The sequence below is a fragment of the Phyllobates terribilis genome, unplaced genomic scaffold (assembly GCF_046119375.1).
Source record: "Phyllobates terribilis strain yellow unplaced genomic scaffold, ASM4611937v1 Scaffold_373__1_contigs__length_1865987, whole genome shotgun sequence".
Lineage (NCBI taxonomy): Eukaryota > Metazoa > Chordata > Amphibia > Anura > Dendrobatidae > Phyllobates > Phyllobates terribilis.
The window spans coordinates 1,786,550-1,858,638 of NW_027363133.1; the positions used below are offsets into that span (position 1 = coordinate 1,786,550).

At 45.3% G+C, this 72,089-nt stretch overlaps 1 protein-coding gene and 1 long non-coding RNA gene across 2 annotated transcripts; both read right to left on the reverse strand.

Annotated features, from left to right (window-relative positions):
- Positions 1–21,460: 21,460 nt before the first annotated feature.
- On the reverse strand, positions 21,461–49,093 carry LOC141223158 (cytochrome P450 26C1-like). Its single transcript, XM_073666781.1, has 7 exons — positions 48,989–49,093; positions 48,012–48,429; positions 46,790–47,014; positions 45,708–45,983; positions 42,991–43,146; positions 28,034–28,609; positions 21,461–25,065 (listed from the first exon to the last, which is right to left on the reverse strand). The coding sequence occupies exons 2-7, from the start codon at positions 48,216–48,218 to the stop codon at positions 24,694–24,696; spliced, it is 1,812 nt and encodes a 603-aa protein (XP_073522882.1). The 5' UTR covers positions 48,219–48,429; positions 48,989–49,093; the 3' UTR covers positions 21,461–24,693.
- Positions 49,094–56,694: 7,601 nt separating this feature from the next.
- On the reverse strand, positions 56,695–58,241 carry LOC141223160 (uncharacterized). Its single transcript, XR_012290812.1, has 2 exons — positions 58,102–58,241; positions 56,695–57,339 (listed from the first exon to the last, which is right to left on the reverse strand). It is a non-coding gene; the product is annotated as an uncharacterized lncRNA (long non-coding RNA).
- Positions 58,242–72,089: the final 13,848 nt, after the last annotated feature.

A 72,089-nucleotide genomic window follows, 5' to 3' on the forward strand; every position in this document is an offset into this window, starting at 1 on the left:
AACTTTCTATCATTTGCAATAAACCAATAATCATATAAATAGAGCAATCCAGAAGAAGCAGATCCGGCACTTCGGAAAATCTGGATACTTAATTTGGTTTCCATAAAATCCAAGACAAGGATGAAGTGTCGAAAATCCAAAAGAGGATTAGTAGAGCAATCCTAACGCCTGGGTTATGAGTAAGGCTATGTTCCCACATGTTGTGTTTTCTTTCAGTCAGAAATCCGCAGCAAAACTGATGCGTTTTTTCACCGTTTTTTTCACTGTCTTTCTGTCTCTATTTATGCATGTACATAAAGCTCTGTGAAAAAAAAGAACCCCATTCTATTTTGCCATCAAAAACGCTGAAAATTTTTTCTTGCGCTTTTTGGTGCGTTTTTTCCATCACCCATTAATTTCTATAGGTGAAAATACGCTGAAAGAAGTGACATGCTCTATTTTCCAAAAAATACATAGCAAAAAAACCACAAGATGTGGGAACAGAGAATTCTGGTTTCTCATAGACTTTGCGGGTACTGCAAAACGCAGCTGAAAATTTGCATAAAAATCTGCAGCAAAATACGCTGCAAAACACAACGTGTGGGAACATAGCCTAAGAAGCGCTATGCTTCGAAACGCGTCAGTTGTTTTGCCGTTCTAAGGGACTTTTAATTCCTCTTTTGGGTTATTGACACTTCATCCCTGTCTTGGATTTTATGGAAACCAACTATAGTATACAGATTTTCCAATGTGCTGGATCGGCTTCTTTTGGATTGCTCTGTTTGCGGTGGATTTGAGATCCTGTGCACTCATCGCGACACGTGATCCGGTTACCTATTCATCAACAATATAAATGGCTCCACACAACAAGTTGTTTCTCCAAATTCAAAACAAAATGTCACTTTTACTGATCGATGCAGTCTCAATATTCACACCTCCATGACAAGCGTTTTTAGTACATAACACAGCCCTGCTGGCTGTTATAACCTACCGCAAACCTGATGCACAGCCAAACACTCAATTCTGGTTCTTGAGGAGCCTTATATCATTCCTCACAAGGACAATGGCATCCGGTTCAGGAATATTCTTGGTTTGGGTGCCGCAGCCACCTTCTTCAAATTCCATCAAAAATTTTCTATTGGTGTTCAAGCCAGGGGACTCTGATAGCCACTGCAGGACCTTCCAGGAGTTCTTCTGGCACCAAGCCTTGGTGGACTTTGCTTGTGATTGTTGACCTGTTAAATCCACTGACGCCCAAATTACCTTTTATACGTTTTGAAAGCATTGTTTTGGCTGCAGAAAAAAATGCTGTGAACATAGCAGATCTGTCACTAGATATCACAATACAAACTGCATATATTACTTAGTAGATCTCTTACACCTGATGAGGCTGCTTTGATTGCTTAGAAAATCGATGTCAGAATGGCTGTACAATAAGTTTTCCCACCTAACAGTAAAATAAGCATTATAAGAGTGGATCTGGACTCCTAAAATACCCTTCGTCATATCATGATATTACAGCCACCTTGATATTAAATTTCAGAGTAAGTACACCAGTCTCATCAGATCTGAGATCTATTTAATCATGCATATACAGTACAGACCAAAAGTTTGGACACACCTTCTCATTTAAAGATTTTTCTGTATTTTCATGACTATGAAAATTGTACATGCACACTGAAGGCATCAAAACTATGAATTAACACATGTGGAATTATATACTTAACAAAAAAGTGTGAAACAACTGAAAATATGTCTTATATTCTAGGTTCTTCAATGTAGCCACCTTTTGCTTTGATGACTGCTTTGCACACTCTTGATGAGCTTCAAGAGGTAGTCACCGGAAATGGTCTTCCAACAATCTTGAAGGAGTTCCCAGAGATGCTTAGCACTTGTTTGCCCTTTTGCCTTCACTCTGTGGTCCAGCTCACCCCAAACCATCTCGATTGGGTTCAGGTCTGGTGACTATGGAGGCCAGGTCATCTGGTGTAGCACCCCATCACTCTCCCTCTTGGTCAAATAGCCCTTACACAGGCTGGAGGGGTGTTTGGGGTCATTGTCCTGTTGAAAAATAAATGATGGTCCAACTAAACGCCAACCAGATGGAATAGCATGCCACTGCAAGATGCTGTGGTAGCCATGCTGGTTCAGTATGCCTTCAATTTTGAATAAATCCCCAACAGTGTCACCAGCAAAGCACCCCCACACCATCACACCTCCTCCTCCATGCTTCACGGTGGGAACCAGGCATGTAGAGTCCATCCGTTCACCTTTTCTGCGTCGCACAAAGACACGGTGGTTGGAACCAAAGATCTCAAATTTGGACTCATCAGACCAAAGCACAGATTTCCACTGGTCTAATGTCCATTCCTTGTGTTCTTTAGCCCAAACAAGTCTCTTCTGCTTGTTGCCTGTCCTTAGCAGTGGTTTCCTAGCAGCTATTTTACCATGAAGGCCTGCTGCACAAAGTCTCCTCTTAACAGTTGTTGAAGAGATGTGTCTGCTGCTAGAACTCTGTGTGGCATTGACCTGGTCTCTAATCTGAGCTGCTGATAACCTGCGATTTCTGAGGCTGGTGACTCGGATAAACTTATCCTCAGAAGCAGAGGTGACTCTTGGTCTTCCTTTCCTGGGGCGGTCCTCATGTGAGCCAGTTTCTTTGTAGCGCTTGATGGTTTTTGCAACTGCACTTGGGGACACTTTCAAAGTTTTCCCAATTTTTCGGACTGACTGACCTTCATTTCTTAAAGTAATGATGGTCACTCGGTTTTCTTTACTTAGCTGCTTTTTTCTTGCCATAATACAAATTCTAACAGTCTATTCAGTAGGACTATCAGCTGTGTATCCACCAGACTTCTACACAACACAACTGATGGTCCCAACCCCATTTATAAGGCAAGAAATACCACTTATTAAACCTGACAGGGCACACCTGTGAAGTGAAAACCATTTCCGGTGACTACCTCTTGAAGCTCATCAAGAGAATGCCAAGAGTGTGCAAAGCAGTCATCAAAGCAAAAGGTGGCTACTTTGAAGAACCTAGAATATAAGACATATTTTCAGTTGTTTCACACTTTTTTGTTAAGTATATAATTCCACATGTGTTAATTCATAGTTTTGATGCCTTCAGTGTGAACGTACAATTTTCAAAGTCATGAAAATACAGAAAAATCTTTAAATGAGGTGTGTCCAAACTTTTGGTCTGTACTGTACATTTCAACATACACTGACGCACCGATCTCAGACAGTCACAGTATAATTGGGCACCTGTGCTACTTGCTAAGTAATTTATAGGTATATCTAAGTTGCTAGAGCGCCGTCTTAATACCTTGATATGAGACGAGGTGGTCGTCCTTCTGCCACCCAAGTACAACAGGTCCTCCATGTATAAGCAGTTTCAGGTTCCCATTGCCACTTTCTCTGGGTGGGTCCTGGCTATTGTCAACACACAAGGACCCAGCTAAGGAGATGTCAGAGGGGCACAAGATGCCTCCAGGTGGGGTCAGCAGCATGCTCAGACTGCACTGCAGACATTGAAGGAGCAGCAAGGAGACAAACATTGCTTCCTGCTGGCTGGATGAGTCAGAAGGCAGCAAGCTCCATGTGCCCGGTGAGAGACGTGTCCTGGCACAGCACGTTCTCGATGCAGCATTTTCTGATTTTCAATAGTCTTCTCTATAGGACTTGAAAAGAAAAGCGCATGTTTCAAAAGTAATGGTCTCACGCCACGTGGAAAAATTGGACACGTCTTTGCTAGTGCCAGAAATCTTAGGCTGGGTTCACATATTCTTTTTGAGGAGCACTTTGAAAAGCTAAAATTTGCCTGAAAAACTCTTGTTTAAATGGTTAATCCACCAGTGCTGTTCATATCAGAAGTTTTTTGAGCATTTTTTTTAGCAGTCAGGTCTAGAAAAAACATTAAGTGGAAAAGGAGAAGTGATATGTAACTTCTTTCAGGCAGATTCCTCATGGAATTAACTAAGAAATTTGACACTGCAAAAAAAAAACAAAAAACTTCAGGAAAAAAACTATGCCAAAACTTCTTTAAAAAAAAAGAGAAGACGCAGATCCTGAAGCGAATTTTTCTAGAATAGCTCAGATTTTTCCACCTCCAAAAAACTCTATGCTGACCCTCAGACTATTGCCATAGATTTGAGCATGAACTGCCACGCATCTACATGTACAAGCCCCAATGAATCCGCATGTTGCTACCAGCCTCACTGTCCGCATTTAGTAAGTGACATGCCCCTTTATTAAGATCCAGTGATCTGCAGTGTGGGCAGCATGAACCGCAGCCTAGATGCACGATGTCAGGTATATTATAGATAAAAAAAAAACTATGAAGATGCAGCCGCGGACCATAACTGGAGATGAGACTAGTACAGCTCCACCCCTGGCCGGCCCTTCTCAATGCTGCCCCAGGTGATTGACAGGTCTCTTCCTATGTACATGAAAGGACAAAACCTATCATCTGTATCGGCGCCGGGAAAGCCGGCCAGGGACCATAACTACAGACCAGACTAGTACAGCTCTGCTCCTGGCCGGCTCTTCCCAGCGCTGCTCCAGGTGATTGACAGGTCTCTTCCTATGTACATGCGAGAAAGAGACCTATCACTTGTAGCAGTGCTGGGATGAGCCAGCCAGGGATCAAACCCGGAGACCAGATTAATACAGCTCCGCTCCTGGCCGGCTTTTCCCAGGGTAGCTCTAGGTGATTGACAGGTCTCTTCCTATGTACATGCAAGGACGAGACCTATAACTTGTAGCGGAGCTGGGAAGAGCCGGCCAGGGACCAAAGCTGGAGACCAGACTAATACAGCTCCGTTCCTAGCTGGCTTTTTCCAGTACTGCTCCAGGTGACCGACAGGTCTCTTCTCATGTACATCCAAGAAAGAGACCTATCACCTGCAGGGGCACTAGGAAGAGCCAGTCGGGGACCATAAATGGAAACCAGACTAGTCCAGCTCTGCCTGAAGCCACCTATTCCCAGATCTGCTCCAGGTGTCTCTTCCTTGCATATACATAGGAAGAGACCTGTCAATCACTTGGAGCAGTGCTGGGAAGAGCTGTCCGGAGCGGAGCTGTATTAGTCTGGTCTCCGGCTTGGACCCTGATCGGCTCTTCCCAGCGCTGCTACAAGTGACTGACAGGTCTCTTCCTATGTATATGCAAGGAAGAGACCTGTCAATCACCTGGAGCAGATCTGGGAAGAGGTGGCTTTGGGCAGAGCTGGACTAGTCTGGTCTCCGACCGGCTCTTCCTAGTGCCCCTGCAGGTGATAGGTCTCGTCCTCGCATGTACATAGGAAGAGACCTGTCAATCACTTGGAGCAGCGCTGGGAAGAGCCGGCCAGGAGTATATATTACTTTACTTGCTTGCTATAACATTTCTGGCTGCGATGGTGTAGCCTGCCTGCGGGTCATGCTGCATGCGGTTTGGTCAGCATGGATCAGATGACAGGTTCCCTTTAAAGCTCTTTACAAATTTGTGGCAGAATAGTCCATGGCCCCATAGACGGCAACGTGGACTTCATACCGGGAGGTGGATTGTGGGAAGTTTTCACCTGTTGGAAAAAAAAAACGACAATGAAAATACTTCAGTTTTTGATGAGGTAAAAAAAAAAAAATCACATTTTTTTTAGAATTTTTGGAGCATTTAGTTCCTTGAAACGTTTTTTTTTTCTTCCATTAAGTGTTTTTTTTGCAGCCCGTTGATTGGACAGAGCTGTGTTTGGAGTCGATTCCATCAGGATCCGGTTCCGAGAAGTGACGGACACATTTATTTTGAGTTTTCAAAACCTCTCCAGGAAAATGTAAAGCAAAAAAAAATCATCATCTATATAGCAAAGTGGATTTCCCATAGAAATGGACAGGAAGAGATTGCCAAGCTGCGGCACTTTGTAAAAAAAAATCCTAAAAACAACTCTCAGTGTGAACATAGCCTAACACTGCCATGATACATGCTTGAGATTTCTGGCGTTCTTTCCGTGCCCCCTCCACACACGGGGCTGCTCCGGGCCCGCTGGCGGCTGCAGGTTGCCGGCCCCCGGGCTGCACTGACACCGTGACCCCCGGCTGCTCTCTCATTCCCAGGCGCTGACCCGCCGCTGACCCGCACCGCGCGGACCGTGACACCTGTGTGACCCCGCAGCCGCCGCGCCAAGTTCACTGCTCCTCACATAACGACTCGCGGCGAGAACCAGCGCGGGAGCCGCAGCCTGCAGCCCACGGGCGCGACACTACCACAGGTCGCCAGCAAGAAGCTTGGAAAAGGGTCAAGAAATTAGCGCCTCTTCATGGCTTCATAAGAAAGAAGAAGAAAAAAGCAGTAATTGCCGGTAACTCTGTGTTTCCACTCGGCTGCGGAAAGCGAATAGAAACCGCGAGGAAAAGCAATTAGTTCTCCTGTCAGGCTGCTGGCACCGGGCAACACGGCGAGTGACGTCAGCGGGAGCCGCGCGGCCAGCGAGGGGTTAATGCCCGCTCCCCGGACTCTCCTGCAGAGCATCTCATAGAGTATTTTATTATATCCTGCAGAGCATCTCATAGAAAATCTTATTATATCCTGCAGAGCATCTCATAGAATATTTCATTATATCCTGCAGAGCATCTCATAGAATATCTTATTATATCCTGCAGAGCCATCTCATAGAATATTTTATTATATCCTGCAGAGCATCTCATAGAATATTTTATTATATCCTGCAGAGCATCTCATAGAATATTTTATTATATCCTGCAGAGCCATCTCATAGAATATTTTATTATATCCTGCAGAGCATCTCATATAATCACTTATTATATCCTGCAGAGCATCGCCTAGAATCCCACATTATATTCTGCAGAGCATCTCATATAATCCATTATTATAACCTGAAGAACATCTCATATAATCCCTTATTATATCCTGCAGAGCATCGCATATAATCCCTTATTATATTCTGCAGAACACCTCCTAGAGTCCCACATTATATTCTGCAGAGCATCTCATATAATCCCACATTATATCCTGCAGAGCATCTCATATAATCCCACATTATATCTGCACAGCATCTCATATAATCCCACATTATAATATCCCGCAGAGCATCTTTACTATAATCCTATATTATACCATGCAGAGCATCTAATATAATCCCACATTGTTATATCCTGCAGAGCATCTCAGTTACAATCCTATGATCGTCTCCTGTGCACCCAGCCTGTACCCTATGATGTGCTGCAGTGCAGAGTATCTCATATACGCCTCCATGCTTTATGGTATGTGATCCTACAATATTACATTGCTCTGCAGAGCATCTCACAGATAACCATTGTATTGTATACTGCCTGTAGAGTCACTTGGACATTTGGGGGAGATAGTCGCAGGGTAATAATATATTGCAGGTTAGATGTGAGATAAGCAGCAATAAGGGGTTAATGCTGTTTTTTTAGGATGGGGGGAGAACAATAGACACAGGAGCCTTCAGTAGCTAATTAAAGTTAGTCATTGACGCCTGCACCCTCCCCTACTGATGTCAGCACAAAGATTCACCTTCCAGACAAGGTCAGCAGGGCAGAAGCTCCTGGTTCACATAAGGGTCAACCCTGGTGTGTGCAACCTACTGCAGATCCCTGGCACTTCAATGGAGGCTTTCAGCGCTGTCACAATAGGTGGCACCCACAGAGCAGGTCATATCTGGATGGGATGAGGCCGGGGATGTCACTATACAGTATAATTGTACCTGTGCTGGGAGGACGTACGACTGCACAGGACCTGTGAGGGCTCCGAGAAGCATCTGCAGGATCTGCTCAGGAATGTTCTGTATAGGGCAGCAACCCAGGACTTTCCTTTTTGTGTTGTTCACATTCTTACTGTATTCTTTAAGGGGGTCTCCAGTATTATTTTCTTGCCAAGTTTTGGGGGTGGGGTAGAGGCAGTGCACTGTAACTTTTTTTTCTTAGCATGGAACTTCTGGTTCTCCATTGTTGCATGGTCTCCAAAAACAAGGTGGGATTAGTGCCACCGCAACAAAAAGTGTTTTCCTATGACTTTGCAACCATTACAAAAAAATATTACTATGTCACTATGGTGCCCTTGCCTTAAAGAGGTTGTCCACTACTTTCTCATTGATGACCTATCCTTAGAATAGGTCATCAATGTGTGATCGGTTTGGGTCAACACCCGGCACCCCAACCGATCAGCTGTTCTCGGTGTCGGCGGCGACAGCTGGCCGGAACTGCTCGATTGTGGAGCTGCTCCGTCTTCTGGTAGTGGCCGCGGCAAGGTACTACACATTCGCCTCCTATTGATTTTAATAGGACGCAGATTTGCAGTACCCGGCTGCGGCCACTACCAGAGGATCGAGCAGTTGATCGGTGGGGGTGTCGGACCTTGACCGATCAGACATTGATGACCTATCCTAAGGATAGTAGTGGACAACCTCTTTAAAGGAGGACCTGGACCAGTGTTTCCCAAACTCCAGTCCTCACGGCCCCTAACAGATCAGGATTTCCTTAGGATTACACAGGTGAGAGAACCTGATGTCTTGATAATTCTGTCACCTGTGCAATACTCAAGAAATCCTAAAAACATGATCTGTTGGGGGTCTTGAGGACTTGAGTTTGGGAAACAGTGACCTGGACTATATGAAAGCAATAAGAATAGATCCCCTGATGAAGCTGCAGATGGCAGCGAAATGCGTTGATACCATTTACAATGGCGCACGTCAGATTCCATTTTCAGATCCCTTTGACATTCTTACTTGGTTTACATCTTAGCTTTCACATTAGCTTTGGGTTTTTTTGTTTATACTTTTGTGTAGACTTAAATTTTGTCCTGCACTCCAGTATATGGTAATAGGACCCAATGGCTTAGAATAGGGCCCCTGAGGAAGCTACATTTGGCAGCGATATGCCTGAGACACCTGCAGGGAACTCATTTGAGTCCATTTTCTGATCCCTTTGATAGCCATGATGTAAAGTAAGTAAGGATATCAAATTAGCTCTGTCTTTTTTTTGGTTTATACTTTTCTGTAGACTTAAATTTGCTTCTGTACTACAATATATGGTAATGAAGCCCCTGAGGAAGCTACATTTGGCAGCGATACGCCTGGGACATCTGTAGGGACACGTGATTCCATATTCTGTTCCCTATTAACAACCTTATATCTGAAAGGAGCTTCACCCTATGTATCACATTATCTGTCTTTTTAGAGGTTTTACCCCCTTTTTTTGCTACTTTTGGGAGTAAATGGTAATTGTTAATTATTTTGACGCTCTGCCTTCAGTGACTAGAACTGCGCATTATCCCATGCGTCTCTGATGATGCTTCGTTCTAGTCAACTTGACCTCCGCTTACCTTTTTTTTGTATACCAGAGAAAATGACCATTTTTATCAGAGCGCTGGATCCAATATTTATCTAATTTTGGTTCATGAGTCTTCTTTTAGCATCCAAGCTCTGTTTGAGTCTTCGCTGACCCATTGGTTTTAATGGCTGAGCTTTATTCATGACTCAAAACAAGACAAGTCTGTTTTGTTTCTCTTCTTGCAGACATATGGCCATGTCTATGGATTAACCCATTCTATCTGTGAAAAAAAATGGATAGACACCTGCGTGAAAAATAGCCATCTGAATGAGAACTTAAGGGTATGTGCACACGACATCTTTCAGGTTTTTGCAAGAAGATGATGCTTCATTTTACGCCGGTGTCTTTTGTTCTGAAGCGTCTTTTTTTCCGGGTCTTTTTGGTGGTATTTTGTGCTCTTCTTATATTGTAATGCACATGGTCATTCTTTTTAGCTTTTGCTAAGCGCTTTTTCAGGCGGGTAGGCTCTGTAAGATTCATTAATTAGGAGAGAAGATGCGGAGTATTGTACACTTAAAAATTCAAATTTATTAGAAATATATTAAAATGCACATTGTTTCATAAAACACAGACAGGACAGACAAAAAATACATCAAGAAGTGTGCAGCACTACATGAAACCATTAAGTTTGTCAAGTAGGATCAAACCAGAACCAAGGTAAGCGATTTAGAATATATAATTATGTAATACCATAGTGATCAAAAAAACCCCGGATCCCTCTCTTTGAAAGTTATCCATCTAAGATGATACATACAACTCAAGATGATACTATACAGCGTGGCTATATGATGTGCCGTGTTTATTTTACTGTTATTTCATACATGGATGTAAAATCTTTTCCTTTCTATTTAAGAGGACATTATGTGCAGTATGCTTATGTTTGAATTATTTGTCCTACTTCGGTATGTGGTTGTTCCGGGGTGTTGACTTGAGGAATGTTGGCTGCGCGGTGCGCATGCGCTGCTCGGTTCTCGTGGTCTGGGATTCCTGAGGCGTCCAGTGCTGCTGTGTGCGGGTGCCATGGTGACCCGTCCGGGCTCCCTCCCACTCGCAATGGCAGTGACGCCGCTGGTGGATCACCGGACTGCGTGTATCCGGACGCGCATGCTCCGATACGCGCAGCCAAAAATGGGGGCGGTGTGATGGTCACCACGTGACCCACATTGCAGGTCCTTGTTGGATGTTGAGCATAGCGCACATGCGCTGTAAACACCTCATCATTGGCTGCCTCCAGACCATGTGACATGGCACCATGGGAATTTAAGGTCCTATTGTGGCTCTGTGCCTTATCCCCCGTGATGAAGTGGTAGATACCAAAAGCGAAACGCGCGTTGGGGTCTCTCAGGGGGTCTTTCAGTGTGCCAGCCTCTTGCATTTTTTGCTATCCTGTCACCTGGGTAAGCTATGAATACTACACTGGACTGACACTGTAACAATATGTTTATTTAATGAACGTGTTTTTTCCATGATTGTGTTTTGTCCATTGTATCTAATATATATAATCGTCTTATACCGTCTGTCCTTCTGTCCAGGAAATCCCGCGTCGCTGATTGGTCCGGCCGCGGCCAATCAGCGACGCGGGATTTCAGAAAAAGATGACGGCCGTTAGCGGCTCATCTGCCGCACGGAGGTCAGCGGCGATGCAGGCGGGAGATGAGCGGCGCTAGCCGGTCATCTCGCGGCTGCTCGCAGCAGAAGGACCCTGACCGGCGGCGCCGCTGACCTCCATGCGGCAAGTGTGAAGGGAGGACCGGGGAGCGGCGTCGCCGGTCGGGATACTTCTGCTGCGAGCAGCCGCTCATCTCCTGGCTGCTCGCAGCGGAAGTACCCTCACAGGCTGTGCCGCTCCCCGGTCCTCACTAATATGATTCGCTGATTGGCCGCGACCAATCAGCGATATTGGCGCCAAATTTAAACTCCGCTCTGCACAGAGGTCAGCGGTGATGCAGCCGGGAGATGACCGGTTCTAGCCGGTCATTTCCCGGCTGCTCGCAGCAGAAGTACCCCGACCGGCGGCGCCGCTGACCTCCATGCGGCTACCGTCGGGAGATCAGCGGCTAGGGCTGCTGATCTCCCAACGGCAAGTGTAAAGGGAGGACCGGGGAGCGCCGCTGGTCGGGATACTTCTGCTGCGAACAGCCGGTCATCTCCCGCAGCGCCGCTCCCCGGTCCTCACTAATACGATTCGCTGATTGGTCGCGGCTGCAGCCAATCAGCGATAGTGCCGCCAAATTTAAACACCGCTTGGCTGATTGGTCGCGGTCGCCAGCCACGACCAATCAGCGATTTTGGCGCCAAATTTAAACACCGCTCTGCTGATTGGTTGCGACCGCCGGCCGCGACCAATCAGCGATATTGGCGCCAAATTTAAACACTGCTTTGCTGATTGGTAGCGACCGCGACCAATCAGCAATTTTGGCGCCAAATTTAAATACGCTCTCCGGTCTTCACTAACACAGTTCGCTGATTGGTCGCGACCGCCGACCGCGACCAATCAGCAATATTGGTGCCAAATTTAAGCAACGCTCTGCTAATTTTGCCCGGTCAGCCGCATACATATTCTAGAATACCCGATACGTTAGAATCGGGCCACCATCTAGTTTGATATATTGGCTGTGATACTGTGACTCACCATTACTAGGTGATATTTTGTCACTCATGGCTTTTTTGATCACTATGGTATTACATATTTATATATTCTAAATCGCTTACCTTGGGTCTGGTTTGATCCTACTTGACAAACTTAATGGTTTCATGCAGTGCTGCACACTTCTTGATGTATTTTTTGTCTGTCCTGTCTGTGTTTTATGAAACAATGTGCATTTTAATATATTTCTAATAAATTTGAATTTTTAAGTGTACAATACTCCGCATCTTCTCTCCTAATTAATGAATGTTATATATGGAGTTTGACGGGGTTGCACTGTCGGTATAATCTGGCTGTGCTCCCAAGTGTTCATACATATTATGCCTTATCTGGGAATATTTGTGCTCTGTAAGATGTAGTGTGCACATATCCTAAGGCTGAAGCTGCAGGGGCAGGGTCTTCCATTAGTGCTCTGCAATATTGGCGAATAACTGTATAGTACTGATTAATTACAGAATGGTTGGTGGCTTCTGTAATGTGCCACAAGGAACATCTGCGAAACGGGAATTTCGTGGATCAGATGACAACTTTTTATGCTTCTACTGGCTCCGTTTCCATGTTTGTTTTTGCCCAGTGTCATTTTAAAGAGTTTTCGTTCTCTAGAGGGGTCCTCAACAATATGCCGGTATTGCTGGGTTCTCCAAGAAGTAGACGACAATAAAGTCCTTGGACCGATCATACAAGCCATATTTGCTGTATACTGGCCAACATAACCTGTTTACTGTAATGCATTTGTGTAAAAGAAATTCCATATTTTTGTTGCAGCAATACCATAATCTCCATCCCCTTCACACCTATATAGGACAGTGATATCCCATTCCGTTAATCCGCAACAACCGTCCGTAGATCTTTATTAGATTCTTTGGACCCTTGCTCCAAATCTCTCAGACTGTGTCTCCTGTGTCTCTTTGACGTCTACTTCTCACCTGCGATGGAGATGCTCTGGTAGACAGTCAGTTCCCGGAGATGACCCCGTCACCAGACTAGTCCTCAGATTGTAGAAGATATTGTTTGCTCCAGCTCATGTTGGATTCTCCGTTCTACATACTGTTAATTAAAGGGTTATTCCCATCTTCTCAAATGCATATTGCTTGTAAACACAAGCACTTTTGCAATTTACTGCTTATTAAAATGTAAAATATAGTTTCACCCTGGCGCTACTGATATTAATAAACCTATATTATCACCAGCGGAAGACTAGTATTCTCATTCCACCAGAGAATTGCATAATCAAAATATAAGTAAAAAACTGTTCGTGCATAATGACACTATAATCCAATAAAACCTTTATGCAAAATCAATTTTGTTATATAATGAAGGATTAGCCAACCTGTTCGGAACTAGTGAGGAGCGCAAGTACTCGTTACTCGAGTTTGCCGAGGGTGCTCGGATGTTCGAGTCCCCGCTGCCGCATGTTTCACTGCTGTTAGACCTCCACAAATCATGTGGGGCAATATGAAAATCACACCTGAAACCAGATAAAAAGGGGAGATGTTGACTTAATCTTTGCATTGTGTGTCTGTGTGTGCGCCACACTAAGCATGTGGAACAGAAAGAGGAGAAGAGAACTGTCTGAGGACTTGAGAACCAAAGTTGTTGAATATCAATACTTTCAAGGTTACAAGTCTATCTCCAGAGATTTTGATGTTCCTATGTCCACGGTTTGCAACATAATCAAGGAGTTTATAAGCGCGATGAGCACAGTATTTGGTAAGTTTTTGATTTTGAAGCATTTTTCCACCTATTTTTTTTTATTGCTTTGTTTTTGATACTTCCTGGTATTTGGCTTTGACAAAACTTTATTGATATACTCATACTCATGTGCAGATAACATGCCTTTTTTTTTTTTTTGTTTAGTTCCCACAGTGGAAATGGCATTAAAAACACACACTTTTACCTGCAGTTTTTCTTATTACTATATCTATCATATGATGGTGGCAGGAAGGTAGAGGAAATAAATATGTAGCACCCTGAGGATTCGGCTGCTACAGGGGTATTGCACCTCAACCCAGAGGTGTGATATTCCACTCCCGGGTAAGGAAGGAGTGTGGAACTGAGCTCGGTAGGCTGCATGCACTACACACATCCCATTTCCGAGGAGCAGACCGACGGTACTCCCACTTAGAAATGTGCAGGTACGACCGAGTCTGTTCCTGGCTGGAGTGGGAGGGGGGTGGTACATCCCAAGTAGTGTAGGGGCAGATAGGGGGAGCAGCCTGGGTAAAGATAGGAGCTCATTGGGTGCTGGTCACCTGAGCTCACACATAGAGGGTGTATATAAGGTGGGCACCAACTAAGAACAGGGTCAGTTGCAGAGAGAAAGTCAGCGAGCGGAGGAGAAGAGAGACCCAGAGTGAGAGAGGAGAAAGAGAGACCCAGAGGGGGAAACAGAAGAAAGGACTCTAAGACCCCAAATTAAATCCCCGGGTGAAGAGTCGGCACAGGGTACCGGAACCCAAGCTGGTGGGGGCAAAAACACACCCCAGCCAGAGACCGGAGACCGTGGGCAGCGTTTGCCACGGTCACCCACCACATCCACCACGAAGGCATACCACGTGGAGGGTCAGGGAACCCGAGGCCAAGGGTCTCCCAACAGAAGGCCCGAGGGAGCTGGACCTGGGTGGATCAATAGTGGGGACGGCCAGAGAAAGGACAGAAGGAGAGCTCAGGGTCACGCTCCGGACTTATTTGGGGGTTGGCTGGATCCAGAACCTGGTGGACGCAGCACGGCTCGGGAGGTCACTCGAAGCTGGAGTGACCAGAACATCAGCAGTGAGTAAACATCCTAAACTGCATAACCCGACTCTGTCTCTGATTGCCGTCTACACTGCATCACCACAACTCCCATCCTCTGCACCTGATCCCCCTGAGGCTATACCCCTCCCGTTGGGGGTTATCCTATCAAGCTGCACCAACACCACCAGCCTCAGCGGACCCTGCTGCAGCGGCGGCCACAGTGACCGCAACACAACGGGTGGCGTAGTCGACATTAAGAACTTGATAACATCTGTAGGACTGCCACATACAACTGAGTTTGACACCCTGGGCACGGACCGGGTCACAGCCACTCGGAAGACTACAACCCCCATCTGATCCGGCTCCGGATATTCCCCCTAAAGAATATGGCCCAGGGGGCGCGTTAACTTTGGCGTAGTCGGCAGGATTACGTGCCCGCAACAACCGGGTACTGCGTGCCTGAAGAAAAGTGCAAGTTTACCTCAAAAAGAAGTCTCCCGCCGGTTCCGGAGGGTCCCCGCCATCGGACCCCATCACCAGTCGATTCCCGCCGGTTGTCCGCCATTAACAACTTTTTCCCGCCATCTGCAGAGTTTCCCGCCACTGGGAAGCGATTCCCGCCATTTCCAAAGGTTTCCCGCCTTGGAAGAGCGGACGCCATTATGGGCGTGCCAGAGGGTGGCGAGAGGCCACCTCCCATCGTGGGCCAGGACCGAAAATGGCGCCAAAAGTGGAAACCGCCCCCACCAACAGAGACTGTGATGCTAGAGGTGTCTGTCAGCGTGAAAGAACCGCCCCTGGAGCTGACAGTCACCAAGTGGCCCCGGGACCGCCCTCGAAGTGGGAGGAGACGAAAGGAGAGAGCAAAGATGGGTGTCGCCTGGAGCAGTCTAGAGCGAGCGCACCCGGAGACAAGAAGCCTGGAGAAGAATATCGGAGGAGCTTACCCGGAGATGGCGAGAAAGCAGAGCAGCACCGGCCCGCTGGCCAGGAGCCTGCTGGAGACGACTGTAGGAGAGCAGAGCAGCACCGACCCGTTGGTCAGGAGCCTGCTGGAAACAACGACCCCACTAGGCCTAGTGGAGGTCCTAGCACAGCTCCCCCGAGACCGGGAGTGTGCACAGACCGCTCTGGAGGGCCTCGCACGGAGGATGGCCCGGGTACAGCGAGAGACATTGGCGGAGTGGAGCCGAGAGATGGCCCAGCAAACCAAGACCCGGAGCACGCCAGCCAAGATGAGGAGACAGACCGCCTCTGAGGATGGCGCGGGAGGACCCAAGGCCGGAGACGGCGCCGAGAAGGGAGCCGAACGCATGGAGGCAGGTAAAGGGGACGTCTATACCCCAAACCGGGACACCGCTTACCTGCCCCAGCTCCCCGTCGCAGAGCCCGAAAGTCCCCCTGCTGTGCCCGAAAACGCCATGTCACCGACGCAGACTAGGCCCCAACCGGAAGCCGCCGCCGCGACCCCTGTGACGCCATGCGCAACGACCCCGAGCGTGGCAAAACAGGAAGCAACACCAGCCTGGTCGCAGGGCCTAGAATTCCCGGGCGTCGCATCACCAACAGCGCCCCCTACCTCCGCGGAGCCTCCGGCCTGGCCGCAAGGCCAGGTAGCCCAGGGTGCCGCCGTCCTAACGGTGCCCTTCACCTTCCAGGTGCCCTAGGCCTGGCCGCAAGGCCTGGGCAACCCGGGCGCCACCACCACCGCGCCCGTAAAACCAAGGGTGCCGCGTCTGGGAGAGGACTTGTTTGCCCAGCACACGTGGCCGGACGGGCAGCCTTTCATCTGGCCCCAGGAATATTATGGACTGGAGCACCAGAGGAGGGTTGGGGCCATGTGTGCACCCCTGATTCCGGCTCCGAAGCCCGTGATAAGGATCTCGCCCCCGCTTGAAGAGACCCAATTTGAGTGGGACCCCACCGGAGAAGATCTAATGGGGTTCACTCAAGAAACCCGGGCAGCTGCAGCGGAGCGTGCTGAGTGCTGCCGACAGCAGCTCGAGGAGTTTGCGAAGGAGCGGAGAGAGAGGCGGGTCCGGGAACAACAGGCCCAAATAAGGAGCGCCGAGCAGAAGAGCCGGACCAGGAGGGACCCCCGTGCAGCGCACAGTCCCCGCACCACCGGGACTGTAATCAAGTTCAACATGCAGCACGGGTGGGGCTTCATCCGAGACCACAACACCCCCGGCGACGTCTTTGTCACGCGCAGAGACGTGGAGTCCCATCTGCCGGAGGGGCACAGAGGTCGTGACCTTTACATCGGGGACGAGGTCACCTTCACCCGGCACAAGTGTGCCAAAGGACCTTACGCCCTCCATGTGCATCGCCTGACAGAGGAGGAGCTGCGATGTGAGGAGGAAGAGCAAGAGGATCCGGACGGGTCTGAAGCTGAGATCCCCAAAGAAGGAGCAGGAGGAAGACGTTGTTGAGTACAGCGGAGCAGGTGCTGTAAATAGTTACCCGATCGGGGTACAAAGAAACTGTTATTGCTAATATAGTCCCCGTTGGGACCAGCTGAGTGAACTGTTCACCCGTTTACCCTTAATCCCACAGGCTGAGGACTGTGAGCAGCCATTCCCTTTCCCTCCTTAACTGGCCGAGGACTGAGAGCGGCCATATCCTTGTATATAGTTGCGCGTCCTAAAGCGCCCCCTACTGGTTTTACTGTTAAATCATCTTAAAGAAAGGAACTGTCGCACTTTGCCCGGTCAACAGTTGCCCAGTGACCGGAGGAGGAACAGGAGACGACGAGAATGTTTAATGCTGCTAATTTATATAATGTTTTATATGTTTTATATGTTTATGAAAATTTTTGTATGTTTTGTGATGTTTTTGTCTTACAGCCCGAGGACGTGCTGTGGTTTACCAGGGGGGAATGTAGCACCCTGAGGATTCGGCTGCTACAGGGGTATTGCACCTCAACCCAGAGGTGTGATATTCCACTCCCGGGTAAGGAAGGAGTGTGGAACTGAGCTCGGTAGGCTGCATGCACTACACACATCCCATTTCCGAGGAGCAGACCGACGGTACTCCCACTTAGAAATGTGCAGGTACGACCGAGTCTGTTCCTGGCTGGAGTGGGAGGGGGGTGGTACATCCCAAGTAGTGTAGGGGCAGATAGGGGGAGCAGCCTGGGTAAAGATAGGAGCTCATTGGGTGCTGGTCACCTGAGCTCACACATAGAGGGTGTATATAAGGTGGGCACCAACTAAGAACAGGGTCAGTTGCAGAGAGAAAGTCAGCGAGCGGAGGAGAAGAGAGACCCAGAGTGAGAGAGGAGAAAGAGAGACCCAGAGGGGGAAACAGAAGAAAGGACTCTAAGACCCCAAATTAAATCCCCGGGTGAAGAGTCGGCACAGGGTACCGGAACCCAAGCTGGTGGGGGCAAAAACACACCCCAGCCAGAGACCGGAGACCGTGGGCAGCGTTTGCCACGGTCACCCACCACATCCACCACGAAGGCATACCACGTGGAGGGTCAGGGAACCCGAGGCCAAGGGTCTCCCAACAGAAGGCCCGAGGGAGCTGGACCTGGGTGGATCAATAGTGGGGACGGCCAGAGAAAGGACAGAAGGAGAGCTCAGGGTCACGCTCCGGACTTATTTGGGGGTTGGCTGGATCCAGAACCTGGTGGACGCAGCACGGCTCGGGAGGTCACTCGAAGCTGGAGTGACCAGAACATCAGCAGTGAGTAAACATCCTAAACTGCATAACCCGACTCTGTCTCTGATTGCCGTCTACACTGCATCACCACAACTCCCATCCTCTGCACCTGATCCCCCTGAGGCTATACCCCTCCCGTTGGGGGTTATCCTATCAAGCTGCACCAACACCACCAGCCTCAGCGGACCCTGCTGCAGCGGCGGCCACAGTGACCGCAACACAACGGGTGGCGTAGTCGACATTAAGAACTTGATAACATCTGTAGGACTGCCACATACAACTGAGTTTGACACCCTGGGCACGGACCGGGTCACAGCCACTCGGAAGACTACAACCCCCATCTGATCCGGCTCCGGATATTCCCCCTAAAGAATATGGCCCAGGGGGCGCGTTAAATACACATCAATGGAACCCTATGGAATTTCAGCAGCTGTTCTGAGAAAATTCTGTTCATCTATCTACAGTATACATCCGTAGCCATACAAAGGTACAATATGGCCCTATTGCCTTCCATGGATACTCAGTGGTTATACCGGGCTGTAATGGTTTAGTTAGTACTGAAAAACCTGTAAAACAAAAGCCTTAGCCTTACCGTTCCATATAGCATGATTACAGCTAAGAGTATTTTATGTTGCATTTTTAACCCTTTTGGAAACTTTTTTTTTTGCTTTTGTTTGACTAGGGTATATGGATGGGTAATTAGATGGAAGGTAATTAGGATTATAGTTCGTCATTTCAAACGGCGACTTTTAAATCCCCTTTCAATCTGCTGTGAGGCCGCGTCCCAGGGAGAAGCAGACCCTTTCAAATGGATGGGGATTAAACCTATCTGGGGGTGGGGGGAGGAGGGTCGGCTTAGAATAATGAATAAAGACCCTAATGTCAGAGAGTCTACCTTCCAGCAAAATAACCTTCATTCTCATTTAGTCAGGTGATAGATAGATGAATGTGAGCTGCAGACATCTGTTGCGCTGCTTATCTCCAAGAGAAGCTATAAAGACTAAGGCCGGCCATACACATTAGATGGCTGTCGGCTGAACGATGCTCCGGCTGACCGCCATCTCAGCTGAATCTTGCATACAAAGAAGCACTCGTTCGGCTTATGTTAGGGAGAACAATGGGATCGGCAGTCCGAAATCATACATAATAATAATAATAATAATAATACATGTGCCATCGTCATCTTTCCCTACCATCAGTCGGCAATGCCATACACTTTAGACTGTCGGCTGAATCTGTCGATATTGGCAGATTCGGCCCGGAGTCTAATGTGTATGGGGAATTCCATACTCCTCCCCATCAAGTGATGTCAGGGGAGACAGGGATCTATCCAATTTTGGATGGTCAATCCCTTTGTTTTCCCTGAGATAAGCCGCTGCCAAATAAGTCTGGCAGCAGCTCTCAGAGACACAAAAGAACATTGCAAAGTTCAGCGTTCCTGTGTGTAGGGAAATCAGGAAAGATAGTTGTTGGCCAAATGATGGTCAACCTACTGCTGTCTTGCATATGGGAGACTTGAAAGGGTTTTCTAGTTTTGGAAAACTCCTGTCCATTCTCCGGGGACAGCTCTGAGTCTCTGCCGGTGCTCCTGGTCTGTTATTGTCTGCATAATTAATGTCACTTTTGACAGCGCTGCAGCCAGTAACTGAGCGCTGCAGCCAATAACTGAGCGCTGCAGCCAATAACTGTGCGCTGCAGCCAATAACTGTGCGCTGCAGCCAATAACTGTGCGCTGCAGCCAATAACTGTGCGCTGCAGCCAATAACTGAGCGCTGCAGCCAATAACAGCGCTGCAGCCAATAACTCCGCTGCCTGGGTTGAAGGCATGAGCCACTGACAACACTGATTGTCTGCAGCGCTGTCGACATGGCATGAGCACTGCAAACAATAGCAGGCACCGGGGGAAGAAGCAGAGACTCTACTCTGGACCAGGGGAAGGTAAGTAAAGAACAGTTTATTTTTTAACACAAACTTCAGCCGGGAAACAGGAGTTTTTCCTAACTGGAAAACCCCTTCAAGCTTAAAGTACCCCTGATCTTTAGACAGGTAGTGGCTTAGCCATGCATGGGTACCAAAAATATTTAACCCTTTCCTAACCTGGAAGTAAAAAGTCAGCTTCCAAAATCACTCTGGTTACTTTTGGCTTATAAGCATTGTTCACATCACTTTTTCAGTCCATGTTGTATTTCCTCTAATGGAGGCCCGTAATGAACTCCACTGTATAGACAAACAATGGGATACATTAGTCATAAAAATAGTACAGTATCTGTTTTTTTATGTAGAAATGTGAACTGAGACTAATTCTATCGACTTTCTTCTTGATTTAAAGTGATACTAGCCTATATTGGGATGAAGCAGATCCATGTGCACCATACAGTAACTAACTGCTTAAGTCATCAGTGCACAAAGAATATTCTATGATTTAGTCTGGGGCCGGTTAGAGGATTACTTCTAGAATCAGCGCCACCCCTGACTATGGACTGTAACTGGTATTACAGCTCAGTTTTACAGCTCCCTTTGATTTACTCCAGTAGGTACTCCTGCTGTCCTGTGTAATGTAAACCAGTGACAATAGGTCATCACCTTTTTGATTATTTCATGGGTAACCAGACATATAAGGACTCGTACAGATATAGAATACATTTATTATGAACAGTGCTGCATGGTAACAATTACAGGCGTCTTATATGTATTTCAGTCCGGCATGCAGCATGCATACTCCCCATGAGTCTGCTTGTATTAGGTACAAATTCCCATCAGCGATCAGTGACATGTAGCATAACACCATACACGCCGCAGACACCTCCATAACTTTTATTTCCATCTAAGATCAGTGCATTTCCTGCAAATCAAGGCACAATAGTTGGCATGCATTGTCATTCCCATGGTTTTCCAACACTCCCTCTTTTTCTAAATAGCTGGTGATAGTTATAAAACAGGATACACCTGCCTGTGTCAGCTGCTGCTATCAGTCTATGATGCCCTACATCACAGAATATTGGCCAATGGTGTCTGTTATTGGCCGGCAAGAACAAAAATCATTCATTAATTCATATCCCCCCCCCCCCCCCCCAAAAAAAATCCCTTTTTTTTTGCAAAAGTTTCATCCAATTGGGGAAAATGATCTGACCATACTATCTATGGGCAGCTTAAGACAGACATCATTATGACAGCACCAAGACCATATATTTCCTGACACATAACATTGGAATGAATGATTGTTGTTCGTAGGTAGTTCTGAACATTAATGACGTCATCATATATACAATATAAAATTATAACCACTGATATTGCTGAAGGTACAAGAACAGGCCAGGAATAAGACATTTTGGTGCCATGCAGGTCATCTAATACCATCAAAATACTCATGCCAATCATATACTACATTTTCAAACTAATCTTTACATAATATATATATATTATATATATATGTAATAAATATTTCATGTGATGCCATCATGGGAACCACTGGATTTGTACAGCTGGTATACAAAATAGTATTCACATACACAAGTAGTAGAGTATATGTGCATGCAATAAGCCCCTAATCAGCAAGCACATTGGTTATTTACAATAGGAGGAAAAATTCAGTGTAGAAGTAATTTGGTGATTTTTTTTTTATTACCCTAATTTCCTAATATCATGGTATTAGCCCCTTTGGTGGTGGGAGCTAATAAATACTCTTGCGGCCATTGGTGTACATAGAAGAGAGAGAACCCAAGAGAAAAGATCAAAATTGGCGTCCCTGTTACGGTGCCAGTTTTTGCCACAGGACTGTGGTTTATTTGCCCCTCCACACGCTTCACCGGAGTTCCCACACACGCTGACTTTATCGGACCAGTTACTTCCGCAAATTGCAGACCGGACTGGCTAAGCATGCTCATCCGCGTAGCAGATGGGAGCCGAAGCTGCCTGCTATTTACATGCACTAGTCCGCTGTGTAAATCAGACCAAACTAGAGCATACTTTTACTTTTGAACCAGACCTGAGGTCCATGTGAGAAATAGACAATTTGCTGTTGCACATGTGCAACATCGGACCAGGTGCCGTACATGTTGTGTCCATTTTTTTACACCGCACTCAGACCAAAAATACGTTCATGTGAACGAACGCTTGCCATGATTAGTTGGCCGCCTATAGTATAGTAAAAAATGCAGTTCCTCTCGAGGTGGGAGTCTAGCACAGATTTACATCACCCAAGAGCAAAGGGAATAGGATCAACTAGGCTGGTCACTCTCTTTCAAAAAGTAACACAATGTCTGTATATACGGCATGTACACCCTTGCATAAAAGATGACCCAGGTAATGGCACCATAAGAGGTTACTGGTTTTCTTCAATTTCTTAAGGCCTCCGTTTACATGAAATTGCTAACAGGTAAGCACTCCTTTGGCTGTTGAATGACTACCCCCCCCCCCCCCACTCTATACAGATAAGCCGAAAAGTTATGTTTTCAAAGGGGGGAGCAGCTTATCTCATAAATACTTATTTCTCCTAAATAACAATTATTTCCCTCAACATCATCTGTCGGGGGCCCTCATATCCTCATATACACTATACCGTCTGCTGATCCCTTCAATATCGTTGGTTTCGGCCAACTTTAGTCTGTGTATAGGGGCCTTTAATATTCTCTTATTGCTTCACTGAATAGTCACCTACACTCTAAAATCTAATAATTATCGGTTCCTGTTAACGATAAACTGAATTATAATTCTTCGTCTGCATAATCGTTACTTCTGCTAGTCAACTGGCTATAGACCTTAGATGGTTGGAGGACCACTAACGTATCTGATGGCAGATTTCTGAGATTTTCCCTATGCCTTATCAAATTAAGAACTCATTCAGACCAGCGTATTTTTGCTCTGTGTGCTGTCCGTGTGCAATGGACAACACAATGACCAATATTAACTTATGCACAACTTCAATATGGACCACCAGCATCATACACTAGTCTGGTTTTAGAGAACAGTGCATAAAAAAGCAGGCAGCTCCTGCACCCGTCCAAGATGCCAACTGCGGACAAGGCTGGCCCTATTTGTACAGCTGCCATCTGAACCAGGCCTAAGGCCAAATTCAGACATCCGTATGGTCCGTGTATGAACCATTAGCAGGGCCTCGCCACGGGTCCCCTGAGCCGGGGGTCTCCTGAGTCACACTTGACATATTCCTATGAGTCAGAAGTTCAGGTCAGGAAACATGTATGGACCATGTTGCACAAACGTCTGAATTTGGCTTAAGACTGAGTATAGGCTGGAAAAAAAATCAAGCATGGCTTTTCAATAGATTTTGTGTAAGGACTTGGCATTGAGAGGAAAGGGATGTGACAAACAATAACTGACTGACAGGTAAAGCCGACTAAGTGTTGCCTAATAAATTCCATGGTCACTGTAAGGCAATTTAAATTATTTTAGACTTAATTTATTGATCCAAGTCATGCCTAATCCAGTACTTGTTAGAGGAACAGCCTCCATCCTTGATAAACAGCGCCACTCATGGTCATGTCTGGTATTGCAGTTTAGTCCCATTCAAGTAAACAGGACTGAGATGTAACAACAGGCACAGATCATGGACAACGTGGGAGACATTTGTGGAAGAAAGCAGACACAGTTGTCTAATCTGATCCCCGTTAGATATTTTAGCCCCAAAGATTGACTGGTCCAAGAATCAAGTGCTATATTTTAAGCCTATGGCCTCTTCTGACAACCATCATTGATCTAGAATGTCTAACATGTTGGAAATTGTATCAGTTGAGAGAAGGATCAGACCTCTAGAATGTTTGGCATCACCAATAGAACTATCTGCTCTATGAATCGGGAAATGGTTCATTAAGTGTAGATGTGGTGATCTATCTCCATCCATATCGGAACCAAAATTTACCAATATGATATCTACCAGATCTTCAAGCAAATGTTCCAGGTCTGTTCTCTCATCAGTTGGGTTGAGAATACCACCAATACGGTGGATTTTTTTTTAGATATTTCTAAGGCAAACTTTTTACATTTCAGACAGGACTTTTACAAGATCAGTGCAGGTGGTGAATCACTAAACACCTAGATGGCATTTTGTATGATGATACCTCTTTTAGATTTCAAGCCAAAATATACAGAACTCAAATGTCAGAAATGCGTTTCTTCTTTTTACAGTTTGGCGTCACCCACATCTGTTTTAATGACTAATTACATATAAATATTACATTATAAATAATAAAATCTTTTTCACCTACATTACAGATAGTACAGACCCCCTGCCGGGAATCCAGAAGGAAATAATTTAGGATAAGTGTTAGGAGCACTGCTGGTTGTTCGGGAATGGTGGAGAGATCATACGTTCTCAGATATTGTGTCATTGTCTCTAGAAGTTAAAAATCGGAAGCAGAGCTGCAGTCCATCCACAGGGTGCACGATGGGGACAGTTTGCATTTTTGGGAAACTTGGTGTAGCTAATTCCCATTTGGCAGTGCCCACAAGCTCAATAGTGAGAATTTTCAATATGATTTGTGCCAGTTCTTTGCCAATACAGCTACGAACGCCACCTCCGAAAGGGATATAATTAAATCTGCTGGCTTTTCCTTCATCTCTTTCTGTACGGAACCGCTCTGGGTCAAAAGAGTCAGCGTTCTGATAAATGGCTGCGGTTTCATGAGTATCTCGTATACTGTACATGACGCTCCAACCTTTCGGGATTTGGTAACCCTGTAACATAAAACATGAAAAAAAAAATGTGATAATGAATAAGAACTAAAAAAAAATGCAAAAGTTACATAAAATAACACAATAGGAACAGTGTAACAAATGTATGAGTACATTTTTCATACAATCACTAGCAGTGTCTTTGGCTGATAGGAATCCAGAGTTCTCTTTTTTACCAAAAGGGGGCGATGAAAGAACATCCTTGTGACAAAGATATTCCTTGACATTCATTGAAGGATTCCAAGACCTGAGGTTAGTCTCAGTATGGCTGGATGACTCCTGGATGTGTTGCTGTATGTTTAGCAATTCCCAAAGAAATATGGATTGCATATGGTATGATATAGGGGGAGGGGTAGACTAAGGAATGGGACATATATTTAGGGTTTTTATCACTCACTGTTTCAAGATTGCCCCCTAATTGCAGCATATCATTTATTAAAGGGGTTGTCTCAAGTTCAGATCTGGATAAAATTATTAAGTGCTGGTAAAAACAAGTAACCTACCCCTTATTAAAATCCCCTCCATTCTCAAGAACAGAGGGATTTAAAATTTTAGAGTTTACAATCAATGATCTCTGTTACCGGCCACCATGCAGTTTCAGTGTTCGGTTACCTAGTCAAGGAGTGCGGCGTGAGCATGCTCTACACTTTACAGCCTGCTCGCGCCTCTCTGAATTAGGCCAAGTCGCTGGATTCCATCATGCGGCAGAGACAAAATTGAATCCCCTAGCAGCTTGGGAGAGCGCTGTTTAGACCACGGTGCAACGAGTGAACTGTCAATCTTCATGAGAGCACCGCCCCCAGCATAGCAAGAAGTGGACTGTCGGGCAGCACTGCACTTATGAAGCTTCATCTTGAGGACACCACTTTAATTCTTTAGAACTTACTTGTGTTACTCAACGGCCCCCAATACACTATAGAACAAATTCGTCCAGACCCACCAATTTTGACAGGTATAAGGTCTTCCAGACTCTTCCCTGACAAATGATGTTGAAGTAGAAAAGGATTTCATGGGAAATAAGTCTCCTCCAAAGGAATCTGCCAGTAGCTTATTCCACTCTCCCCACTGAAAACACATATATGCTCATCCAATATATGTGGGGTGGGTGGGATGACTTATTGATGTGTATAGCCAGCTTATCACCTATCCACAGATAATTATATGATCTAGTTAGAATATGACCATCCTGACGATATGCCAACCTCTTCCAATAGGATTGTTGATAACCTTTAAATTGTTGGGGATTTGAATGCGGAGACCCCCACTTATCGCAAAAACGGGGGGACTTTCATCTGAATGTGATCACATATGTGCACTGCCATGCTATTCATTTTCTATGGGAATGGCGGAGATGGCACAGTGCTGTACTTGGCTATCTCCAGCTGTCCCACATGGAATAAATGACATGGCTGTGTGCATACTCAGCCTCTGCTCTATTTAAAGTGGACCTTTCACTGGATTTTTTAAAATAACCTGAGTACATCTTCTGAATTCCTGCTGCTCCACTGATTCCGGAACAGTTTTTCTTTTTCTTCTGTACCATTCCTTACCAAAGTTATACCCCCTGGAAATAATGGTGCAAAATTTCCCTTCCAACTGAGGTTCTATGATACACACCCATAAGTTAAAGGGAAAGTTTGAGGTCTAAGGGGTAGCGTTTCTCCTTATGGAGAGTGACACACCAGCTCTGGCACGTCAAGGTAAGGAGGCTTATTTGCCATGCAATGCTCCTCTGGGAAATTTAATATGCAAATTGCCTCTTCAGAGAAAAAGAGGACTTGTACTGTATAGTGCCACTTATTTGAAGTAGCAATCCTACAAGTCACAATCAACAAGTCACAAGGGAAAGTTTGCACCATTATTTCAAGGGGGCATAACTTTGGAACCAAAGGACACAGAAGGAGAAGAAAAACTGTTCCAGAATCAGTGGAGCGGCACCAATTGGAGGAGGTACTCAAGTATAAGGCCGGCTGCAAACAAACATGTGAAAAATTGTACGAGTTTCATCCAGAAGACTCGGACGATTTTCATCCGATTGTGATCTGAGTGTCATCCATGTGTCAGTTTTTTTTTACTTCCATGCGATGTCCATGTCCGATCCTTTTTCATACATCTACATTAAAAAAAATGTACATGATCAAATACAGTTTTCTAGGTTTATAACGGAATTGTATCTGTAAAAATCGGATGCCACTCGGATGTTCTGTGTGGTATTTGATTTATTTATTTTTTTTACGCACCCATAGACTTGAATAGGTAAACCTCATCTGAGACTCAGAAGAAAGTAGTTCATGTGGAGATTTTTTTTCTCTCACGGACAGTTGAACTGAGAGAAAAATCGTCAACCTTATTGAATAACATTGGTCGTTATACTGTCCGTGTGGTATCCTATCAAAAATCAGACAACACGCCTATGAGTTATACTTATCTGCATGAGCCCTAATTTTACAAAAAAATCCAATGAAAGGAAAGAGGGTACAAACACTCCTGTCCTTGCAATCACTGGATCTCTGCAGATGGATCCCCAACAATCTGGTAGCTATCACCTGTCAAGTTGGAAGAGGTTGACATATATCGTTCAAGGTCTGCAGAAGGGCATATTCCATCCAGTTTTTGCACTGTCCATGTAAGCCACTTCTCAATCTTTACATTAAAACCCATGATATATTGTGACGTTCGATGATCCGCTCTAATATTGGTTATACTTTGATACCATCTATGAGAAACCTCAAGATTTTTCAAAGAGTTAATACTATCAATACACTTGAAGTCCAGCTCATAGGTCATCATCTTACTTATTTATATAGCACCAGCCCTGCTCTCAAATAACCATACATTGAGCCATGCTTCCTGAATATCCATTTCATACAAACATGCTGCATACAATAAGGTACTGAACATGCCCATAGAGAACCAACTTGTACTCCATTTCCCTGGAGACTTTCCCCGCAAAGTAAAAGTTCATACTCACATCCAGTTCAAAGGTTTGCAGAGCCGTCCTGTATCCTCCAGAGACTGGTGGGAGCAGTCTTAGAACTTCCTTCACTACACAATCCAAATATTGAAGCCCCTTCAGTTTCTGTAAACTCAGGTTCAGGTGACAACGACATTGACATGTGGAGCCCTCAAATTCTTCAAGAAACTTGGTGGAACCCAACTGGTCAGGCGAGTCCTGCCGGCACAGTCCGTTATTGCACTGGTGCTCCCATGAGATGCCATCCCGGGTTCTGCTCCTTAAAATCTGTTCTCTTTCATTTCTATCTGCTAAGATGAGTTTTGTCTGCTCCCATATCTGTTTCACATGTCCTTCTGAACCCAGCAGGACAGATGAATGGCAGCCGGCGGTCACGCACTGCTCCTCGTCACCATTATTATTTGGACTGTCTGAAGAATGGAGACACTGGCATTGCTTGATTAACCCATGTGATGTCAGTTCTTGTCTGAGCGTGTGTATAGAAGACGGGTGTTTGAGTAAGAGAAGTATGAGCGACGTGCTGGCACTAGCCGTGGTGAAGAAGGCAGCGAACATAAGCTCAATGGCGGATTCCTAAGAAGACATAACAACGAAACATAATGCACCAATATAATAATGGTGACAGCCTGGGCTAGAAGATGTAATTTGCACTAAAAAAACTGCCTTTCATGACTTGCACTATATATACAGTATATCTATAATTTAACGGGAGATGAGTGTCTCTGTCAGAAGCCTTTATAGACTGCGCAAGTGCGACACGCCTTCGCAGTCTGGCTCCAGACAGAAGCACGCATGGAGCCATTACAGATAAGAGGAGTGTGTATGGCGCCGGAGATCGTGGTATGTGTAGACACTGAACGCATACCACGATCTCCGGCGCCATATTTACATACTTACCTGACCGGGAGGACTCTTCGCCCGGAGACCGGGGCAGGAGTGAAGGCGTCGGAATCGGCGCATGCGCATATCGCTATACAGCGCCATTTTACTGTCTTCAGCAAAATGGCGCCGGACAGCGCGGTATGGGCACCAGCCTCCGGCAGAATAGGACACCGCAGAGCTGGAGCACAGGGAAGAAAGGTGAGTATAAGTGTTTATTTTTTTGTATGTGTGCAACGTGAAAGGGATGAGGGGTGCCATACATACCAGGATTGGGTGGGTGAGGGGGCCACACATACTAGGATTGGGGGATGAGGGGTACCATACATACCAGGATTGGGGGATGAGAGGTACCATGCATACCAGGATTGTGGGGTGAGGGGACCATGCATACCAGGATGAGGAATGGGGTGCCATGCATACCAGGATTGGGGGATGAGGGGTACCATGCATACCAGGATTGGGGGGTGAGGGGGCCATGCATACCAGGATTGAGGGGTGAGGGGATCATACATACCAGGATTGGGGGTGAGGGGACCATGCATACCAGGATTGGGGGGTGAGGGGACCATGCATACCAGGATTGGGAGGTGAGGGGACCATGCATACCAGGATTGGGGGGGTGAGGGGGACCATGCATACCAGGATTGGAGGGTGGGGGGACCATGCATACCAGGATTGGAGGGTGAGGGGACCATGCATACCAGGATTGGAGGGTGAGGGGTGCCACACATACCAGGATTGGGGCGTGAGGGGACCATGCATACTAGGATTGGGGGGTGAGGAGTGCCACACATACCAGGATTGGGGGGTGAGGGGACCACACATACCAGGACTGGGGGGTGAGGGGACCACACATACCAGGATTGGGGGGGTGAGAGGACCATACATACCAGGATCGGGGGTCACGGGACCATGCATATCAGGATTGGGGGTGAGGGGACCATGCATACCAAGATTGGGGGGTGAGGGGTGCCACACATACCAGGATTGGGGGGTGAGGGGACCACACATACCAGGATTGGGGGGTGAGGGGACCACGTATACCAGGATTGGGGGGTGAGGGGATCATGCATACCAGGATTGGGGGGTGAGGGGATCATGCATACCAGGATTGGGGGGTGAGGAGACCATGCATACCAGGATTGGGGGGTGAGGGGACCATGCATACCAGGAGGGGGGTGAGGGTACCATGCATACCAGGATTGGGGCGTGAGGGGACCATGAATACCAGGATTGGGGCGTGAGGGGTGCCATGCATACCAGAATAGGGATGACGGGTACCATACATACCAGGATAGGGATGCGGGGTGCCATGCATACCAGGATGAGGGGTGCCATGCATACCGGGATAAGGATGAGGGAGCCATACATACCAGGATTGGGGATGAGGAGTGCCATGCATACCAGGATGAGGGACTGGGTGCCATGCATACCACATTTCTGGGATGAGGAGGCCATACATACCAGAATTGGGATGAGGGGTGCCATGTATACCAGGATGAGGGGTACCATACATACCAGAATAGGGATGAGGGGTAAGGATAGGAATGCTTGGTACCATGCATACCAGGATGAGGGATGGGGTGCCATGCATATCAGGATTGGGGGATGAGGGGTGCCATGCATACCAGGATAGGGATGAGGGGTGCCATGCATACCAGGATAGGATAGGGGGACAGGATGGGGGCAGCACATACCAGCATGGGAGACCATATACCAATAAAAATGCTCGCCACCTGGGCGTAGAACAGGTTCAATAGCTAGTAATATATATTTTTTAGACCCTTTTTATGACTTGTGCGACTAGGTGGCATAATCTCGCTGGAATAGGGTGTGGTTTAACATGCGACAAAAATGTGCCAGGAATTGTGGAGCCCAATAATACTAATATTAGATTATGTAAACTTAAAGAGGTATTCCCATCTCCAAGATCCTATCCCAATATGTAGTAGGTGTAACATTAATAATATTAGCAAATACCTCCAATTAGAAATGTAGTATAGTTTTTCTAATTCCCCATGTCTCTTTTCTCATGTGCAGGGCATTGCAGGACCTTAGGTATCCATGGTTACGACCACTAACAACTAGCTAACTGTCACTATATCAGTGGTCGTAACCATGTATGCCTAAGGTCCTGCAATGCCCTGCACATGGGGTAAGAGACATAGGGAATCAGAAAAAACTATACTACATTTCTAATTGGAGGTATTTGCTAATAATATTATTATTACACCTACTACATATTGGGATCAGATCTTGTGGATGGGACTACCAATTTAAGTTCAGATTCATCACTGTCTTTGAGTCTTTTGTCCGGAGTAAAAATGGTCCTAATAGTGATTCTTACTTTGTTTCATCTGGGCTTTATTTTTCTCGGTTGACAATATGGGCCTGGTTTTCCTTATTGAAATGTTTTACTCATTTGAGATTTTTCAAAAAATGTCACAACAATTTTGCTCAATTGTATTCCAGTAACCTGGTGGAGTATCAAACGAATTAATTTATTTATTTTGTGCAGTTGAAGGCTTATGTGATATTTTAAAGGCCGTGCGACTTTTTACTTTAAAAGGGCACAAAGAAGGTAAAAGACAAAAAAAAAGAAAAAACACAGCATCTTTCAAATGTCATCAACCCGATTGTGCCATTTTTGTGAATTTGCTAGAAAAACAGCAACTCAGACAAAAAAGAAAAGTCACTTAAAAAACCCTGTAAATGATGAATTGGGGCATTAGACTAGAAGGTCTTAAAATTTACATAAATTTATCAAACCGCATAAACCACTATGATATTTTAGGACTGTGTAGTCTACGTTTGCACTGTCTGAGAATTAGACCGCTTTGATAAATATGCCTTAATTTGGAATAATTCTTGCATATGACCTCAAGGTGCTTATTGCACCCATGCTGTGACGCCACCGTGTATGTTCTTGGTTTGTGACCACACTTTGTGCAGTATATCAGTCTAGTGATATACAATGATCAGGATTAATTTACTGTGACATCACTGACTGCATCATCACTGTACTGTCTGTGATATCACTGTGACATCAATCCTGTCCTGTTGGTTGACTGTTTGGTCATTATCCCTGCTCTGTGACATCACTGTGTGTCTTATCCCTGCTGTGTGACATCACTGTGTGTCCTATCCCTGCTGTGTGACATCACTGTGTGTCCTATCCCTGCTCTGTGACATCACTGTGTACTATCCCTGCTCTGTGACATCACTGTGTGTCCTATCCCTGCTCTGTGACATCACTGTGACCTATCACTGCTCTGTGACATCACTGTGTCTTATCCCTGCTCTGTGACATCACTGTGTCTTATCCCTGCTCTGTGACATCACTGTCCGTCTTATCCCTGCTCTGTGACATCACTGTCCATCTTATCCCTGCTCTGTGACATCACTGTATCTTATCCCTGCTCTGTGACATCACTGTGACCTATCCCTGCTCTGTGACATCACTGTGTCTTATCCCTGCTCTGTGACATCACTGTGTCTTATCCCTGCTCTGTGACATCACTGTGACCTATCCCTGCTCTGTGACATCACTGTGTCTTATCCCTGCTCTGTGACATCACTGTGTCTTATCACTGCTCTGTGACATCACTGTGTGTCCTATCCCTGCTGTGTGACATCACTGTGTGTCCTATCCCTGCTCTGTGACATCACTGTGTACTATCCCTGCTCTGTGACATCACTGTGTGTCCTATCCCTGCTCTGTGACATCACTGTGACCTATCACTGCTCTGTGACATCACTGTGTCTTATCCCTGCTCTGTGACATCACTGTGTCTTATCCCTGCTCTGTGACATCACTGTCCGTCTTATCCCTGCTCTGTGACATCACTGTCCATCTTATCCCTGCTCTGTGACATCACTGTATCTTATCCCTGCTCTGTGACATCACTGTGACCTATCCCTGCTCTATGACATCACTGTGTCTTATCCCTGCTCTGTGACATCACTGTGACCTATCCCTGCTCTGTGACATCACTGTGTCTTATCCCTGCTCTGTGACATCACTGTGTCTTATCACTGCTCTGTGACATCACTGTGTGTCCTATCCCTGCTCTGTGACATCACTGTGACCTATCACTGCTCTGTGACATCACTGTGTCTTATCCCTGCTCTGTGACATCACTGTGTCTTATCACTGCTCTGTGACATCACTATGTGTCCTATCCCTGCTCTGTGACATCACTGTGACCTATCCCTGCTCTGTGACATCACTGTGTCTTATCCCTGCTCTGTGACATCACTGTGTCTTATCACTGCTCTGTGACATCACTGTCTTATCACTGCTCTGTGACATCACTGTCCGTCTTATCCCTGCTCTGTGACATCACTGTGTCTTATCCCTGCACTGTGACATCACTGTCCGTCTTATCCCTGCTCTGTGACATCACAGTGGCTTATCCCTGCTCTGTGACATCACAGTGGCTTATCCCTGCTCTGTGATATCACTGTCCGTCTTATCCCTGCTCTGTGACATCACTGTATCTTATCCCTGCTCTGTGATATCACTGTGTCTTATCCCTGCTCTGTGATATCACTGTGTCTTATCCCTGCTCTGTGATATCACTGTGTCTTATCCCTCCTCTGTGATATCACTGTGTCTTATCCCTCCTCTGTGATATCACTGTGTCTTATTCCTGCTCTGTGACATTATAACTGTCCGTCTTATCCCTGCTCTGTGACATCACTGTGTCTTATCCCTGCTCTGTGACATCACTGTGCGTCTTATCCCTGCTCTGTGATAACACTGTCCATCTTATCCCTGCTCTGTGACATCACTGTGCGTCTTATCCCTGCTCTGTGATAACACTGTCCATCTTATCCCTGCTCTGTGACATCACTGTGCGTCTTATCCCTGCTCTGTGATAACACTGTCCATCTTATCACTGCTCTGTGACATCACTGTGTCTTATCCCTGCTCTGTGACATCACTGTGCGTCTTATCCCTGCTCTGTGATAACACTGTCCATCTTATCCCTGCTCTGTGACATCACTGTGCGTCTTATCCCTGCTCTGTGATAACACTGTCCATCTTATCACTGCTCTGTGACATCGCTGTGCGTCTTATCCCTGCTTTGTGACATCGCTGTGCGTCTTATCCCTGCTCTGTGACATCGCTGTGCGTCTTATCCCTGCTTTGTGACATCGCTGTGCGTCTCATCACTGCTCTGTGACATCGCTGTGCGTCTTATCCCTGCTCTGTGACATCGCTGTGCGTCTTATCCCTGCTCTGTGACATCGCTGTGCGTCTTATCCCTGCTCTGTGACATCGCTGTGCGTCTTATCCCTGCTCTGTGACATCGCTGTGCGTCTTATCACTGCTCTGTGACATCGCTGTGCGTCTTATCCCTGCTCTGTGACATCGCTGTGCGTCTTATCCCTGCTCTGTGACATCACTGTGCGTCTTATCACTGCTCTGTGACATCACTGTGCGTCTTATCACTGCTCTGTGACATCGCTGTCCGTCTTATCCCTGCTCTGTGACATCACTGTGCGTCTTATCCCTGCTCTGTGACATCGCTGTGCGTCTTATCCCTGCTCTGTGACATCGCTGTGCGTCTTATCCCTGCTCTGTGACATCACTGTGCGTCTTATCCCTGCTCTGTGACATCGCTGTGCGTCTCATCCCTGCTTTGTGACATCGCTGTGCGTCTTATCCCTGCTCTGTGACATCACTGTGCGTCTTATCACTGCTCTGTGACATCGCTGTCCGTCTTATCCCTGCTCTGTGACATCACTGTGCGTCTTATCCCTGCTCTGTGACATCACTGTGCGTCTTATCCCTGCTCTGTGACATCGCTGTGCGTCTTATCCCTGCTCTGTGACATCGCTGTGCGTCTTATCCCTGCTCTGTGACATCGCTGTGCGTCTTATCCCTGCTCTGTGACATCGCTGTGCGTCTTATCACTGCTCTGTGACATCGCTGTGCGTCTTATCCCTGCTCTGTGACATCGCTGTGCGTCTTATCCCTGCTCTGTGACATCGCTGTGCGTCTTATCCCTGCTCTGTGACATCACTGTGCGTCTTATCACTGCTCTGTGACATCGCTGTGCGTCTTATCACTGCTCTGTGACATCGCTGTGCGTCTTATCCCTGCTCTGTGACATCGCTGTGCGTCTTATCCCTGCTCTGTGACATCACTGTGCGTCTTATCACTGCTCTGTGACATCACTGTGCGTCTTATCACTGCTCTGTGACATCGCTGTCCGTCTTATCCCTGCTCTGTGACATCACTGTGCGTCTTATCCCTGCTCTGTGACATCACTGTGCGTCTTATCCCTGCTCTGTGACATCGCTGTGCGTCTTATCCCTGCTCTGTGACATCACTGTGCGTCTTATCCCTGCTCTGTGACATCGCTGTGCGTCTCATCCCTGCTTTGTGACATCGCTGTGCGTCTTATCCCTGCTCTGTGACATCACTGTGCGTCTTATCACTGCTCTGTGACATCGCTGTCCGTCTTATCCCTGCTCTGTGACATCACTGTGCGTCTTATCCCTGCTCTGTGACATCACTGTGCGTCTTATCCCTGCTCTGTGACATCGCTGTGCGTCTTATCCCTGCTCTGTGACATCACTGTGCGTCTTATCCCTGCTCTGTGACATCGCTGTGCGTCTTATCCCTGCTCTGTGACATCGCTGTGCGTCTTATCACTGCTCTGTGACATCGCTGTGCGTCTTATCCCTGCTCTGTGACATCGCTGTGCGTCTTATCACTGCTCTGTGACATCGCTGTGCGTCTTATCACTGCTCTGTGACATCGCTGTGCATCTTATCACTGCTCTGTGACATCACTGTGCGTCTTATCACTGCTCTGTGACATCGCTGTGCGTCTTATCCCTGCTCTGTGACATCGCTGTGCGTCTTATCACTGCTCTGCATGTGTTCTCTATGAGAAAGCAGTCAGGAGACATGTCTGGTGGCGCCTGACTTTCCAGAGAACAAAGCGATTGACAGTCTGAAACGAGACCTGCCCAATGGACATCTCCCCTGATGGTCAGTTGGCTGCCCCCCCATATTAGACCCTTGATATTGGTGGGTTTGGACGTCATTAGTCTGATGTGTATGGCAGGCTTAAAGCTGTTCTTTCGGCCTTAGGCAACCAAAGATTTCCCTGCTCATTGATAGGAGATGAGATCTATAAAATGCATGTACTTGTGACGCGCCCCCTGGGCCAGTGTTGTTGGGGATACCCGGAGCCGGATCAGATGGGGGTTGTAGTCTCCGAGTGGCTGTGACCCGGTCCGTGCCCAGGGTGTCAAGCTCAGTGTGTGGCAGTCCTTATGATGTTACTAGATGTTCTTTTGTGTCGACTACGCCACCCGTTGAATTGCGGTCAATACGGCCGCCGCTGCAGCAGGGTCCGCTGAGGCTGGTGATGTATGTGCAGCTTAGGTAGTATAACCCCCAACGGGAGGGGTATAGCCTCAGGGGGTCAGTTGCAGAGGATGGGGGTTGTGGTGGTGCAGCGGGGATGGAAATGAGACTCAGAGTCGGGCTGTGCAGTTCAGGGTTTGTTTACTTACTGCAGTTGTTCTGGTCACTCCGGCCTTAAGTGACCACCCGAGCCGTGCTGCGTCCACCAGGTCCTGGACTCGGCCAACCCCCAGGTGATTCTGGAGCATGGTCCTGAGCTCCCTTTCTGTCCTGTCCTCTTCTCTGGCCTTCCCCACCAGGGATCCACCTATGTCCGGCTCCCTCGGGCCTCTTGGTGGTAAACCCTTGTCTCTGGGTTCCCTGACCCTATTCGTGGTCTGCCTTCCGGGTGGATTTAGTGGGTGATCGTGGCAGATCAGTCCTGCCCACGACCTCCGGTTCCTGGCTAAGGTGTGCTGTAGCCTCTGCCAGCTTGGGATCCGGTACCCTGTTGCCAACTCTTCACCCTCTGGTCTAATTTGGGCTCTTGGAGTTCCTTCTTTCTCCCCCTCTGGGTCTTTCTTTCTCCTCTCTCACTCTTGGCCTTGGAGCTGCTCTTCTCCTCTGCTCTGCTTCCTCTGCACAAAGACTGACAGACTGACCCTGATCTAAGATGGTGCCCACCTTATATACTCCCTCTATGTGTGAGCTCAGGTGACCAGCACCCAATGAGCTCCTAACTTTACCCAGGCTGCTCCCCCTATCTGCCCCTACACTACTGGGATGTTCCACCCCCCCCCTCCCACTCCAGCCAAGGACAGACTCGGTCGTACCTGCACATTATTAAGTGGGAGTACCATTGGTCTGTCCTCCGGAAATGGGATGTGTGTAGTGCATGCAGCTAACTGAGCTCAGTTCCACACTCCATCCTTACCCGGGAGTGGAATATCACACCTCTGGCTTGAGGTGTAATACCCCTGTAGCAGCCGAATCCTCAGGGTGCTACATTCCCCCCTGGTAAATCACAGCACGTCCTCGGGCTGTAAGATATAAACATCCACAAACATACAATTTTTTTTTTCATAAACATAAACATATAAAACATATAAAACATCATATATTATCAGCATAAACTTTTCATATAAACATTCTTGTTTCTGGTTCCTCCGGTCACGGTGCAACTTGTGACCGGGTAAAGTGCTACAGTCTCTTGAAGAAAACAGTTCCCTATAAAACCGGTAGGGGGCGCTTTAGGAAGCGCAACTATATACAAGGGAATATGGCCGCTCTCAGTCCTCGGCCAGGTATTAGGGAGGATTGACCGCTCTCAGTCCTCGGTCAGTGGGAATAGGGACACACGGGGTTAACAGTTCACTCTTGGCTGGTCCCAACGGGGACTATATTTTAACTAGCAGCAGTAACAGTTCTTATACCCTGACTGGTAACTTTATACAGTCTCTTCACTACCGTACTCAACGACGGCGTCCTCCTGCTCTTTCTTGTTGGTTGGTTTCAGTTTCAGACCCGTCCGGGTCCTCTTGCTCCTCCTCACACCGCAGCTCCTCCTCCGTCAGGCGATGCACATGGAGGGCGTAGGGTCCTTTGGCACACTTGTGCCGGGTGAAGGTGACCTCGTCCCCTACATACAGGTCACGACCTCTGTGTCCCTCCGGCAGATGGCTTTCTACGTCTCTGCGGGTTACAAAGACGTCGCCGGGGGTCTGATGGTCTCTGATAAAGCCCCATCCGTGCTGCATATTGAATTTTATCACAGTCCCGGTGGCACGGGGACCATGAGCTGCACGGGGTTTCCTCCTGGTCCGGCTCTTCTGCTCCGCGCTCCTTATCTGCATTTGCTGTTCCCGGACCCGCCTCTCTCTCCGCTCCCTCTCGAAGACCTCGAGCTGCTGCCGGCAGCACTCTGCACGCTCCGCTGCGGCCGCCCGAGTCTCCTGAGTGAACCCCATGAGGTCTTCTCCGGTGGGGTCCCACTCGAACTGGATCTCCTCCAGTGGGGGCGAGGTCCTCCTTGCGGGCTTCGGAACCGGAATCAGGGGTTCATCTAGGGGTCTCTCTTTCCGGAGTCGGGGATGGTGAAACTCCGGTGGCCATATGAAGGGCTGCCCATCCGGGCACGTATGCTGGGCGAACAGGTCCTCACCCAGGTGCGGTACTTTAGGTGTTATGGGCGCTGTGGTGGTAGCGGCGCCCGGGTTGACCAGGCCTTGCGACCAGGCTTGGGGCACGCTAAAGGAAAAGGGCACCGTAAGAACGGCGGCGCCCGTGGTTACTCGGCCCTGCGACCAGGCTGGTGGCTCCTCGGAGGTAGGGGGCGCTGTTGGAATAGCGGCGCCCGGGGGTACTAGGCCTTGCGACCAGGCCGGTGGTATTTCCTGCTTGGCCACGCTCGAGGTCGAGGCGTGTGACGTCACAGGGGTCGCGGCCGCGGTTTCCGGTTGAGGCCTAGTCGGCGGCGGTGACGATGCAGCGACGGGCACGGCAGGGGGAATTTCGGGCTCTGCGACGGGGAGCTGGGGCAGGCACGCGGTTTCCCGGCTCGGGGTAGAGACGTCCCCTTTACCTGCCTCCGTCCGTTCAGCTCCCTTCTCGGCGCCGTCTCCTGCCTTCATTCCTCCTGCGCCATCCTCAGAGGCGGTCTGTCTCCTCGTCTCGGGCGGCGTGCTCCGCTGACGGATTTCGGTCTGCTGGGCCATCTCTCGGCTCCACTCCGCCAACGTCTCTCGCTGTACCCGGGCCATCCTCCGTGCGAGGCCCTCCAGCGCGGTCTGTGCACACTCCCGGTCTCGGGGGAGCTGTGCTAGGATCTCCAGCAGGCCTTCTGGAGTGGCGACCTGCAACAGGCTCCTGACCACTGGGTCGGTGCTGCCTGACTCTCCCTCCAGACGTCTTGTCTCCGGGTGCGCTCTCTCCAAACTGCTCCAGGCGACACCCATCTTTGTTCTCTTCTTCTGTCTCCGCCCACATCGAGGGTGGTCCCGGGGCAACTTTGTGATTGTCAGTTCCAGGGGCAGTTCTCTCACGCTGATGGACACTTCCAGCATCACAGTCTCTGTTGGTGGGCGCGGTTTCCGCTTTTGGCGCCATTCTTCGACCTGGCCCACGATGGGAGGTGGCCTTTTGCCACCCTCTGGCACGCCCATAATGGCGTCCGCTCCCCCAAGGCGGGAAATCTTCGGAAATGGCGGGAATCGTCTCCCAGTGGCGGGAAACTCCATGGATGGCGGGAAAAAGCTGCAAATGGCGGACAACCGGCGGGAAACGACCTGTGATGGGGTCCGTTGGCGGGGACCCTCCGGAACCGGCAGGAGACTTCTTTTTAAGGTAAATGCGAACTTTTCTTCAGGCACGCAGTACCCGGTTGTTGCGGGCACGTGATCCTGCCGACTACGCCAAAGTTGACGCGCCCCCTGGGCCAGTGTTGTTGGGGATACCCGGAGCCGGATCAGATGGGGGTTGTAGTCTCCGAGTGGCTGTGACCCGGTCCGTGCCCAGGGTGTCAAGCTCAGTGTGTGGCAGTCCTTATGATGTTACTAGATGTTCTTTTGTGTCGACTACGCCACCCGTTGAATTGCGGTCAATACGGCCGCCGCTGCAGCAGGGTCCGCTGAGGCTGGTGATGTATGTGCAGCTTAGGTAGTATAACCCCCAACGGGAGGGGTATAGCCTCAGGGGGTCAGTTGCAGAGGATGGGGGTTGTGGTGGTGCAGCGGGAATGGAAATGAGACTCAGAGTCGGGCTGTGCAGTTCAGGGTTTGTTTACTTACTGCAGTTGTTCTGGTCACTCCGGCCTTAAGTGACCACCCGAGCCGTGCTGCGTCCACCAGGTCCTGGACTCGGCCAACCCCCAGGTGATTCTGGAGCGTGGTCCTGAGCTCCCTTTCTGTCCTGTCCTCTTCTCTGGCCTTCCCCACCAGGGATCCACCTATGTCCGGCTCCCTCGGGCCTCTTGGTGGTAAACCCTTGTCTCTGGGTTCCCTGACCCTATTCGTGGTCTGCCTTCCGGGTGGATTTAGTGGGTGATCGTGGCAGATCAGTCCTGCCCACGACCTCCGGTTCCTGGCTAAGGTGTGCTGTAGCCTCTGCCAGCTTGGGATCCGGTACCCTGTTGCCAACTCTTCACCCTCTGGTCTAATTTGGGCTCTTGGAGTTCCTTCTTTCTCCCCCTCTGGGTCTTTCTTTCTCCTCTCTCATTCTTGGCCTTGGAGCTGCTCTTCTCCTCTGCTCTGCTTCCTCTGCACAAAGACTGACAGACTGACCCTGATCTAAGATGGTGCCCACCTTATATACTCCCTCTATGTGTGAGCTCAGGTGACCAGCACCCAATGAGCTCCTAACTTTACCCAGGCTGCTCCCCCTATCTGCCCCTACACTACTGGGATGTTCCACCCCCCCCTCCCACTCCAGCCAAGGACAGACTCGGTCGTACCTGCACATTATTAAGTGGGAGTACCATTGGTCTGTCCTCCGGAAATGGGATGTGTGTAGTGCATGCAGCTAACTGAGCTCAGTTCCACACTCCATCCTTACCCGGGAGTGGAATATCACACCTCTGGCTTGAGGTGTAATACCCCTGTAGCAGCCGAATCCTCAGGGTGCTACACTTGTAAGGGCTCATTCACACATCAGACGTGTGATCAGCCCCATAGAACATGATAAGTACGAGTTCTACCGGAGAAAAACACGGACAGAACTGGTAGATGAAAAACTGCAGTGTGAATGAGCGCTTAATCTGATGTGTCTGTTGTGGGATCGGCAGGATCCCGGGGACGAGTCCGATAATGGAGCAGTAATATAGTAAAAGCTGCTGTCTCTCTATATAAGGTTCTTCCAATACTCAGCAGGCCGAGTCCTTCGCTTCTATGGGAGGGGGTCGCTGGATCTCTGCTGGGCTGAAAGCCCTTATAAAACCGAGGTGGCAGGAACTATAAAGACTGTAAATGTCCTGACTCCGACATCTGCACATATAATTTATACATGTAAATGTTGCCTGCATGTATTTTAAGCTTTTCTACTGCACCTGTTATTTACTCCTCCAAAGAAATTTTAAGAAACGTGTTTTACATATTTTTAAGACTCTATACCTATAAATATAAAAGAGATACAGGAGCGTAGATGTGGGGGTATCTGTGTCCCGGGTGCCGGGTGTGAATTAGGGGGGTAGCGAGATGCCGTTCTGCATTGCACATGGTAAATGTTTGAATTAAAAAAAAGTATTTAAAAATGTAATTATAGGACGGGGGGAAACAAGAGGAATATTGGCTCCAGGTGAAGGGAATCCACACCTCGGACTAGAATGTTATTGTAGGTTTTAGGTGCCGGACCTGTACCTTGGGATTGGCACTACTACGAGCGGTGTTGGGGATGTAGGAGCTGCTCAAGCGGCTCCTTGTTCCCTTACACCATACGTGTCAAACTCTGGCCCGCAGGGTGGTTAGATTTCGACCACGACACCAGAACCACCACCTCCATTATTCTGTATGGAGGACTATGTGGGGCCATTATTCTGTATGCAGGACTATGTGAGGCCCATTATTCTGTATGGAGGACTATGTGAGGCCCATTATTCTGTATGGAGGACTATGTGAGGCCCATTATTCTGTATGGAGGACTATATGGACCCATTATTCTGTATGGAGGACTATGTGGTGCCCATTATTCTGTATGGAGCACTATGTGGGGCCCATTATTCTGTATGGAGGACTATGTGGGGCCCATTATTCTGTATGGAGGACTATGTGGCCCCATTATTCTGTATGGAGGACTATGTGAGGCCCATTATTCTGTATGGAGGACTATGTGAGGCCCATTATTCTGTATGGAGGACTATGTGGGGCCCATTATTCTGTATGGAGGACTATGTGGGGCCCATTATACTGTATGGAGGGCTATGTGAGGCCCATTATTCTGTATGGAGGACTATGTGGGGCCCATTATACTGTATGAAGGGCTATGTGGGGCCATTATACTGTATGGAGGGCTATGTAAGGCCCATTATCCTGTATGGGGGACTATGTGGGGCCCATTATTCTGTATGGAGGACTATGTGGGGCCCATTATACTGTATGGAGGGCTATGTGGGGCCATTATACTGTATGGAGGGCTATGTAAGGCCCATTATCCTGTATGGAGGACTATGTGGGGCCCATTATTCTGTATGGAGAACTATGTGGGGCCCATTATTCTGTATGGAGGACTATGTGGGGCCCATTATTCTGTATGGAGGACTATGTGGGGCCCATTATTCTGTATGGAGGGCTAAGTGAGGCCCATTATTCTGTATGAAGGACTATGTGGGGCCCATTATACTGTATGGAGGACTATGTGGGGCCCATTATACTGTATGGAGGACTATGTGGGGCCCATTATTCTGTATGGAGGGCTAAGTGAGGCCCATTATTCTGTATGGAGGACTATGTGGGGCCCATTATTCTGTATGGATGACTATATGGGGCCATTATTCTGTATGGAGGACTATGTGGGGCCCATTATTCTGTATGGAGGACTATGTGGGCCCATCATACTGCATGCTGGTTGGCCCACAACTTTGTCTAAGTTTTTCATTTTGGCCCTCTGTGTGTTTGAGTTTGACATCCCTGACTAATGGCATATTTTTATGTAAGTGTTGGATTATTTTACACATAATAATGACACAGCTTTATCACGCGGTATTGGGATTGCTGTACCTTTAGCTCCTGCATGTTCAGCTCTTTGCCGTCCTCCTTGGCGCTGTCTATCAAGTAGTCCAGAGCATCTTCACATACTTCAGGATCTCTCCGTGAGATTTTATCTCTAATAGCATCTTCCATGTATTGGTGCAAAGTATCCCGTGCTTTTATACCCTGTGGAAACACACAACCTGTTAGCACTTAACAAAGACAATATACGTGTATATTTCTAAGCAACTCCGAAGGGTCAGGAATTCTCATGTCCTGACCATCTGAATGGAGGTGTTTGGAACTGCTATCTTCTGCAGTGGGCTGCATGTTAGCTGCCGATATTGATATGGCACATGATCGGTAGGCATCGTGCACCCGTCTAATTCATTATAGGACAGGTGGATATTATCTGCTGGCTGTGTATTAGACCCAGCAGGTATGTACAGGCGCCAAATGCATTAGCTCTGATCACTTTCCAATGCAGATGTGTGCAGTGCTGGAAAAAAATTAAAATTCTGCAAAGAAATTCTACTTAAAGAGACTCTGTCAGGAGATTTTTGCTACCTCATCTCAGAGCAGCCTGATGTAGGCAAAGAGACCATGAATCCAATGATGTATCACTTAGATTACTGAGTGCAGATGTTCTGATACAATCAGAGCTTTTAGATTTAAAATGAAGCAGAGCTGAGAAAGCTAACCCCGCCCACACCACAGCTAACCCCGCCCATGCCAGGCTCTGTATGTAAAAAGTCCATAGACAGTAAGCTGCTTAGTTGCCGGACTAGCCTGGCAATGCTAATCTCTTAGTGATTAATCCTTCACAGTTAGTAAACTGCAGCAAGCACTCCGAAAAGAGGCACATCCCTGAACTCTGTGTTTCAGCCTCTACCTCATGCTGTCTTCAGATTACACAGCAAAAACCTGCTGACAGATTCCCTTTAAGGTCCCTAAGAGGAGCTACAGGACGTTCATTTTCCTGCGTTTGCTCTCCGTTGCTATCCAAAGCACTGCGATTCATTCATAAGACAGGAGTACATTATGGCTCTACCGATGCAATTCCTTAATGGTGGTATCCACTACTTGGACAACCCATTCTTAAACGCTGTATTCACCTGTTTCAAATAATAATAAAAAAAATTGACGGATTCGGCTAGGGCCGCTGATCTCCCGACGGCAAGTGTGAAGGGAGGACCGGGGAGCGGCGCCGCCTAGGCTATCGCCGGTCATCTCCCGGCTGCATCGCCGCTGACCTCCGTGCAGCAGATGAGCCGCTAACGGCCGCCATCTTGTTCTGAAATCCCGCATCACTGATTGGCCGCGGCCGGACCAATCAGCGACGCAGGATTTCCTGGACGGACAGACAGACGGGATAAGCCGATTATATAGTCTATGGTGCTGTTCACATATCTGTGTTTTTGTTTTTTTCGCACATGGATCAAAGTCACCCATAAAAATCACGTACAGCACACAAATCACAAATGCCATCCGTGTCCTGTCCGAGTTTAACATTGTAACATTGTAATGGGTAGGGGAAACATTGCAAATTTTTTAATTTTTTTTAATTTTTTAAATTTTTTATTATAAATAAAACATGAGAAAATCACTGATGGCAAAAACTGACACACTGATGAAATCTGATCTTGCATACGGTTGTGTCTTTTTTTTTTTTTTTTCATGCATGAAAAAAAACAAAAAACAAACATCTGCATGAGGCCTCAGTCTAGACACCGGTCCAGATGCGATGGACTGTAGAAATTTACAGTATAATACAAGTGGATGGGAGATTCAGAACCCTATTCACATGTGCTGGAAAACTTCTGCTTCAAATGTGTAGCAAAATCTGCATGTATTGCATGTGTATTTTGCAGTGGAAATGCAAATTTTTCACTGTGGAATTTACCCCCTTTACAACGCAAAGAGTGAAATCCATGGAAAAAAAAACCCTGCAACGCTGTTAGTACATGCGGATTTTGTTGCAGTGTGAAGGTAAAATCCGCAAGGAAAATGATCCGTTCATACACAGCAGAGTTGTCACAGATATTTCTAGGATGATTGCAATTTATTTTTTTGGGATTTAGAAAAGCTTGCTGCTTCTGTTCATTGAAAAGATCCCCGGATGGGTCAGAAATAGCAGGGAATCATTAAGACCCTGCTCTGAAGAGTCCCTGGAGCTGCTCATTGTCTTGCACTCAGCTGGACAGTTAGCTGTAAGACAATGTTTTCAGTCTTCTGTGTTTTCACCCTCACCGCTGATCTTGCTGAACAATTACATAACATGCCTGTTTGCTAAATGAGCAGCTGTAGGACAGCACTAAAACAGCCTACTCCGCACACTCGAATTACTATGGGGCACACGGCCTGCCCCATTCAGCATATGATTTATAGACCCTGATCCAGGCTTCTTGCTCTGTTTATGTCCATAAATTATTTTTGTTCAATATAGGGGGGTCGGTCATTATGTATGGTCCATTCATGGTGCATCACTGGCTTGTGGCGAGGTGACATTTATTGCAGTTCATGTTGAGAGGTGGCAGCCCCAGAGGTCCTCAGAGGAAGCTATAGAGCTCGAATCATATAGGTCTTGCCTTCACTGCATATCTATTCCCAGGAGATGCTTTTTGCAGAGCCAAAGTTTATAGAACCAGGATGTAAAATCATGACCTAACCAGAAAACATGGCACCGAATGAATCAGAAACTGGAAGGAGTGTCGCACATGAACTGGATGTGCATAATCAGTACATACCTTGCGAAGACCACTGAAAGGGATGTCCAGAGGGAGAGAGAAGAGATTCTCCATCAGTTGCTCAAAGACTCGGGCAAGCTCCTTAAACTGCTTCTCCCCCAGGCTTAGTCCCAGCAAGATGCGAGCAGCAATCCGGAAAGTAAGAGCTTTGGCAGACGAGAACATGGAGATGGAGCCAGACTCCCTACACCAACCATGCAATTCCCAACTCACAGCCTCCTGGATACGAGGGATGTAGCTTTCCAGCGCCGTGTGGCTGAAAACCTTGGCCATAATCTAAAGGCAAGAAAAGGTGTCCATTAAAGGAACATCCTATAATTATTCCTATAGGAAATACTTCTATTGAAAGTCTATCCAGACATTGGGGTTTATGGATAAATCATGTGTAGACTAGGGATGAGCAGACCCGTGGATGTTCGGGTTCAACAGAACTTTTGTCCAAAGTTTGGTTCGGGAACCAGAACTCTACCCGAACCCCATAGAAGTCAATGGGGACCCAAAATCTGGCTGCTGTAAAATGGTCGTACTAAGGGATCTCTCTCTCTGTCCAGTGCGAACCCTGAACTTTACAGTTCGGGTTCGCTCATCTCTAATGTAGACAAAAAATGGCACAGGTATGTTGGAAACCAAGGAACAATTATATAAAACTACCAACTAAGATGAGCTAAACTTTACTAAGTACATGCAACATCTACATGCATGTGACGAGGGCACCGCAACTTGTAAAAATGCAATTCTACAATGGCTCAGAACAGTGTTTTCCCAACTCTGGTCCTCAAGAGCCACCAACAGATCATGTTTTCAGGATTTCCTTAGTATTGCCAAGGTGATAATTCCATCACTTGTGCAATAATGCTAAGGAAATCCTGCAAACAAGATCTGTTGATGGCTCTTGAGGACCGAAGTTGAGGAACACTGGCTTAGAATAAATTAGATAACAAATGAAGGTCCATTCCCACACACGTAACCACACGGTGTATGAATATCATGATACTGAATACATAAATGATTCCAAATCAGTAGAGATAAGAACACAATTAACCAAAATGTAAACCCATGTAACCATGATGGCTGTTACTCACTTTTCTCTTGTGTCTATGGAGTTCTCCAATGGAATTAACCAGAGTGTTGGATCCCAGGATGATCTGGGTGCTCTGCGGCCACTGTGTACTAACCAGGTGGTGTTCTCCTAACAAGATCTTGCGAACATTTTCTGCTCCGGTCACTCGGATCAATGGTTTCCCCAACAAATGGGTTTTAAAAATGTTCCCATACTTTTCCCTTCTGGAGCTGTGGAAGTTTGAGCCCTGGAATGTCCACAAGAAGTCACAATCAGCAAAGAAATGTAAGGAATCCCTGGCTAATGCTACAATCAGATCATGTGTCCAAACCTTATTATTAATAATATCTGTATCCATCTAATAAGGATATATTCAAATCTGCTACAGTAAATCTGGATTACGAACAATTTGGAACTACAACTTCCAGCATGACACCTAAGCCAAGACACAGACTATTTATTACTTTTTTTTTATTAGGTAAACTATACATTTGAACCTAATATTACAATTACCTGCAGTTCCAAGTTGCATAAAATAACATTTATTTATAAAATCAATAGCTTTAGTAATTATAGAAAAATAAATCCCTGAATAACCTGGCATCTCAATGTCAGTCTTCAGCTATCCAGCAGCTGGAAAAATATTTTGGTACTTGTGGTCCTACCATTTCTGAAAAAAAGTTTTACTTACTTATTAATACTTATTAAGGAATTTTCAGTTAAATGACTTAATTACCCCAGTGAGATAAATTTACATAGTGGGATTCAGTCTACCATTATAAAGCTCTTCTGGTACTTGTAGTCCCATTCAATAAAAAATCCATCTGGTGATAGAGTCATATTAATCTGTTGCTTTCCTACAGTGTGAATGATACATAACTTCTACAAAGTAACACTTGTTCCTATTAATTTTTATAGCTTAGGCTATGGGTGAGTAGTTGTTTTGGGTGAGTAGTTGTTTTGGGTGAGTAGTTTAGAAAAAAAGCAAGTTATCTATTTTACCCAATGGGTGAAGAAAATCTGTAACGTCAAAATCTCACCGCCTTAGATCCCACATAACAGCAAAGGAACAACTACTAAAATAATATTCTATGGACTTCATTAATTTAGGATTTGCTGGCACTTGTAGTTCTACAGACCTATATTTAAACCTACTACATTACGAGAACTTCCTAATTATGGTAACAGAAACCCATAGATTGAAGAGAAATAGAAAAGTATAAATGCATTCTTGTATTTTTTACCTGTACAAGCCAGTGAAGAGTTTCTCCAAAAAATGGCCAGCCCATAGACCCCTTGGGCAGAGGTAAATTGCTGCTCCGATCTCTAGTACTGTGCCATCTCAGGGACCATAGCTGGTGAGATACAACCAGGACTAACACCAGGGACAGGACTGATGTAAAAGCTGCTTCCAGGAATGACATATAATTGAGGTCTGTAGTGAGGAACATCTTGTCTCCAGGAGGTAGGAGGCTTCAGCTTGGTTCTTGCTTCTTATGCAATTAGTGTCACCTCCAACTGTATAAGTGACTACCAGCTCTGGAGAGTCAGCCTCACTCACTGAAAATGCTTTAATTGACACTGGGGAGGCGGGTTACTTTTTTTTTTCTTTCTCTGAGATGTTTAACACTTTGATTAATCCATGAAGATTTCTCCCCAGCTCTTTGAATGAATGCAAGAAGAAACAATTCAGTAAACATGAAGGGGGACCTCATCTATTCAGCCCCAGGAAAAAAAAAAAACTTCCCCAAAAAATGTTCTGTAGGTGATTTAAGATTTCCCCTCCTTCATTTTTTTTTTTTTAAAGGAATTATTTTTAGTCTTGAAAGAAATAAATAGTGAGCACCGGAGCCCCAGCTATGCTGATTATAAGGCTAAAATTGCAGCTTTCACATCTTTATTATATATTTGGCATGCTATGGAAGGTGATATATTTAGATCCCTTACCAAAAGAAAAAAAAAAAAAAAAAAGCTTAGAAAAGAAGATTTATTTCTGAAAGATAAGGGGCATAGCCGCAGGCTACACATCCACATTAATATCCACCCTGCTGCTTCCTTATTCCTGCCTGGAATTTAAGAGGTGATCATCTAAGAAAGGAAGAATTGTAACCACCCAAAAACAAAAACCCCCAAAAAGGGAAGAGATTTATAGCAACACTTCATAAAAGTTTTACTAACAGGTGTTGTACAAAGCTATGAAGATGGGGAAGGAAATACTCACCAGCAGCAGCAGCAGCAGCAGGTCTGTGCAGCAGGAGGAGAAGGACTGATTGATGTCTTGAAGAAGGTCTAGTCTATCACTCCTAAGGAAGGACAGAGCTGAGCCTGCCTCCTGGCCACATTTATATACATATTGGCTTATGATATGTTCCACCTTCAGGGGCTGACTTGCCTTCCTGCATATATAAGTAGCAGGGAACATTGCTAGGATTGGGCACTTTGAAGGAATGTGTAGACATGGCCAGAAGAAAGAGAGAGGGAGAGACCCCTCTGTGGCCATTGTGCCCTGTGTGTAGGTGCCAGCCCCTGCCTGCTGCTGGGGATGATGGCATCCTTAGATGGGTCACAGATGGAGGATATTTATTGTAGACCTGGAGTCATTCATCTCCTGGTGACAGGTACACAGGGCAGGTTATCAGGCAGTGTTGACTCTAGATAACAGCTCATATCATTTCACTTTTAGGCTTGTTGTAGTAATAAGATGACTGATAGCTTCCTATTATCTGCCATGTTGTGGCCATCAGTCAGTGAATAAAACAATTAGTGCTCACACCTCATCAGAGATAAAGAAACACTTCCACCTCCACTTACTACAGGGAAGCCTGGAGCCCCCTGCCCTACTGGTCATCTACACCGGGGTGGGAGCACCATGGCGCTGGCCGTACTGGAAACACCTGAGCTGCTGGGAAAGGAGTTATAAAATGTAGTGGTGGCCATTGATGAGGAATAGAGGCCTTTACTTAGGAGCCATAAAATAGTGAGGACAAGCCCAGCACCCAGGGACGGGGGTAGGATGGGGTCTGGTATGCAGGGCAAGGACCTGGGACTGGGGGCACTGAATGGTCTGTAGGGCACGGACCTAGGACTGGGGGTAGTGAATAGTCTGCAGGGCACGGACCTGGGACTGGGGGGCAGTGAATGGTCTGCAGGGCACGGACCTGGGACTGGGGGTAGTGAATAGTTGGCAGGGCACGGACCTGGGACTGGGGTCAGTGAATGGTTGGCAGGGCACGGACCTGGGACTGGGGGTAGTGAATAGTCTGCTGGGCACGGACCTGGGACTGGGGGTAGTGAATACCCTGCAGTGATGATGGGTCTGAGAAGATTTGCACAAGATACAGACATGGAATAATGGAATACATATCTGATAGAAATGATATGGATTATAGAAACATGGAGATTCTTGTAAAGTGTGTATATAATATCCAGTGTTTCTATTGTGCCTGTCTAATGTAATATCTCTGTGTTTATCACCTATCATCTAAATATCTCATATCCTCATATCTATACATCTCTATCTCTCATCTATATTTAAATATATCACTTAATCTATCATCTGCAATCTGAATGTCATAATCATCTATTATATCTCTAGTCTGCCTTCGACATGTAAATATCATTATCTATCCCATCGAATCTATCTATCTATCTATCATGAAGCAGGACCAAAGTACTAAAATGTGGCCGCAGAGCTTTTTGGACACACACCATCTGGTTAAATAGAATATATGTAGAACAATGAGCAGCACTCCAATCAGGTATGAAAACTATAAATTACTTATTAGCCCATGTGGCCCATTATTATCCACATGGGCTAATAAAGTCTTTATTTTTTCATATCTAATTGGAGTGCTGCTCATTTCTATCTATCACATATCTATTTGTCTATATCTTTAATATCTCTATTAGCTGTATCTATCACATATCTATCTGTTTATCTCTCTCTAACACCTCTATATCTAAAATCTCTATAGATATCTATTATTTGTTTCTAGATAGATAACACAGGTCTACAAACATTTTTTTTCAGGTGCCAATGTGTTTTTTTTTTAATTGATTTAGGGTATTTTGAGGGCGCAGAATTCAAAAATCCCATTACTTTTGCTGAATTGGTTCTAATTTTTGGGACGATTCATCCATGAAAATAATGCATTCCCCCAATGCGACTTGTGTATGATAACAAATGCAATAGATTTTGGTCTTTTGACTCTAGCAGTGTCTTAGGTAATGAAATATCCCATATAATTATTTTGTATTTTGATTTGTCTGCTTACAATGCTATAAAAGCCACTTTTGGAAGCCAGAATTCTACTGTAATTAGCTATTAAATATCTCAGAAACGAGAGCCAATCTGGCAAAACCAGAGTCACATTCGTAATCCGCACCAGAAACTTTATGTATATCTATCTATCTATCATTTATATCCATCACATAGATCTCTCTCTTATATATATATATATATATATATATATATATATATATGTGTACATATATATATATTCCTCTCTCCATCCCTGGCAGTGGTTGATTTTGGGACCTGGGTAGGTGGCTTCCTGGTTAATAATTAGCAGGGCTGTGGTCGGGGAAGGGTTACGCGCCCCCAGTTCCCTGATCGGCTGCAGATCTGGGCATCTGCCAATCGATGCTCTCGTCTTTATCCGCGTAAACATGAAATCCAGCAGTGATGATTTATCGCGCCATCAGTGTAAACCTCCGGAGTTTGAGCCTCTGCGGTAATTTACGGCTTCAAATGGAGAATCTCCCATGAAGGCCAATTCCCCAGATCACAAACTGTAATAAAAGCAGAGTAGTGGCCCCCACGTGGCCGGGACTGGGCAGCCTGCAGCTGCCAATAGCTGGCAATCCACCAAAGCCGATATCTGGGATATGCTAAGTAATTGGAGAATTGATGGAGAAAGTGGGGAGGCAGCACTGACCCCATGAGCCACAGGAAAGAAGCAAAAAGAAACCTAAGGAACTACAAGTCCCAGCACGATGCATGATGGTGCAATGATGCAAGTGCTTGTGTCTTCCTCTTCTAGACTGTAGATGGGACTCTCCTCCAATGTATCAGGTTGGATCACATGGTGCAGGGGAAATTTCGGTCCCTTATTATGCCCATACCCTTTTTATAGTGCTTCCAATTTATTGCATATTTTTAGCCATAAAATATTGGTGTCAAAAAATGCAGAGGACCTTGCACCACATTATGCAACTTGCGCATTTTTTATAAATTTTTCTTATTTTCAGTATTTTTGCAGACTTGGAAATTCAGACTTTCTACATCGCTGCAAATAAATGGTTTCAAATTTACTATAATAATATGACAACTGTTCTGTAACCTGCACTAGCTAGTTGTCAGGTTTACTATATCCTGTATTAGGACCAATGGATGTAAAGGAGGGTCGCTCCATTATTTAGGAATCATTTATTCACTGTAGGACCTGTATAGTGCCGAGTGGTGGTCAAAACCAGCAATCTCTTTAAGGTCTCGTTCACTCATACGTGAAAAAATGGTGCCAGTGTCATCAGTGTTTTGGATCCGTGTGCCATCAGTGTTTGGTCCGTGTGCCATCAGTGTTTGGTCCGTGTGTCATCAGTGTTTGGTCCGTGTGTCATCAGTATTTGGTCCGTGTGTCATCAGTGTGTTGGATCCTTGTGTCATCAGTGTTTGCTACATGTGTCATCAGTGTTTGGTCCATGTGTCATCAGTGTTTGGTCCATGTGTCATCAGTGTGTTGGATCCTTGTGTCATCAGTGTTTGCTCCATGTGTCATCAGTGTTTTGGATCCGTGTGTCATCAGTGTGTTGGATCCTTGTGTCATCAGTGTTTGCTCCATGTGTCATCAGTGTTTTGGATCCGTGTGTCATCAGTGTGTTGGATCCTTGTGTCATCAGTGTTTGCTACATGTGTCATCAGTGTTTGCTACATGTGTCATCAGTGTTTGCTACATGTGTCATCAGTGTTTGCTACATGTGTCATCAGTGTTTGGTCCATGTGTCATCAGTGTTTGGTCCGTGTGTCATCAGTGTTTGCTCCATGTGTCATCAGTGTTTTGGATCCGTGTGTCATCAGTGTTTTGGATCCGTGTGTCATCAGTGTGTTGGATCCTTGTGTCATCAGTGTTTGGTCCAGGTGTCATCAGTGTGTTGGATCCTTGTGTCATCAGTGTTTGCTCCATGTGTCATCAGTGTGTTGGATCCTTGTGTCATCAGTGTGTTGGATCCGTGTGTCATCAGTGTGTTGGATCCTTGTGTCATCAGTGTGTTGGATCTGTGTGTCATCAGTGTGTTGGATCCTTGTGTCATCAGTGTGTTGGATCCTTGTGTCATCAGTGTGTTGGATCCTTGTGTCATCAGTGTGTTGGATCCTTGTGTCATCAGTGTGTTGGATCCTTGTGTCATCAGTGTGTTGGATCCTTGTGTCATCAGTGTGTTGGATCCTTGTGTCATCAGTGTGTTGGATCCGTGTGTCATCAGTGTGTTGGATCCTTGTGTCATCAGTGTGTTGGATCTGTGTGTCATCAGTGTGTTGGATCCTTGTGTCATCAGTGTGTTGGATCCGTGTGTCATCAGTGTGTTGGATCCGTGTGTCATCAGTGTGTTGGATCCGTGTGTCATCAGTGTGTTGGATCCTTGTGTCATCAGTGTGTTGGATCCTTGTGTCATCAGTGTGTTGGATCTGTGTGTCATCAGTGTGTTGGATCCTTGTGTCATCAGTGTTTGCTCCATGTGTGATCAGTGTGTTGGATCCGTGTGTCATCAGTGTGTTGGATCCGTGTGTCATCAGTGTTTGGTCCGTGTGTCATCAGTGTTTGGTCCGTGTGTCATCAGTGTTTGCTCCATTTGTCATCAGTGTGTTGGATCCTTGTGTCATCAGTGTTTGCTCCATGTGTGATCAGTGTGTTGGATCCGTGTGTCATCAGTGTGTTGGATCCGTGTGTCATCAGTGTTTGGTCCGTGTGTCATCAGTGTTTGGTCCGTGTGTCATCAGTGTTTGCTCCATTTGTCATCAGTGTGTTGGATCCTTGTGTCATCAGTGTTTGGTCCATGTGTTATCAGTGTGTTTGGTCCGTGTGTCATCAGTGTTTGGTCCGTGTGTCATCAGTGTTTGGTCCGTGTGTCATCAGTGTTTGGTCCGTGTGTCATCAGTGTTTGGTCCGTGTGTCATCAGTGTTTGGTCCATGTGTCATCAGTGTTTGGTCCGTGTGTCATCAGTGTTTGGTCCGTGTGTCATCAGTGTTTGCTCCATTTGTCATCAGTGTGTTGGATCCTTGTGTCATCAGTGTTTGGTCCATGTGTTATCAGTGTGTTTGGTCCGTGTGTCATCAGTGTTTGGTCCGTGTGTCATCAGTGTTTGGTCCGTGTGTCATCAGTGTTTGGTCCGTGTGTCATCAGTGTTTGGTCCATGTGTCATCAGTGTTTGGTCCATGTGTCATCAGTGTTTGCTCCATGTGTGATCAGTGTGTTGGATCCGTGTGTCATCAGTGTGTTGGATCCGTGTGTCATCAGTGTTTGGTCCGTGTGTCATCAGTGTTTGGTCCGTGTGTCATCAGTGTTTGGTCCATGTGTCATCAGTGTTTGGTCCATGTGTCATCAGTGTTTGGTCCGTGTGTCATCAGTGTTTGGTCCATGTGTCATCAGTGTTTGGTCCATGTGTCATCAGTATTTGGTCCGTGTGTCATCAGTGTTTGGTCCGTGTGTCATCAGTGTTTGGTCCATGTGTCATCAGTGTTTGGTCCATGTGTCATCAGTGTTTGGTCCATGTGTCATCAGTGTTTGGTCCATGTGTCATCAGTGTGTTGGATCCTTGTGTCATCAGAGTTTGGTCCATGTGTCATCAGTGTTTGGTCCATGTGTCATCAGAGTTTGGTCCATGTGTCATCAGTGTTTGGTCCATGTGTTATGAGTGTTTTGGATCCGTGTGTCATCAGTGTTTGCTCCAGGTGTCATCCGTGTTTTGGATCCGTGTGTCATCAGTGTTTGCTCCAGGTGTCATCCGTGTTTTGGATCTTTGTGTCATCAGTGTTTGCTCCATGTGTCATCAGTGTTTTGGATCCGTGTGTCATCAGTGTTTGCGCCATGTGTCCATTTTTACCATCGGTGTCATCAGCGCTTTTCATAGATGGATAAAGAAATAAATTACAAAGCTTCTCCTATCCTTTGCAATGTCAAACATGGACAGCAAATGGATGACACATTGATGCCATCCGTGCGCTGTACGGGTTTTTCACAGACCCATAGACTTGTATTGGCCCTTGTCATCCGTGATACCAAAAAAAATCGGACATGTGAATAGCGGCATAGATTATAATGGATACAACACGTATGTGCAACAAGGACATCTGACTGAATCGGTTAGACTACATTCACACCTGCGTTTAGCATTTTAGGAACAGACAAACAGAATTAAAGTCCAAAAATTATCCATTACTATGCTATCAAATACTATGTGGTTCCCATTCTGGGGGGCTGGAGCCATAAGCGTGCCATGGATTATGTTCATTTTTCACTGTCTGGGGTCTGGTCATTTAAGGAACGTTTCCTCGTAGGAATTCTGCTGTGAAAATCCTGCAGTGGAAACGTCACAGTGATTATTCCCGCAGCAGATGGCATTGGGCGATGAATTGCAAAGCATGAACTATGCGCGGTAACACACAGAATACATACACATGCTGTGGATTTCAAATCCGTAGTGCTGGGAAAATCATGCGGTGGATATTTTTTGCATAGTCTGCGGATACGATTTCTTAAAATCTTATGCACAATTCTGAGTATTCTGTGAAGAAAATTTGCCGCATTTACGCCACGTGGGAACTTCCCTTAAGGGCACAGTCAGACGTCTGAATAAATCTAAGCGAGAACGGAGCGCAGTGCATGGACTGGCCGGCAGTTCTCCCGACTCGAGCGTGACAGCTTCATGTATATCTATGCAGCTGTCAGGCTCGGGTGGGTAGAGCCGCCGGCCAGTCCGTGCACTGCGTTCCGATCTTAGATTTATACGGCCCTAAAGGACAATAATTAGGCTGCAGCAGTGGAGTAATCCGTTCATCCGTAGATTGATAGCCAGAATACTGCATGACCCGGATCAAGTGACCCCAAACATCAAGAATCTCGTTCCATCTCTTTATGGACATTGCTGCTCACGCATTTCTAGTATAGTTGCCGGTTACAGAGTGCTGTGTAGTCAGAAGCATGAATTTTGGAGTAGCCGAAAAATGGCAAGTGACATTATACATTTTGTAGGCAAGTTGTCTCTTCAGAAAGGAAGAGGACTAGAACTCTAGCGCCACCTGTGGGAAGTAGCAATCCTAGAAGTCAATATCGACCCTTTAACGAGCCTTGTCATATGACTTAGGATAAAACCAAACCAGAATCACAATTTGCAGATACTGTGTTGCGGGCTGCTGCCCCTCATCAGTGCAAAGTGTGAGATCAGGTTTGGCTGGGTGAGAGGCTTCTGTCCCAAGGGGTAACGTTTCTCCATGTGGAGAGTGACATGCCAAGACTGGCATACCAATGTAAGGAGACTTTTAAGCCTTGCAATGCTCCTCTAAGTCTCCTAGCATTAGCATGCCAGTCTTGGCATGTCACTCTCCACAAGGAGAAACGTTACCCCTTGGATATGCATTTTAGGCATAATGATCATCACCTTCCTCGTTCTATTGGATTAATGGAGACAGCTTGATCTACCTCATTCCTATACGTGTGAACGGAGCTGTGGCCGTGCATATACATTACTGGTGCATTCATTGACACATGTGGACCCCTTGTAATAGACGAGGGGATCCAGCAGTTGGACCCCCATCAATTCTACGTTTATCAGCTATTTTGCGGATAGGTGACAATTTTTTTTTTTTTTGGAAAACCCATTAGAGACCTAGAACCCCATAGAATTGTATCTGCTGTGAGCAATAAACCACTATATTTCGGATTTTCATTAACATTCATTTTATTCCTGAAGGAGATTAAAAGCAAATATTTACAAAGTATAGCTCAAAATCACAACCCTGAGAACCAAATCTATAGTAAAAGTGGGCGCTCATACACTCACGTAGGAAGACCTGACCAATCAGCAGACAGTGATCGGGGTCCGCAGGGTAATCACTAGCAGACCTTTCATCTCACTGACTGAACCCCCCCCATCATCTTAATGACTTCACATGACTTACAAAACCCATCTTAAAATGCCCTAGAATCAGAAAAAAATGTCAGACTTTAGCAGCAAGAGGTAAAATACAATATTTATAGTCCATTCATCCGCTGTACGCGCCAATGACTGGTTCCACTCCTGACGTCACTTGTGTGTGTGATATATAAAAACCTTATAAAAATCAGCCGTAAAAACATTGTTTAGTCCAGGTGAGGCACACGCTTTATTCTGCAGGAAAGCAATGTGCTGAGTATAGGCATCTGTATGCTTTGCAGTACAGCCAGCACTATGAGTGCTGGGACATCCCATTCACCAGACTCCTGAGCTGTTTCACCACAGTGTCAATTAACTTCTGTTTATCCCGGTCATTCTTCCTGAACTGAGCGAAGATATTATTCTTCTTGTTCATGTCTTTCATCCTGGAGAGAGAGGAAGAGCCTGTAATTCCAGATCCCCATAGGCAAGTCGGTATTTATTATTGCTGATATCCAGAGGTACGGGAGCCACAAAATTTAACTGATAGATATGGTATATATATACACATATATACACACACACACACATATATACAGTATATATGTGTATATCTCTCTCTCTATATATATCTCTCTATATATAGTATACAGGTAATACAGGGATCACCAGTGACATTATACACAGGAGCTCTGTATATAGTGTCAGTGTACAGGTAATACAGGGATCACCAGTGACATTATACACAGGAGCTCTGTATATAGTATACAGGTAATACAGTGATCAGCAGTGACATACACAGGAGCTCTGTATATAGTGTCAGTGTACAAGTAATACAGTGACTCACCAGTGACATTATGCACAGGAGCTCTGTATATAGTGTCAGTGTACAGGTAACACAGTGACTCACCAGTGACATTATAGACAGGAGCTTTGCATATAGTGTACTGGTAATACAGGAATCAACAATGATGTTATACACAGGAGCTCTGTATATAGTGCCAGTGTACAGGTAACAGTGACTCACCAGTGACATTATACACAGGAGCTCTGTATATAGTATACAGGTAATACAGGAATCAACAATGACGTTATACATAGGCGCTCTGTATATAGTGCTAGTGTACAGTTAATACAGCGATCACCAGTGACTTTATACACTTGAGCTCTGTATATAGTATAGAAGGAAAGGAGGGGGACACACTTACTTCTCCAGCAGGATGAGAGCCGTGTTCGGATTGACTCTTAGGTATTTGGAGTTGGGTTGACCATAATCGGCGAGATATGTAGACCAATCCCAAATCATAAACAGGTCAAGGAGCTAAAAACATAAAAAGATCATTCTGGTCATCATGCGGAGAGGGAGGATCTGAGAAAATAACACTTTAATGACTAAACACAAGTAGGAGGTAATAAAGTGCTGCCTGCCCGGTGGAGAGGGAGTTGTGTAATACGTCCGCTTGCACCGGTATTACAGGCCGGGGTATGTGGAATTCCATGCTAATTTAAGCCAGATTCTTTACCTAGCTCTAATTAAGTGCATTAAACCTCCCCGACTAGATTATCCTCCGCGGGAATCCCAGGCTCAGAAGACGACTCCGAACTCCAGGGAATTCCTCCTCGCCAAACACAAATAAAATGATACCCCCTGAGCACAGATCATTATTCTAAGATCTGCTCCAGAGGTTGTTGGTCAATACTCGGGTAATCTTTTAAAAGCTAATGTGTCTCAACTAAAGCAGCGAACCATTTATTCAGCTTTAAACCCATAATCCCTTTAAGCCATTTCAAACCCACTTCCTATCCAGTTTATAATTGTTTGCAGCACATAAGTACCACGCGTATAAACTTCACTGACCCCCCTATAGCTTCCAGGGATCTCCTATATACAGTCATCCAGGTATGCTATTAACCAGCACATGCTATGGTATCAACAGTAAAGACATTAACATGGATGTCAACCATTGCGGACAAACTTTTTTATTTTTTATTTTACTTAAATGCATGTATTTGGAGCTAAAAGTTTATTTTTTTTTTAACAATAGGGCTTCATTAAAAATGTTGCACCGTTTGCCCTCTACAATCTATAGATGCATTATTGTCTATTGCTGGCTGCAATATGAGTTAACTGAGACTCTGTCAGTGAGCTTGCTCTGATTTTGTTTTTTGTTCTGAGCTCCTCTCAGCTGATTAATGACCACAGACCACATCAAGTTGAATGTGCAGGGAAAACAAAGCGCTTGTAAAACAAAATAAAATAACATCTATAAAAAAAAAAAATAAATTATCCCCAAAGATAGATACTATGAAATACATAAAAGGCACCTACTGCTATCAGAAAGCAATTTCAAGGTACTTACAACAAAAAAAGGAAAAAAAAAAAGTTTTCTTAAAATGTTATTGTACTAAGAGTGGGCATCCAAGTTAGAAATAAATCACAGACAACTAGAAAGGTTTCATGGAGATACCCACAAAATAAAAAATTCACAAAAAAAGTAACTTCAGGAAATCATAGCATTGATATGCCTTAGAAAGAACAACTTAATAAGGGTCCAAATACACAAAAAGGAGTAAAAAAAGGCCAGGATAAGTAGAACTATGGAAGTATCATAGACATGTAAGTTTCTTATAATGGGGGGATAAGAGCATAAAAAGAGGGGGACCTTGTGACTCCATCAGGGCTCCCTGAGCAGGTATGCAATAATTAGCATCTCCCAGTCAGAATGTGTCAGTACTTACAAAAAAAAAAGTTAAAAAGTTTTTTTAAATTGTCATTGTACGAAGGGTGGGCATCCACGATAGATAGAAAATTCATTGTTAAAACGATCAACTGATGAAGCATTGTTTTGCTGACACAGCCACACATGTAGAAAATTCACTGTAAAACGGTCAACTGATGAAGCATTGTTTCGCTGACACAGCCACACATGTAGAAAATTCACTGTAAAACGGTCAACTGATGAAGCATTGTTTCGCCGACATAGCCACACACGTAAAAAATTCACTGTTAAAACGATCAACTGATGAAGCATTGTTTCGCTGACACAGCCACACACACAGAAAATTCACTGTAAAACGAACAACTGATGAAGCATTGTTTCGCCGACATAGCCACACGCATTTTAGTCCATATTGATATGAAACGTTGTTGAAACTGGCAATACATATTCAGTGGCAACGATCTTTCAGTAAACCTTCTTCTCTCACTGAAACCATATCATGGACTTGTGACTATAAGTTGAAAGTTTTAAAAACTAACTTTTTTTTTTTTTTATACCAGTTTGCTGGTGAAGACGTTGTGCAGGATAAAAAAAACAAACAAAACAACAATCAAAACATGGCTTCCTTTATCCAAAACCTTGTCTACAGGTTGTGTCTGCTACTGCTAAGCTACACTGAAGTGAACGGTGCAGAGCAGCAATACCATATACTACCAGTAGACATAGATGGCGCTGTTTTTGGAAGAAGGCAGTTATGTTTTTTTAACCCTTTTTTCAATTTTAGTTGAAATGATCTGTTTTGAGCTAAGACTAATGTGTAAGTTCTAATCTCTGTATGTCCAATCAAAGTCTCTGCCTGATCAGCGGAGCCTTCTAGAAGATTAATTAAAATCTCGGTTTGTTTTGTGGCTTTAGAGGAATTGGCATATTCCAATCTATCGGTCTTATCAGTGTAATTAGTGAAAAAAAAATAAAGGGGGAGCCGCGAGGTCAAAACAGCAATAAAACTGAGATTTATGGATTTTCGGGAACTGTATAGAATTGTGGCCTCGTCTTTGGTTTATAGTGACCTTAATGTAAACTCTAATACCCATCTAATTTACCAGACTGTTAGGATAATGGCTTTCACGCTTTCCCTGTGTACATCAGACAGAGCGGGAAGTAATATTTAACTCTGGGGGTGCGCTGGAGACGTATTTTATTGAAATAAATCGAGGCATTCAGAGAGTGGTCTATGGCTGGGGGTGAGGGGTGCATCTGTTCTCTTCACCTCTCGAAAGAAAGCTGGGGTCTGAATGCAGAGGCTCCCGCTGTGCCGATGTGATCAATCCTTCCATTTACACAATGGACCCCCCTCAGGCACATGTTAGCTTTCTCCATAAAACAGTTAGCTGTCTTTCACTGTCAATCACACCGAACAATTTTATTATTTCCTGAAATCTTTACTCATACTGACGGCTGAAAAGTCCCTGCACAAACAAAGCAAAAAGCGCAGCGGAGCCTTATAGGAGAGGACGCCATTCAATGCAATGAGGAGCAGGGAGACGGCACTAGGGGACTGTCTACATCCCTCCAGCACACTTTACTAATCATTTACATTGAAGATGAATAAAAATAAAAGATGAAAAATTCATTTTTTTTTTTTTCAATATATGACCTATCAAACTCAGAGAAAAAAAATTACAAAAATGGCAGATAGATCATGTAAGGCTTTGTCCAAATCGGCGGCATGATCCAGAAGTGCGGCCACTGCACCTCACTGATTTCTAAGAATGCTGTCACATTGCGTTTTGGCACTCCTTCGGTGGCTCCCGTAGGGGCTTACGTCCGAACAACGAAACCATGGATATACTTTATTCACATCAAGTGCTCAAGAGAGGATATACAAAGTCAGCAGTACAGATTACATGACATGTGGCACCGACGCGTTTCATGATCATGATTAAGGGTGCGCAGTCACCTGAAACGCGTCAATACATGTTGAATGGCGCTGAGCGAAGGATCAAAAGATCGTTGTGGGAATATTCTTTCCAGGAAAGTTTTCTCAGGGGCAAAAGAACTTTCATCTGACTATCTGACAACTTATTTCCAGAAGATGATGTTGTGTCATTGTTATCAGTCGACTGAAAGTTTCCATTCAGGAGAACAAAAACTCTCTCTCCCAACTTCCCCATACATAATCACTTAGTTTGGCCAAGCGTTCATGTGCATTTAATGGGAAAATGGCAGTAAGCTTTGGCCAGAAAACTCTTCTGTAGGGAAATCCATTTTTCCAATCACGAGAGTTGGGTGGGCCATACATACCAGATGGTTTGGTCAGTTCGTAAGACTTCAGTCTAATATATTCGCTAAAATTTTCATTTTCCCTTTTTATCAACTTTCATTTAATGTGTCTATGAGCAACTTGTAGAGAATCTGTCAGCACAAACTACAGTATCTGTCTAAACCAAGTACAGGCGCATCTTGCACACTTGGCATGTACAAGCATGGCATCGGTGACATTAGCCAAGTAGTTGAACAGTTCGGTACACCTTCCCAACTACTTGTTTCCCCATCTATCTCAGCTCTTCTCTGGCTCCTGTAAAGTCAGAGCTGTCAATCAAGGAAGAGGAGGTGGAGAAAGAAGCAAAAAATAGGTGGGAAAGTGCACTGAACTGCTCAACTGCTTGGCTGTGTCACCGATGCACCAAGCTCCTTTGCTTGGTTTGAACATTCATTTTGCGCTCGTCACCACCTCTAAGGCTGAAATTTCAGAGGACAACTCCTTTCTCCCCCCCATACTTTTTCTATTTAGCTGTATTTATTCAGTATTTTCTAGTATCTAAGGAAGACCTCTCCGCAGTATTTTTCGTCCACAGATGTGTATAGATATTTTGGCCATGTGCAGTCATCTCTCATCACTGACACAGAAAGGTCATACATGTTAGACTGTAGCAGTTTGAAGGTTGAAAAAACAATGGAGGAACAATTGTTTGATGATCAATCGTTACAATGATGGAGCCATAGACATTTTAGTCTGTGTTGGCCATTACAGTCCTTAAACCTGCCATACATATTCAATTATACCGGGCAATGATCTTTCTGAGAATATCTTTTCAAAGAAATATTGTTATCTGGACGAAAGTTCTTTTGTCCAACTATCACTTGAAGAAATCAAATACAGCTGTCCAGAATTAAGACAGACAGGCTGCGATCGATCGGCTAAAATGTAAAAAAGACGAGAATGCAATAATTTGCAGATCTCTTGTAGCCATATTTTATTCCCAACAGAATATATGTCACATTTCAGAAGTTGAAAGTTAGACACTTTTCCATTTTGTTTGAAAAAATTAACTAATTTTGAAATTGATGGCACAGATAGATTTTAAGAAGTGGGGACAGTGTTAACAGAAGGCTGGAAAAGTAAGTGGTACAAATAAAAAAACACCTGAGGGGTCAATCTCTCTGGAATCTCTGAATCGTTTAATATTATTTACTGTGGATATCCCACCATCTAAAGTCTGTGCAATTTTACAACACAGACTTCTACAATTTGTAGATGTAGATGGTGAACCTCTGACCATCTTTGCTTGTGAGAGACTCTACCTCTCTAACATGCTCTTTTTATTCATAGGCATGTAACTTAATGATTGCATGTTTGTTTTCTTGTAATTTTACACTGTGTCAACCTTTTTTGGAATTGGGGTTTTAATAATAATAATAATAATAATAATAATAATAATAATGATTTTATATCAGTCTTACCAAAAGTGAGGCCTGGTTAATAAGAGGTGTGTACAATATTATTATGGGTGGATATAAAGTCATTAGGAAGTAATTTCTCTATCTCCTCTATGGCGTGACTCTGCGTATATCGGACTGCACTAGGCTGACATCCGAGTGCAGTCCGATGTTTCACTCGTACCCTTAGACTTGTATGGGTGCGAGTGAATTGAGTCTCGCTGCAAATTGCAGCATGCTGAATCGGCATGAGAAAATAATCGCTGATCTGAGCAGCCCCATAGAATAACACTGGGCCGAGTGCTATGCGGTGTTTTATCACATAACTCTCGGCCGTGTTATATGGTAGTGTGACTCCGGGCCTAAAGGTGTGGTACAGGCTTTGGGTTCAAATCTGCAGTCACTCTCTGTGGCTGAAAACATGTGAATCCTTATTGTGCGCTGTCAGGATTTTCCAGCTCCGTGGGCGGGCGCGTGACCGCATGTATACGATTTGCATTCATGCAGATACATGCCGACTAGACAATGCGAGGCCTCACTCAATACAAGTCATTTGAGCGAGGCCGGTCACGTCTAGTTGGAATGTGGCTGTAAGTATGCAAATCCCATACTTGTGGTCACATGAACACCCTTTCCCAGTGCAGACACCGAAGGTTTCTGACAGTGTGCGCTATGAGGATTCACAAGTCTGTATACTTGAGCCCTAAGCCTGGACAACCTTTTTAAGAAAAGGCAAAGAGGCATAAAACAATTTTTTTCATCGACCGCTCAGAGAGATCACTTTATACCAGACCTTGCTCAATTATATGCAATTGAAGATAATGTTCCTGAGCTTCTGACTCAGAAGTGTGAATATTCCTTGATGTGACTGGAGAATGCAGCCAGTGATAAATGCACTATGGCATACCATAAATTACAGGATGTTATGTACATCATAGCCCAGCCACAAGCACAGAGAAAAAAAAGCTGGTCCCCTTCAAATCAGAAGAAAACCCAGAATATTTTTCATATGAAGCTGCCGTTTTGGTCCTATTACATCTGATCCTCACTTCAACAGTTTGGGACACATTTTTCAATGTCAAAACTTTAGGGCCCGCTTCCTCTTCACTACAGCTTATGATGGTCATAGATATTGTCCTTAGAGACACGTCCTTTCGAGATCAAAAAAATCTCCAGACATTATAATGTTTGTGGGGACTGAAGGCTTCTGTGAAGGGGACACATATTGGACAAGTGGGATTTTTTTTCTTCTCTGATCCAATAATTTCCTCTAAGATAAGTTTGTCTGCGTTTTGTTTATATCTACGGCCAACAGCACTGGTGGGTTAGGTGCACAGTTAATCAATCTGGTTTTCCTTCTAGCTTGACCGCCGCTCAATTCATTCCCTAAGGAGCTGCCAAGATTTTTCTGGAAGCCCCATAGGGAATGAATGGGACGACGGACGGTCGAGCATGTGCACTACAGCTCCATTCTTCCAGGGATAAAAGTGCCCCTTTCTGCCGATCGGTGCAGGTCTTACCCCGCTGATCAATGACTTACTACCTATCCTGTAGATAGGCGATAATTTCGCCGGACAACCTTTTCCAGTAATCATTTACTACAAGCCCTAAGTTAGCCATATGTAGATCAAATATCAATGCAGTACTCCTGCAGTTTTTAGATTGTTCGATCAAAGCAGTACTCCAACAATTATTTTGTTCTTATATACTGTACTTCAGCATAGATTTTTATTAAAGGTGTTGTCCACTACTGGACAACCTCGTGTTAATAGCCCCAACGTGCTGAATAAAAAAAAAAAATCTATACTTACCTCCCGGACTGGGAGCAATTCCGCTCTGCCCTGTATTCCTTGCAACGGTATGTCAGCAGAAAGGCAACTGCTGATTGTCCGCAGCCTTCACATTTTTGTCTGAGCAGAAGAAACACAATTCTTCCACAGTTTTTTATCCACATTTTTATCTAAAGGGAGGGTGGTGCTGAGGACAGGAGTCGGACAGCTGCCAGGAGGGATCTGATAGGTGATCATGTCATCCTATAGTTGACGGGAAGTCAGGGACTGACATCCTCCCTACACATTACCGCATTTACTGGACTGGTTGTCAGACTGGAGGTCACACATCCCAACTTCCTATAATGAAGAGGTGAAAATGTATAGATGGAACTATGGTGGAATGACATGGATTAAACAGTAGGTATTATATGTGCAAAAAAATAAAATAAATTTCTGAAGTGCTTCTTTAGTGTCCAACAAAACCCACCAATTTCAGCATACATGGGAGCCTCCCGACTTCAGAGCATGGAAGTGTTGAGAGAGGTTAATTCTCGGAAGATATGGCCAGTTGTGCTACAAGTTACAAGCATCGTGGCTATATACTCAGTGTGGTTGATTGCGGTGCCGGGTAGAGCAGTGTGGGAAGGAGATGACACTTTTTAATGTTTGATAATCTCATTCTCTGACTTTAATTAAAGCTAATTTGTAACATGAATTCAGTAGAAATTCAGCCCATAAAATATTTTATCACTCAACTTTTTAAAAGTCATTGAAAAAGTTACCCAAAAAATTGCCGTTGGCTGTAGAGCTGCTGTCTGACATTGAGCACCTTAATATATTCCTATGGATTACAACACCATGAGAAATTACCCCTAATGAGACACTGAATATCATGAAGCACATAGCTATGCCAATGATATTCGCTTTCTGCGAACACTCATTCCTCAGTTAGAATTGACTCTCAAAACTTCGGCAACATTACAATATAGAGCGGACCCCCCTGGAAGTGAAATTGCCAATAGATGTCTTTCTACAGGGGGATAATCTGTTCTCTTTATTCTCAAAACTGAAAGTGATCTGTCCGTACCTGGCAGGGCCCATCTATCTTACTTGAGCAGTTATCTTTAGGCACTTGGCGTTCACAAGCTGAGGGCGATCCATTAATGGCAGTGCGATTGTGTTATGTCACCACAGTGCCTAAAATTCATTACAAGTTTCTCTCCAAAATGCTTTGTTTGTTTTGCTGTAGGAATGAAGAAGGGCTAATGCTTCAGTAGGAGACAGATTTTATCTTGGTTATCCTAGATTGCAGCTAAAGCTGTCTTGTACATCTTAAACCCCATATAATTTCTGTATCAGAGATTCCATTTTCAATAAGTACGTGGTTTTCCATCATTTCCAAAGAGGCGAGAGATCTTCTTGCTGTGAAAGTATAATTTCCACAAAAAGAGCCGTTGCACTTAATTTATTTTTTTGTTATTGGAGTTTTTTTGTTTTTTTTTTACTTTAAAAGTCTTCTTTTACTGTCAAATTGTTAATATTCTTGCTGATCAGTTTCTTAGTTCTATCATTTTCTTTTCTATCGGTTTTCCAGGAGTGACTACAGGAAGTTGCCGTCATTACTGATCCCATCCCAGACCCAAATCACCAACTTTTCCCAGACGTGTAAATGACTATAGATCCCACCATATTTCTGCATTACTAGTCCGATTTGCCATTTATAGTGCAGGAACTGTAACGGCAGCCTTGTCGGTTGTCATCCTGCATTCCAAGAAAAGACTTACCATAGATTTTATTCCAATGAGTATGATGGTAACTCTCGTGGTTATGCAGGAGTCCAAAGGATGGGACGATATCTAGGTACCAGCGACACATCTGGCCATAATAGGCTATCATGGAACAGTCTGTAATCTGTCACTAAGATTCAGATTATAGACTTTCGCAAATCTAGAATCTAGGGTCTAACTATGAATTCCTAAGTAGGCATGGAGAATTTAAAATGGATGTCACATTTCCCAATACAATCTGTATACGTTAATAAACAGATCCGTTAGACTTGACAAGGCTGGTGTACTTACTTTAAAAATCTACTTTAAGAATGTTCCTTTTTAAAAAATTTCCCCTTGATATTCCCGTATGTGGAGTCGGGAAGGAATGTTTCCCCTAATATGGAGCTAGTCATGTCTGCCCCATGGAGTTTTGCCTTCCTCTGAATCAAGTTGAACTCGATGGACTTAAATCTACCTTCAACCTTAAAAAAAAATATGAAACTATGAATTTTCAAATGAGCATTTTAGGAGTCCAGCTCTTGGCGGACTCTTAAAATGATGATTTTATTGCCAGGCAGTTTATATTGTGAAATCTGGTGAAAGATCTCAGAAAACAGGTTACTATAGGCTCCACTGCTTTCTATTTCGACTTTCCTATTTTACTCTCAAGTTAGTGCTGCAGTTTATGCAGTTGCATAAACTTTAGTGCCCTCCTGTAAACTCCACCTGCCGCATGATAAAATTGGAAAGTCACAGTCCGAAGTTGAGATTGAGCTTCGGCCTTCAAGGTGCTTTGCCATCTGAGACATTTATGGCATAGTCGGCATCTGATGACTGTGGGACTCACCTCTAGGACATTACCATTCATTACTGAAAGTCCATTGTGCCTTTGCAGCATTGGGAAGCATAGCGTGAATTTTCCTTCCGTATATACATGTCAGAAGTTCTTCTACTATACGGTATACGAAATCCTGATGGTCCAGTGACCTCTCCATCGGATTGTATATGTAATTACCTTCTGTAAGGTGGCGATTACTTGGTAAACGTGTTACAACACTTGCTGCTGATCTGTAGCTGTGGATAAATACCACCGTTCTCCAGCCTGGGGGCGTCATTACTACAGAAAAAGCCGTTATAAAAAACACATAGGAAGCTGAATGGGGGTGCAAGAGAAAAAAAATAAAATCCCTTTCTGACCTCTGAATAACCCAAGCAGGAGATTAGCCCATTTCCAAGCAACTATGTTGTCATACTGTTAGTCCAATTGCTACTATTGACACTCTGCATAAGCACCTTAAACGGGGCGCTTACAGCGGACCGCCGTGCCATTAACTCACTATTATTTTTTATGACTCTGGATTTAAAAGAATAAAAGAACCGGCAAGGTGAGGAAGTCAATATATGGGTTGTAGACGTCATGCATGATGGATCTATAGAGGGATGAGGATACATATATCTATAGTCTTCCCATAATGTCATTAGAAATTGGGTAATATACACCCTTGTATTCTGGATCCATTTCCACTAAGCTACAGATGGTAGAAAAGTAAAGTTTTTTAGGATGAGTTACTAGTATTACATAGTTATACAGTGGTGGCCAAAAGTATTGGCACCCCTGCAATTCTGTCAGATAATACTCAGTTTCTTCCTGAAAATGATTGCAATCACAAATTCTTTGGTATTATTATCTTCATTTAATTTGCTTGCAAGGAAAAAACACAAAAAGAATTGTCCTAAAGCCAAATTGGATATAATTCCACACCAAACCTAAAAAAGGGGGTGGACAAAAGTATTGGCACTGTTTGAAAAATCATGTGATGCTTCTCTAATTCGTGTAATTAACAGCACCTGTAACTTACCTGTGGCACCTAATAGGTGTTGGCAATAACTAAATCACACTTGCAGCCAGTTAACATGGATTAAAGTTGACTCAACCTCTGTCCTGTGTCCTTGTGTGTACCACATTGAGCATGGAGAAAAGAAAGAAGACCAATGAACTGTCTGAGGACTTGAGAAACCAAATTGTGAGGAAGCATGAGCAATCTCAAGGCTACAAGTCCATCTCCTAAGACCTGAATGTTCCTGTGTCTTCCGTGCGCAGTGTCATCAAGAAGTTTAAAGCCCATGGCACTGTGGCTAACCTCCCTAGATGTGGACGGAAAAGAAAAATTGACGAGAGATTTCAACGCAAGATGGTGCGGATGGTGGATAAAGAACCTCGACTAACATCCAAACAAGTTCAAGCTGCCCTGCAGTCCGAGGGTACATCAGTGTCAACCCGTACTATCCATCGGCGTCTGTATGAAAAGGGACTGTATGGTAGGATACCCAGGAAGACCCCACTTCTTACCCCGAGACAAAAAAAAGCCAGGCTGGAGTTTGCCAAAACTTACCTGAGAAAGCCTAAAACGTTTTGGAAGAATGTTCTGTGGTCAGATGAGACAAAAGTAGAGCTTTTTGGGAAAAAGCATCAACATAGAGTGTACAGGAAAAAAAAGAGGTATTCAAAGAAAAGAACACGGTCCCTACAGTCAAACATGGCGGTGATTCCCTGATGTTTTGGGGTTGCTTTGCTGCCTCTGGCACTGGACTGCTTGACCGTGTGCATGGCATTATGAAGTCTGAAGACTACCAACAAATTTTGCAGCATAATGTAGGGCCCAGTATGAGAAAGCTGGGTCTCCCTCAGAGGTCATGGGTCTTCCAGCAGGACAATGACCCAAAACACACTTCCAAAAGCACTATAAAATGGTTTGAGAGAATGCACTGGAGACTTCTAAGGTGGCCAGCAATGAGTCCAGACCTGAATCCCATAGAACACCTGTGGAGAGATCTCAAAATGGCAGTTTGGAGAAGGCACCCTTCATATATCAGGGACCTGGAGCAGTTTGCCAAAGAAGAATGGTCTACAATTCCAGCAGAGCATTGTAAGAAACTCATTGATGGTTACCGGAAGCGGTTGTTCACAGTTATTTTGGCTAAAGGTTGTGCAACCAAGTATTAGGCTGAGGGTTCCAATACTTTTGTCTGGCCCATTTTTGGAGTTTATATTATATAAAATTCAGCTGAACCCGCCAATTTCAGTGGGATTGGCCGATCATCAAATGAGGGCCTCTTGACTCTTCCCATCTACTAATGATGTTGTCGGAGAAAAGGATCTCGTTGTTGGAATATGCCACTGCCAGGTAGCAGCTCTTTCATAGACAACAGTGGGGTACTCAGCAGAGTTGAGTATTTCTGTGTATGGGGTAGTTGGGAGAGACACTATCAGTCATCTAATGTGCATGGTGTGAGGGGACTGTATGGTCAAGTGAAGAAGTACCTGCCTGCTCCCCTGATAGGTCTCTGTGTAAGGGCGTCCATGAGTGACAGCTTCATGTAATTTTATGAGGTTGTCACGCTTGGGGCGGGTGAGCCGGGGCCATTCCATGAATTGCCGTCTGATCTCAGACCAATTTACACGGGCGTCTGATCTCAGACCAATTTACACGGGCGTCTGAATGCACCCTAAGGGTTCATTTACACGAGAAGATAAATATTTAAACAATGAACGATGCGAATGTGAATCACGATTAGCGATGTCAGACAAGTGTTTTATGCATGAAGAGAATCGTGAATGAAATGGTTGAATAGCGATCGTTCCACTACTTTTTTTGGCCGGTCTAATCTTTGAACGGGTGAGCAATCTCCATTTACATTACACAATCTTTTGCTTACCTAAATGATTTTTATACACAATGAACGAACGTTTTTTTGGACTCATGGTTCGGCCGCTCAGCCCATTCACATTTCACAATTATCGTGATGGATGGTTGGTTGCCGTGTGACATATTATCTCCCAGTGTGAATGCCCTTTAAAGAATTCTACGTGAAATAATTCCGAACATCTTTTCTTAGCACTCTACGATGTTGCGGAACATCCAGTTGAAAATGTATTCATATATTTCTAGGAGGAATAATGGAGGAACACAAAGATGAAAAGACGTTTTAGACTCGTTATTTTATAAAAAATAAAAGTATTTAATAAAACAGACGTGTCAGCAGATAGATCCTCTTTAAAAAATTTCACATTTCCTTCAGCAACGTCTCAGGATGACTTCATTTCTCTACTAAGAAGGTGAATTCTGGAGTTCTTGCTGACTTTTAGCAACTTTTCTCTCTGCTAAGATACTTTGATCAGTGATGCAAACCCCTTCTTTTTGCCTGGTATTTAGGATTTGGAGCCCCTGCAGTGAACTCTGTATAAGGGATAATGGACAATCCCAGTTTCCTTCTGAAATGTTTGCAGCTCACAAAATGAAGTCTTCAAGGATCAAGACCTGAATACATAACGACAATACAACTCCATGAGCCTCGTTTTATTAAACTGGAACATGTTCTATGGGCAACAAATCTCTAATGCTCAAGTTTCATGCATTCGGATTAAAAACTAAGTCAATAAGATTCTCAGAGCTAAGATCACACCGTAGGAATCCAGACCACAACTTCAACGTGGACTGAGCTAATCACACAGATAGACACATCTACATTCTTCTTTTTGATGGCTATCAGGCATTGCTAAACTCAAATTACTACACAGGCGCCGATTAGAAAAGGATATTCTTTTCTACAATGTTCTCAACTATAAAGACAAGTAAAGTTGTCCCCATGACAACTCGGACAAGCTAAAAGTCTTGTTTTTTGCATTTTTTCACCCTAATGATATCGAACAGAGTATGTGGCGAAAAACCGGAACATTTCTTGCAAAAAATAAATAATATTTCTATGATCAGTAAACTATACAAAGAATTGCTGAAGAATGTCTGAGTTCACATTTTCATTAAAGAATATTGGACCACTTAGCCTTAGCCACACACCACCAAACGCAGATTTTTGGATGATGAAGTGGCCGTTGGCGAAGCTCATGTGTGCCAGTACCTACTATTCTATGGATCAACACCAAGTTGGATGGATCATCGAGCATGAAGTTTTGCAACAGGTCCAAGTGGCAGTCTACGATCACATTCAATAGCCAGTTACAATAGACAAGACGCTTCTATCCCTCTCCTTTAACTCCTGCACAGGTGACTGTCATGCCAGGAGTGGGTGCAATACAGGGGGAAAGGTAAAGGGAGCCCAGACACTAGGGAAAGGGGAAGTGGGGACCTCCTAAACTGGACTAGCGTCACCCTGTCTTCCCCTACCGTCCCTATACAGCCTCCGCAGCTGTCGCCGA

Excerpts from the sequence above, each read along its gene's own strand:
- LOC141223158 (XM_073666781.1), bottom strand. The coding sequence starts at position 48,218 with ATGTTCCTCACTACAGACCTCAATTATATGTCATTCCTGGAAGCAGCT. Across the intron at positions 28,610-42,990 it reads TGAACATGCAGGAGCTAAAG|GAATCCGCCATTGAGCTTAT; the intron begins GTACAGCAATCC and ends ATGTCTTCTTAG. Across the intron at positions 25,066-28,033 it reads TGCAAACCTTTGAACTGGAT|GGTTACCAAATCCCGAAAGG; the intron begins GTGAGTATGAAC and ends TTTATGTTACAG.